Source organism: Phaseolus vulgaris, chromosome 6 (assembly GCF_000499845.2).
Source record: "Phaseolus vulgaris cultivar G19833 chromosome 6, P. vulgaris v2.0, whole genome shotgun sequence".
Taxonomy (NCBI): domain Eukaryota; kingdom Viridiplantae; phylum Streptophyta; class Magnoliopsida; order Fabales; family Fabaceae; genus Phaseolus; species Phaseolus vulgaris.
The window spans coordinates 14,654,505-14,726,593 of record NC_023754.2 but is presented as its reverse complement, the minus strand read 5'-3'; the positions used below and the strand labels follow the sequence as shown (position 1 = coordinate 14,726,593).

The 72,089-nt window shown below is 31.1% G+C and overlaps 5 protein-coding genes across 5 annotated transcripts; 2 read left to right on the top strand and 3 right to left on the bottom strand.

The window, feature by feature from the left end:
* Nucleotides 1-8,121: 8,121 nt before the first annotated feature.
* Nucleotides 8,122-14,628, bottom strand: LOC137831226 (calcium-dependent protein kinase 2-like). Its single transcript, XM_068638818.1, has 8 exons — nucleotides 13,139-14,628; nucleotides 11,826-11,969; nucleotides 10,236-10,388; nucleotides 9,573-9,685; nucleotides 9,125-9,292; nucleotides 8,922-9,049; nucleotides 8,561-8,681; nucleotides 8,122-8,481 (listed from the first exon to the last, which is right to left on the bottom strand). The coding sequence occupies exons 1-8, from the start codon at nucleotides 13,887-13,889 to the stop codon at nucleotides 8,410-8,412; spliced, it is 1,650 nt and encodes a 549-aa protein (XP_068494919.1). The 5' UTR covers nucleotides 13,890-14,628; the 3' UTR covers nucleotides 8,122-8,409.
* Nucleotides 14,629-29,987: 15,359 nt separating this feature from the next.
* On the top strand, nucleotides 29,988-32,481 carry LOC137833060 (NEP1-interacting protein-like 1). The gene is made up of 5 exons (XM_068641443.1): nucleotides 29,988-30,298; nucleotides 30,857-31,008; nucleotides 31,516-31,599; nucleotides 31,694-31,864; nucleotides 32,219-32,481. Exons 1-5 carry the CDS (start codon nucleotides 30,139-30,141, stop codon nucleotides 32,351-32,353), a joined length of 702 nt encoding a protein of 233 aa, XP_068497544.1. The 5' UTR covers nucleotides 29,988-30,138; the 3' UTR covers nucleotides 32,354-32,481.
* An 820-nt stretch (nucleotides 32,482-33,301) lies between these two features.
* Nucleotides 33,302-33,758, bottom strand: LOC137833439 (uncharacterized). Its single transcript, XM_068641791.1, has 2 exons — nucleotides 33,698-33,758; nucleotides 33,302-33,612 (listed from the first exon to the last, which is right to left on the bottom strand). The coding sequence occupies exons 1-2, from the start codon at nucleotides 33,756-33,758 to the stop codon at nucleotides 33,302-33,304; spliced, it is 372 nt and encodes a 123-aa protein (XP_068497892.1).
* A 12,316-nt stretch (nucleotides 33,759-46,074) lies between these two features.
* LOC137831225 (reactive Intermediate Deaminase A, chloroplastic-like) lies at nucleotides 46,075-49,284 on the top strand. Its single transcript, XM_068638817.1, has 6 exons — nucleotides 46,075-46,396; nucleotides 46,742-46,857; nucleotides 46,991-47,035; nucleotides 48,348-48,421; nucleotides 48,504-48,553; nucleotides 48,945-49,284. Exons 1-6 carry the CDS (start codon nucleotides 46,213-46,215, stop codon nucleotides 49,037-49,039), a joined length of 564 nt encoding a protein of 187 aa, XP_068494918.1. The 5' UTR covers nucleotides 46,075-46,212; the 3' UTR covers nucleotides 49,040-49,284.
* A 2,187-nt stretch (nucleotides 49,285-51,471) lies between these two features.
* LOC137831224 (uncharacterized) lies at nucleotides 51,472-66,165 on the bottom strand. Its single transcript, XM_068638816.1, has 13 exons — nucleotides 64,952-66,165; nucleotides 63,724-64,459; nucleotides 61,816-62,311; nucleotides 61,376-61,527; nucleotides 57,989-61,288; nucleotides 57,663-57,875; nucleotides 56,075-56,278; nucleotides 55,758-55,961; nucleotides 54,715-54,873; nucleotides 53,161-53,511; nucleotides 52,166-52,598; nucleotides 51,930-52,026; nucleotides 51,472-51,794 (listed from the first exon to the last, which is right to left on the bottom strand). Exons 1-13 carry the CDS (start codon nucleotides 66,046-66,048, stop codon nucleotides 51,593-51,595), a joined length of 7,644 nt encoding a protein of 2,547 aa, XP_068494917.1. The 5' UTR covers nucleotides 66,049-66,165; the 3' UTR covers nucleotides 51,472-51,592.
* Between the last annotated feature and the right edge of the window lie 5,924 nt (nucleotides 66,166-72,089).

Below are 72,089 nucleotides of genomic sequence, written 5' to 3'. Positions count from 1 at the left end.
TAATACGTTGTTTTATATACAATTCAATCCTATAAAATCGATTTATAAGGTAAGAATTACATCTCATTTATATCTTCCTAGAGTATAGTGGGAGGAGGGGGAATTGGTTGTAATAACCCATATAGTAGTTGTGTAGGCGATCGACTTGATTTGTTGACATACAACACAACCTTTAACCAATTCAGTAAGATCTTTCTTCATTCATTTTCAAATGAAGTTGTCGTTCAAATTCCCATAAGTTCTATGTATTCTAATGTGACTGATCATTGGTGTGACATGAAATTCCTCCAAAAGAACTTGCTTAAGAGGGGATTAACAAGGAATATAAATATTGTCATGATAAAGGAGAATTCCTTTAACAATTTTAAATTTTGGATGTTGCTTCAGACAACAAAGCACTTGTTGGTACAACTATTAGATTCTTAAATTTGCATTATAATTCTCTTGTATTTTTGACATCAAATTAGACTATGGCATTGCCAACCCCATCTTTTATGATGAACTCTCATCAATCCGGCTTAAGTCATCAACTACTCGTAGTTGCTCCTAATTTACAAATAATCTCATAAGTGCACCCAAGCAATTTGAACAAATAATACTTTTTTTAGGTGTTTGCACCACATGTGTCATCAATTCCCAAAGAGTAAGGAGATTTGTATGAATGATGAATCTTTTACCCAAAAGGTAAGTAGTCCTTTTTTTTACAGCAACGACATGCAACTGTTGGGAAAAACGGGTAATTTTCCCACTAAAACAAAACTCTAACAGAGCTACCCGACAAATAATATTGAATAAATAAAGCGGAATAATAAAAGAGATAAAGAGGAAAAAACACACCCGAAAATTGTTAATGAAGTTCGGCCTGTTTAGCCTAATCTCCGAGCACAACAAAAACAACTCACTTTTATTATTATGGGAGAAGATATTACAAATTGGGATATCTAACAGTGAAGGAGGAGAGTTTAATTTATAACCCTCAAACCTCCTTCTCAAACAATGAACCCACCAATGTGGGACTTGGGATTAAGCCAAAATCAACAAATCTCCACCTTGGCTTAATTTCAAGTCTCACCTAAAACAAATCTTCTCATAACATAACAAAAACAAATTTGCAGTGCTTCAAATTTGCGCCTCCGGGCGCCAACTTCAAATGTGCAAGATATTAACCAAGTCTAAACAGTGTTCAAACTTGGTCCTTGTAACCACCTTGGTGAGCATATCTGCAGGATTCTCCGTAGTGTGAATCTTCTGGAGAACAATCTCCTCCTCTTCGAGAATCTCACGCATAAAGTGATAACTAACATCAATGTGCTTCGTCCGTGCATGAAAGACTTGATTCTTTGCTAAATGAATAACACTCTGACTGTCAGAATATAACTCAAGTTGTTTCTGACCAACTCCCAAGTCTTTAAACAAATTGCTTCCTTCACAGCCTTTGTAATCGCCATATACTCTGCCTCTGTCGTAGACAAAGCCACCGTAGACTGCAAGGTAGACTTCCAACTAACTGGCGCTTTTGCTAAAGTGAACAAATAGCCAGTTGTAGACCGTCGCTTATCCAAATCACCTGCATAATCAGAATCACAATATCCAACTATGCATTGACCAAGTGATTCATCTTGCTCAAATGTCAATCCAACATCTAAGGTATTTTGGAGGTACCATAGAATCCATCTCACAGCTTGCCAATGACCCTTGCCCGGATCATGCATGTACCTGCTAACAACACTCACAGCCTGTGAAATATCTGGTCTTGTACACACCATTGCATACATCAAGCTTCCAACAACATTTGCATATGGGACTTTCGCCATGTATTCTCGTTCTTCATCGGTCATCGGAGATAAACGGCTACTCAATTTCAAATGAGGAGCAAGTGGGGTACTTATAGGTTTTATATCTTCGTGTATACCAAAACGTTGTAGTACCTTCTGCAAATACTGCTTTTGTGGCAGCCAAAGTTTTCCCCTCTCCCTGTCCCTGTTTATCTCCATGCCGAGAATCTTCTTGGCTTCCCCCAAATCCTTCATCTCGAACTCTTTACTCAACTGAGCCTTTAACCTGTCAATCTCAACTTGGCTCTTTGTTGCAATCAGCATATCATCAACATATAAGAGTAAGTAAATGTAGGAACCATTTTCAAGTTTGCGCAAATACACACAGTGATCATATTTGCTTCTCTTGTACTTCTGATCCTTCATGAACTTATCAAATCGTTTGTACCACTGTCTCAGAGATTGTTTCAATCCGTACAACGATTTGCTAAGTTTACAAACCCAATCTTCTTTACCATCAACCTTGTATCCTTCTGGTTGAGTCATATATATTTCCTCCTCCAAATCACCGTGTAGGAACGCGGTCTTTACATCAAGTTGAGCAAACTCCAAATTCAACTGTGCTACCAAGGCCAACAAAATTCAAATGGAGGATTGTTTAACAACTGGAGAAAATACCTCATTATAGTCAATTCCCTCCCTCTGAGCAAAGCCTTTAGCAACCAACCTTGCCTTGTAGCGAACATCTTCTTTATTAGGAAATCCTTCTTTCTTTGCAAATACCCATTTGCACCCAATTGCCTTCTTACCTTTTGGTAATTGTGCCAGCTTCCACGTCTTGTTCTTCTTCAAAGACTGCATCTCCTCTTCCATCGCACCTACCCAATTACCACTCTCTGAACTCAGAATGGCTTATGGGTAAGTGGATGGAATGTCATCAACAACTGGAAGTGCATAGGCAATCATATCCATGAAACGAGCAGGCTTTTGAATATCTCGTCTCTGTCTTCTAACTGCAATTGGTGCTGATTGCTGTTGAGATTCTTGGGTAGGAACCTCTTCCTCATCTGACTCTTCTTCTGCCATAGGAGAGTCACTTGTAGTATTTCGTGTTGGGATCACCACTGTCTGCTCAAACTCCACCTGCTTCCGGGAACACTCCACCTGTTGCGGAGTACTGTCAGCTCCTTCTGGATTTACCTTCTTTAACATGGCAGATTCATCAAAGGTAACATCCCTGCTGATAATCGTCTTCTTTGCCTCTAGACACCACAAACGATATCCCTTCACTCTAGGACTAAAGCCCATGAAAAGAGCTTTCTTTGCCCGTGGATCCAACTTTGATTCAATCACATGATAATATGCAATAGAACCAAAAACATGCAAAGAATCATAATCAGTTGCAGGTTTTCCAGACCATACCTCTAACAGGGTTTTGCCATCTATAGCAGATGATGGCAAACGATTGATGAGATGTTGAGTGTATGTCACAACCTCAACCCAAAACTCTCTGCCTAACTCAGCATTAGACAACATACAATGAACTTTCTCCACAAGTGTCTTGTTCATACGCTCTGACACCCCATTCTGCTGTGGTGTTTTTCTAACAGTGAAGTGCCGAACTATGCCACAATCTTGGCATACTTTCAGGAACGGATCACTCTTGTATTCTCCTCCATTGTCTTTTCGGAGAACCTTAATCTTCCTTCCTGTCTGGTTTTCAACTTGAGCTTTCCACTTAAGGAAAATTTCAAGCACATCATTTTTGTTCTTCATAGTAAACACCCAAACTCTCCTGGAAAAATCATCCACAAAAGTGACAAAATAATGCCTACCTCCGATTGACGGAGTCTTGGCAGGTCCCCACACATCTGAATGCACATAATCCAGAATACCCTTGGTATTGTGAATTGCAGTGCCAAACTTCACTCTTCGTTGTTTTCCCAGAACACAATGCTCACAAAATTGAAGTTTGCAAGCCTTCGTACCTTTCAACAATCCCTGCTTGGTAAGAATTTGCAAGGATTTCTCTCCAGCATGTCCCAACCTCATATGCCACAACTTCGTTGCCTCAGCATCCTTCTTAGAGCTAGAAGTTGCTGCCGCTACTGTCCCCACCACTGTACTACCTTGGTAGTAATACAAATTGTTCTTCCTCACGCCTTTCAACATCACCAGTGCTCCTGAAGTTGCTTCAAGAATTCCATCTCGCATCGTCACAACTAGGCCTTTAGATTTTAAAGCCCCCAATGAGATGAGATTCTTCTTTAACTTTGGCACGTACCGTACATCCCGCAAAATTCTGGTGGATCCATCATGATTCCACAACTTGATTGAACCTATCCCAGCTGTCTTACAAGGATTATCATTACCCATGTAAACAACCCCGCCATCAAGTTCTTGAAATTCAAAGAACCAATCCCGAATGGGACACATATGATAGGTACAACCTGAATCCAATATCCACTCATCTGGATACGATGATGCTGAAAGCGAGACAATTAAAGAGATATTTGATTCCACATCACTTTTGCATTCTGCAACATTTGCATCTTGTGGAGTCTTCCCTTTCTTCTGCAGTTTTGGACAGTCTTTCTTCGAGTGTCCTTTCTCATGACAGAAAGCACACTCATCTTTGGCAACAACTCGACCTTTAGACTTAGACCTCCCTCTTCTCCCCTTTGTCTGACTTTGCTGACGACCTCTTGCCATCACAAACTCTAAATATTGTATTCAATATTACAAACAATTTCAAACAACCCAAGGCGAACCTTTGGCTCTTGATACCACTTGTTGGGAAAAACGGGTAATTTTCCCACTAAAACAAAACCCTAACAGAGCTACCCGACAAATAATATTGAATAAATAAAGCGGAATAATAAAAGAGATAAAGAGGAAAAAACACACCCGAAAATTGTTAACGGAGTTCGGCCTGTTTAGCCTAATCTCCGAGCACAGCAAAAACAGCTCACTTTTATTATTATGGGAGAAGATATTACAAATTGGGATATATAACAGTGAAGGAGGAGAGTTTAATTTATAACCCTCAAACCTCCTTTCCAAACAATGAACCCACCGATGTGGGACTTAGGATTAAGCCAAAATCAACAGCAACTCCCTGACATACGCCAAAGGCTAAAAGATGCTCTGAGCAATTTTTTTTACTAAAATAAAAAAATTGGGTGGTTATTTTGCATAAAAAAATGCTCTCATCGCTTGCCCCAATGCATTTATTTCTATTATGAAATCCTCTTGAAAGTTAGGCAACATTGATAACATGATTGTTGTGCTTCTTCAGATCAAGTAAATGAGTGTTTCTTCAATAGGTTAGTGAGAGAAGCAACTACAGAAGCATGATGTTGAACAAATTTTGATAAATACCTGTCAACCCTAAAATTTTGTGCAATTATTTAATGGTGGTAGGTGTCATTCAAGAAATCATTGCACGAATTTTCTAGGATCTAAGCCAACGCCATTCCTGGATATTATATGTCTGAAGCATGCTATCGATTCCTTGGAAAACAAACACTTGTTTCTCTTAAGAAAAAAATAATTAGTCATGAGACATGGAAAAAGAATATTCAAATGAGAGATATGATCTTCTAATGACTTACTATACACTAATATGTATAACAAACTTCCGCAAATAGGGCTGAAGTAATATATTTATAGTTGACTGAAACGAAGCAGACACCTTACACAATTCAAAGGAAATAACCAAATATTTGTAGTGAGCTTCGTGTGTGCAAAATGCAATTTTTGAAATGTCACTTGTCTTCAATATAATCTGGTGGTATCCGGAGCATAAATCCTGTTTTGAAAATCAATGTGCCCCATGAAGTGCATCAAGCAATTCTTCAATTGGTGTATGAGAAATCAATATTTTATTGTAATTGTGTTGAGAGCCTTGTAATCAACAGAACTGCCATGATTCATCTTTCTTTCGCACTAGCAGCATTAGGGATGAGAAAACATTATTACTTCATTATGTTGAGAGCCTTGTAATCAACATAACTGCCATGATTCATCTTTGTTTTACACTAGCAACATTAGGGATGTGAAAATATTATTACTTCATTTAATTTCCTCAATTATCATTTATTTGATTTGACGTTCAATCTCATGCTTATGAAAATATAGATATTATTAGGGTTTGACGATCACTAGAGTCAATCCTTCTAAGAGGTGAATGTGATTATCAATTGCTTAAATAAGAGAAAGGCCTCACGATTCCTTGAATAATTGGAGATATTTACTGAACATATCCTCAATTTCTAGTACCAGAAAAGGTTTAGGGAACTATTCTAGGGAAGGGAACAATTCTAATCATAAATATTCTGCTATCCCATTGGTAAAAATTATCCTCTTGATTTAATGTATAATGACCTCTTGAGGTGTTGTTTGATGTAGGCCCTTAAGTTCAACTATTTTCCCCTTTCTAATGAATTTCATAGTTAGTTGTTCATAGTCAATTAACACTGGCCCCAACGTTGTCAACCATTTTACCCCAATACTATCTCAACCCCACTTAATGGCAATGTAAACAGATCAACGAAAAATGTGTGAAAACCCAATTGTAATGCTACATGTTTGCAAACAGATGAATATGGAAGCTCATCTCCATTCCTACCAAGACATGAAAGTTTTGAGTCGGGAAAACTTGAAGGCCCAAGAATTTAGCTGTGCAATCTATGATGAAGTAGTGGGTACTCCCACTATCCACTAGAATCAACACTAGGGAACCGTTGACATGACCCAAAACCTTTATTATCTGAGGAATTAAGTAGTCCATCAATGTCTGTAAACTGATTTGGGTCGGGTTTGTATCTGGAGACGCCTTTGGTTCATTAAGAGTCGGGTCATTTATATGAAGGAGGTTGTTCAAATCAATCTCATTCGTTTCAGAGTCGTTGGGTTCTGCTATCAACAATGTGAACTCACGCTTGCATTTGTGACCAAGTCGATATCGCTCATCACAATAGTAAAAAAACTGCTTGATTTTGAAAATCCATGATAATGGTTCAGATCCATCAAATCGGGCGCATATACAGGTGCAATATGCAAAGAGGTTCGAGTAAAAGATTATAGGTTCCAATTTGAAGTGTCACTTAGCTTCCAAATTGGTCATTCATTGCTTTTTAGAAAGCTTTTTGGCTTTCTTGTTATTCAAGAATGAAATCTATTTTTTCATCACTTTTTGACACAAGCATGATAAATTAATATTTTATTTAGTTTAATTTGAAATATTATTATAATGGTTTATCAAGTGTATGTGGTTTACTTTTTTTGTTTTAGGTATTAAAGAAATTTATTTTGATTTAGGTATTAAAGAAATCTTTTCCTTTCAGATATGCTACTTCAAAACTGAAGTGGTTTTTGAATATTCATAATCTTAAGAAAGATTCAGAGGTTCTTTTTATCTTCTGGATTGAATATCCGAAATCTACATGGAATACTTATAGATATTTACATCCATAAGTTATTTTCTGAACATTGATATACGAAAACATCTTTGTATTATTTCTACTCCATCCACCATTACAATAAATTACTATACTACCATCTCTACTCAAAACGTTTGAAATTTTAAAAAAAGATGTTGGATCCAGGTCACAAATTAATCTGGAGCAGAAAGAATTAGCCTAAATATAATCACTGTCCATTATTTTTGAAGTGGGGAACAAAAAGGAAATTTTCCTACTATAAAATAAATTGTCATTCAACACATGTATAATGTTTCTCTGCAAAGGTATCTAAAATGGAGTTCTCAATTTCTTGTAAGATTGTAAATATTTTTTCAAATCTATCCAATTTTCATTAAAGGAAGACTTCATAACTCTTGATTTTTTCAATTTTATTCTGCTGTTTTGAATGTTTCTAATTTGATTTCATTTTCTTAACGATAATTCGATGTGTCAAATTTGACAGGAAAGATTATATTTATTTGTGTTTAAAAAAAGTAGGAATAATTTGAGAACATTATTCAAAGTAATGAAACAAAAGTGAAAAATCCATCCTAACAAAGATTATTAATTATTAAGGAAATAAAAAACTATCTAAGTTGACAATTAGATATGAAGGAACTTACAAAAATTGTTTTCTATATCCTTGCAGAATCACTATGTATTGGATTTATTAGCCTACTCTCTTGTTTTTTCCAGGTTTATTGTGACTTAGATGTTTTACTCATTTTGAAAGCACAACCTCACTCTCAAAAATGAGATGGCACTGACAGTGACAGAATACAATCCTGTTAACTCCAACCAAACGTGCTGATGCATAGTGTGGCTGTCATCAGATAATGGACCAAGGTTGAAATAAACCACTCTCCCTGTAGTATGTAAACTTTCATGTACAAAAACTCGTATAATCTTATTGAGATATCAACTTTTCTATGTGAGTTTCATAGTTTAGTGTCCAAAACAAATTCAAAGAGAACTCGAATAGAATTTCAGTGGAAAAAAACAACAAAAATGAAACAGGAAGTTGACTAACGGTCATGTGAAGCAATGTAAATCGAACATTCTAAAGTGAAGCTTTACATGCCAATGAGTAATACCAACTTTTGGAAGTACTTCTCAAAGGTATAAACTTTTTCCCAAAGGGAGTCTTGGAAACCAAACCCTGGTGTGATTTAGAATAGCTTGCATTGTTGGTTTCCACTCTTCATCATTGCAGAGAATTCTTCATAGTTGATTCTACCATCCTGTGAAACCACAACATTTTAGTATTGTCTACGAAACTAGAATATAAACTTATAGCAATTCAATAAAAAATGAGCTTACATGATCTGTATCCACTTCAGAGATAATTGTATCAACTTCAGATATGATTTCCTTGATCGTGGCATCGTCACCCATACCATATTCTTTCATGGCTGATTCCAGTTCATCCCTTGTAATATACCTGTAATGAAATCAAATGGAGACCAAAGAATAAGATATATCATTGCTCCTGACATCTCTATCCAAGTTATACTCAGCAGTTAATGATTTGTAAATGAGGTTGTCACTGTGTCTTGTAAATGAGGTTGCATGGCATTGACAGTGAAGTATTGAACTCAAAAGGTTCGTATGGATGGCATAATGAAAAATCAAAAAAGAAATTGAGGGGAAAGACTTGGATGGACAAGAAATCAGGGCTTACCCACTGTTGTCTTTATCAAAATATTGGAAGGCCTTGAAGAGTTGGTCATCTCTTTCTAACTTGTGTCTATGCATTGTAGCTGTGATAAATTCTATGTAGTCAATTGAGCCATTTCCATCTACATCAGCCTACAGTTTTGAGCCAAGAAATATAAGTTTGAAAATCCTTAAAGAAAATATAGAGATGACAAAAAAAATGCTTACAGCTTCCATAAGCTGTTTCACTTCAGCCTCTGTAAGCTTTGAGCCAAGTCTATGCAATCCTGCCTTTAGTTCTTCATAGGTGATTGTACCACTCTTGTCAGTGTCCATATTTGTAAACATTGCCTTTAAACCTTGGATCTCTTCTGCAGACATATTCTCAGCAATGACCTAAAAGAATATTTGAAGTCCAGTGAATTTTTTGAAATGGAAACCAACACTAAAAAGTCATACATATTGGTCTAATTCATAACAAGTACACTAACATGAAAATTTTCATATCTCAATGTTGTAACTACTATTTAACAGATATCTTTAAGAAGCTATGGTTTAAAATTAACCTTTGATAATTTTAACAATCCATAGACAAGAGGTACCTGGTATGCTATCAAGAAATAAAGCATTAAAGAGCACTTTGGTCACTCTTCATGTAGATTGTGGATGGACATACCTTGAGGGCAAGTTTCTTTAGTTTATTCATTGCTCTGAATTGCTTCATTCTGGAAAGGACTGCACTGTCTATTGGCTTGTCTGGAGCATTTCCATCTTTAATCCATGGGTGGTCTAAACATTCATGCAATATAAATCCGTTACAAGAGAGAATAAAATCCGTTAATAAAGAAAAAAAAGTTCACAAGGACGCTAAACCCATGTGATCAGTCAGCAGCACTTGTAATGTGAAGCAGGAAATGATTACAATAGAGCATTGTTAGTGGTCTTCATTCCTCAATAGTATATTTTTCCTTTATCAAACACAAATATAAATAAATAAATAATTGAGATTCTGCAAGATAACAGGACTTGCACATATTTGGGATGCTGAGAATACACATGTAATGTAATATATCTTATCCGACTATGTTTAGCCTTAGCGACTAGTATGTTCACTATGTGTGTAAACAAAAACAGCTTTTGAATTATATAATAAGATTTTAAGTGAGTTTAGTTTTTTCATGGATGACAATAGCTCATACACCCCTCTAATAACTTATCTTCTTAATCTTACACTAGTGTACCAATGATCAGGAAGATACTATCAGGAGTTCAGGAGAAAGTTTAATAAACTGCAAGTACATAACAACATTAAGGAGAAAACACACGAAAAGTAATATACCGAGAACTTGAGCAGAGGTAATGCGTTTCTTTGGATCCGGTATAAGCATCTTACGAACAAGATCTTTGGCACTGTTTGAAATGTTTGGCCATGGTTGACTTTCAAAATCAATGTGACCTTCCAATATGGCATCAAATATTCCCTTCTCAGACTCTACATAACATGTATGATGAAATAAATTAGACAAGTCTAACATGTATGATGAAATAAATTAGACAAGTCTAACATGGATGATGAAATAAATTAGACAAGCATAACAATAAAAAGGAACAGAAAACATAAAAGAAAGAAATGAATGTTTTAAACTTTTAATTATTGTAAGAAAAAGTTATTAGGATAAAAAATATTTTCAATAGTAATTAGAAAAAATAAAAATATCTTCAAAATCTTTCTATACACTATTCACTCAAATGTGGATCTAAGTTCCTTAAGCTATTCCAATTGTATGTCAAAATGATTAGAAAATAACAAATTACAATTGCAAATGGTGATAGTGTACTACAAAAGTTCATAACATTTTGAATTGTTCAATGTTTTTTCTCCTTTTATTGTGTATTTTAGAATATTGCCACAAGGAAGATGATTTAGTTGCTAAGGAGCAGAGTGGCTTGTATTTATTGGAATTCAATAGCCAAAACAAAACAAAGGTTATAATAAGAAGAAAAATTCTTTTGACAAAAAATATCAAAGAAGACAACTCACTTTGACTTCAAATTAAGAGTTGTCTGACTTGGAGGTGAGAGCCAAGACAACAGTGAAGAGGTAAGTGTTACGGAGGAGTTACTATTGCGCTAAGAAAGAGAAAAGGATCGTGATTTAAATACCCTATTTTTTCAATATAGTATTGGTAATCTTTTCAATAGACATTATTGTTGTCATCAATGTCATAGGTATCCCTACCTCAGTCCAAGAAGTCATGCGAACTGAACATTAGACTCAAACATTAGAAAGAAACTCAACATGGGGGATTAAGAACAAACCAAGAGACAAAAAGGAGGTAGGGCATAAATGGATATTTACAACGAAACATAAGACAAAGGAAGCAAAATTGGTTGTAAAGAGGTATTATACTAAAACTTACAAATGAAGCTAATTGGTTGTATCTTTACTAAAGCACTATGGGAAGATTTTTTATCGTGGTGTAGTAAAGATGAATACAACTTAGTTGTTCATGCTCTAGTAGCTTATTTTGTGTGGGAATTATACCAGTTGGATGTGAAGTTGCCTTTCTTCATGAAGCTTTAGAAGAAGTGTATCTGGAGATTCCTCCTTAAAGATTAAGATACCTTCCCCTAAAGAAGGCCTTATATAATCTTAAACAAATTCCAAGAGCATGGTTTGGGAGAATTTTTCAATATCTTCACAATAATTAAGAAAAAATATCTTTTATATTCAAAATCTTCCTATTCATTTTAATATATTTTTATTCCTTTTTTAAAGATTTTTTATTATTTCAAATGAAGATGATGAAAATGTAATTGGTATGATTGTTATTTAATAAAATAAAATAGTTTTTTATTTTCTTACACAGTCAAGTTAGTATAAGTTGATAATTCTTTGTTCCATATGAAAAGCAAAGTCTCAATTTACCAGCCCAAAATGGAGGGACTCCACTAAGTAAGATATACAGTATGACTCCTGCACTCCATATATCTATTTCCTTCCCACATCTGCGCCGCAGAACTTCAGGAGCAACATAGTAAGCACTACCAACTATATCCCGATATACCTTTCCTGAAAAGAATTAGTCAGAGAAATTTAAGTACACACTTCAAATGGAAGATAATCTTGATTTTATTTTTGATAAATCATCTGATTGAATAATAAGTAGTTTCCAAAGATATTAAAGTGCATATAATGAGAATGATGTCATTACAAATTATTAGTGTGTGACCACGTACATGTATGAGGCACCTCAAATTTCCCAACAATCAGTAACTTTCTAAAACTTGACAGCATCATATTATAAATGAACTTCCAATTTAACATTTCATCACTACTCAGTGTTCAAGAATTCCATGAAATGTGTGATGTGTGGAGTAGATGGAAATGCTAGATTCTCGACTGATGATGGAACAAGTCAGCTCAAAGCTTTTGAAGGATACTAATTAGGATGAACAATGTAAGTGATTTTCTGTCTATTAAACTTTATATTCCTTCACACCACGTTTGAAGGCTAGCAAAACATTGATGGGATTACAACAGACAAGCAAAGAGTCACACAGAGTTTTCAGAAATACAAATAAAATGAAATTTGAAACCAAAAATCTGACATGGTTGTGAATTTTGGGTATAGCCAAAGCTTAACTCATAGATCAGAGACCAAACCAGATATCAGAGACACCACAAAAGGCACAGTGATAAATGTTAGAAACCATATGCACGTTTGCATACAGATGGAGAAAAACAACAATGACACGAACCTCTGGTTAAATTAAATAATGAAAGTAAATCCCAACCTACATCTTTTAATAAAATTGTGCTGTCAAGCAAAATTTATGGTTCTCAAACTTTCTAACCCAGGTTTTGACATAATCGGGCGACAATTAACAGGGACAATAAAACTTCTTTGTACCAAGGCTTTCCACCTACCCCACCTACTCTTCAAGGATGAGAACTAATTATTAGTTGTATGTAAAACACTAGAATCAAAATAGCTAAATGTCTAAGTGAAATTTTCATTAAGTTGCAAAATTATTTCCACAAAAGCATAATCAAAAGGTAAGCTTTGAGAAAAGAAAGTTTGAATTTAGCCAAAACTTGGAAGCTTATTCATTAATATTTCAATCCTAAAATTTAAATTAACATATGTTCCTAAGAAGATTCCATCTATTGGTGAACTCAACAAAATTAAGATACTAGAGGAATTCGAACTAATGACCATTGAATGAATCAAACTTTACCTTCTTCAATGAAAACGGACAAACCAAAATCTGTTGCCTTGAGTAGTGCATTTTCATCCCTACTAGATAACAAGAAATTCTCTGGCTTCAGATCCCTATGCATCACACCCATGAAATGGCAGATATTAACTACATTTACAATTTGTCTGCATATTGAAGCAGCAGCCCTCTCACTGTAATGCCCCTTGGCAATAATCCTATCAAAAAGCTCCCCACCAGCACACAGCTCCATCACAACATGAACTGATTGCCTGTCCTCATAAGCCCCTTTGAACTCAACAATGTTGGGTTGCCCACTCAAATGCTGCATAATCTGAATCTCCCTCTTTATATCCTCCTTATCAGATTTACTCACAAGTTTCCTCTTAGAAATAGACTTGCAGGCATACTGCATCCCAGTTGAATTCTCAGTGCAAAGATATGTCACCCCAAATTGCCCTCTACCCAATTCCTTCCCAAGTGTGTAGAACTGCTTCACATCCTCAAACTGCTTCCCTAGAATTGTGTCTTGCTTAACACCAACCACAGGTTTAGGACTAGGGGCAGGACCAGAAGGCTTCCATGGCATCTGAGGCACTGTCTGAGCAGAGGATGCAGCATGCTTTTCCTGTAAATGATATGGTTGATTTGCAGGTGCTCTTGATTGGTTGACCAAAGGTTCATGAGTCTTCTGGGTGTGCATACCACCAGTCGCAGGATGTCTATAACCATTGCGTTCTGGCTCTGAATCTTTAGTTAGACAACAACCCATATCCGCAGATTCTCAAATCAAGTATTGTGACGAAAGAAACAAGAAAAGTAAATGAAATATTCTTCACTTTTTATCAGACAATCACCTCTAATTCAGTCAAAACATCAAACAGGTTGAACCCAGATGAGAATTCAAGGAAACTACACCATCTTAAACCTTGGATCAGAAACCTATGAGTAAATCATTCTGAAAATTAACAAGAAAAAACTGATAAAAACCCTGCCATGAACAAAATTAAAAACCTCTGAGATGAGGCTTGTGGAAGAATATATGATATATGTAAAAAGGGAGATAAAGAACAAGTTTGATACTTGGGTGAAGAAATGTACACGGAATTATAAAGGTGGAGGCTTGAAAGAGGGTGAAAGATAAATAATGTATTAAAAATGGGATAAATGCTAGTTGTAGCTAAAGGTGGGTTCTCATAGTTTATATGCAAAGGATCATTGTGGAACTTTAATTTCAGTAAATAAAACAGAGAAATAAAGTGAATGATGACGATTGAGTGATACCTGTATATGGAGAAACTTTATGGGAAAGTAATAAACAATGCAGACAAAAATGAATAGAAAAAAAAATTGACAAAAAAAATAGTGGAAATAAAAAACAAAAAGCGTGTAATTGGTCAACTGTTTCATATGCTTTTTGAGTGAAAAAGTTGGAAGCTTTGGTTTCATAAGAAGCCACCATCTCAGAGAGATGAAGAAGTTTCCTAGGCAGCTCACTGAATAAAGCCTGCATCTGATTCAGATCATACAATTTCACTCAATTCTTTTGTAATTAATTTTAATTTTACATTCAAAATCAAAACATTCTATTTTTTTTTTCTAATTTTAAATGTGATTTTAACATTTAATCAATTAAAATGTAATAAATTAATATTCAAATTGTTATTAAAATCTTTTCTTTTATCGTTCACCTTCCATTTTTATTAAAATGCTTCTAGGTCTGATAATTGAAAAACAATTATTACAAAGAAGATGCATCACATTATTCTCCTGACTCATGCATCTAATTAATGCATAAAATAATTAGAAATATTAACGATAAGATTGTTTATGTCATGTGTGATTTTGCACTAATTTTTGTGGGTAATGTATAAATCACAAGCTAATTTGGTTAGGCGTATTAAACTTTTGTAGTTCATTATAGTGCGTATTAATTCAAGTCTAGTCCAATTAGTCATTTAAAATTTAGTGAAAAATATTTTTTATATGCTAATAAATTATAAGAAAAAAATATTATCCAATGCCAGCGTTAATGGATCATGCATAAGACATATATACCCTACATATTAATTTCTTATCTCGAAAATGGACTAAGCATAATATTTTAAACATCGTTCTCAAGAAGTCGTGACAATTTTTTTTCTAATTGGACTATGTTGTTTAAAAAAAATTATATAATAAAAAAATAGAGCAAAATTTTATTTGTTTTCATGAGTTGATAATAAAAGTTATTTCAATGCATAAAAATAACATAATATAAATATTAGTACTAATAACAATAAATAAATAAAAATTATTAATTAGTTAATATTTTGATTTGAAAATTGTTGTAAGTTGGAACAGGTCAATGGATTGATTGCTTGAAGGCAAATCATGATTTGCTTGATCATCGCCATGTCATGGGACAGAGTGGTCAAAACAAAATTGTTGAGTTCATCTGGAACCGTCGGATGAGATCAAAGTGTGTAAGGTGCGTGCATTCTGAGCCACAGGATCATCCAAAAAGGTTGAATCCAAAGAGAAAGCGTGTATTGAATCCAACTATTGACATAAACGCGCTTTTTCTTGGAATTTAATTACTTTCTCGTTTTCTCCGTTTGGATTCAACTATACGCCGCTCCTGTGTTTTTTTCTCTTTCAGTTTTCTCATCAAGTAACTACAAAAAAAAACACGTTTTCTCTAACTTCTTCCTTTATCACAGAAACTCTTTGTCCATACAAAGTTTTCATACTTTTATTTAATTCTAATTTTTTTTTTCATTTTTAAGGTTTGTTGTTAGTTAAGCTACTGATAATTTATAAATTATTTGGTGTATTCATAAGATATAAATTTTATCACTATAATGTATTTTTTTTTAATTGTTATAATTGTGAATGCTTATTTAAAACAGTTATCCTTATTTTTATTATTTTTCTAAAAAAATTGCTTTTACTTTCATCATTTTTTATCATGTGTATCATTTTAATTTATTATTTATGTCATTTCTTTATTAATATTATTATTATAGTAATAATAATGGTCGTTATCATCTCTCATTATTGTTATCATTCTGATAATTTTTCTTAGGACTTTCATTTATTATTTTTTCTATTATTTTCACTATTATTGTTAAGATTACCATTATTTGCTATCATTGTTATTATTCTTATAATTTTTTTCACTATTACTGTTATAACTTGTTATTATTATTATTATTTTCTTAGTGTACATTATATTTATATATGATTAATATTATCTTACTCTTATCTTATTGTAAACTTATTATAGGATAATGTATTTTTAATCAATAAATATATTTTTTAATGATATATTTGTTAAAAAAATTATTCTATTATTTAATTACAATTTACTGTAGATATTATTTTTAAGGTCATTATCAACGAATTTATTAGATCTGATTATTGATAATTATAGTATTTTTTAATACATGGTTGGAATAACAATTTTTCTCTAACTTCATACTAATGAATTTTTGTCAGAAAAATTACCCTCTAACACATACTTTAATAGGTCGGTTAATACTAGTATAGGTTAATGGACTAAAATTTCCACTCTACCTCATTCATTTAATGGTGTTTGAGAGGTAGATCGAGGAATTTAACTCACATTATACCCTCTTATCATTAATTATCCTAACTAGTTTTTTCTATTATTATTATTATTAATATCACACTATTATTCCAATATCAATATTATTGTTAGCATAGTTAATGTAATTGTGATTTCTATCCATATATCTCCCAAATTTTCACCTATTGATGAAAAGAATGGTTTGAATTTTTAAAAAGCTACCATCATATGTAACACGATTTGTTTTACAAGAAGAGTGTACTTTATCTCAAAAAAGGTTGTTCTTTTTTAAAGTTGCTCAAGAAAAAAAATGAAACACTTACTAAACATGCATTAGTTTGGTCAAAATTTGTTTTGAAATAGAAAACACAAGGAATAAAATTTGATAGTGAAAATAATAAAACACACGCCATTTCTGTAGTTTACTTGTGTTCTACATAAAACTAAGTGTAAGTAGTGGTTTGTGTGAATTTGCCTTTTGCTGGTTTTGACAAAAGTTTCTTTTTGCTTTGTCTAACTCTTTTGTGTCCATGAAATGCTTATATGATAAACTTTATGCTTCTAAAGCAACTTTGTACTTTTGTGCAGATGTCACTTCTCAATGGTGCTTAAGTTCTTAGGGTTTATTGAGTGTTTGAAAATGAATTACAATGTTCATATATAAAACTTCATTTGGTGTTTTTGTCTATTCCAAAACCCAGATAACCATGTCTGTTAATTAATTAAAAATTGATAAAATTTCTTCCTGCATTTTCTATTGTTACAATGCATTTCCATTCTAGTAATTGTTGGATGAATACATATATATATATAAGTGGATGTCTAGTTCATATATATATATATATATATATATATATGATTGGTAATGGTGTTTATAAACTTAAATTTTGACATAAAAAATGGTTAATATGTAACTTGTGTTGATGAATGACAATGCTAAGAATCACACAAAGATGTTACAAAATCTAAATGTGAATCCAAAACCATTCTAAAATATATATAGAGAGAGACACTCACCAACATGGATAAATTGGTGTTGAATAAACTTTGTGCCTAGAATTCTTCACTATGCATATACCCAAATGAAGAAGGTAGGTTTTGAGGATAATATAGTTTTTTTGAAGTTAGTTTTGTCCAAGTGCATCTCATCAAGCATGTGATATGATGCCTACTATTATGTGCATTACAATATTATATATGAGGCCTTAGTGGTGTGGTTATGCTTTTAGAATAATAGCAATTAATGATTTGTGGTGAGAAGGGGTGATAAAAAAACAATGAATGCCATAGAGAATGCAACTACTTTATTTGTAGCTTCTAATAATTCACTAGCCTCCTTCTAAATCACACTTTGTGTTGAACTACTACTTCTACTAAAACATGTATAACACACCAAAGTGGTCTATAATCTCATAGAGGGTCCATCTCATAATGATGAATCTTGACTATACCTAATTGGATGCTCCCACTTAGTGTAACACCATAACTTATGAACCGGACCACATACTCTATGAAGTGCTACATTCATATATCTTACTCAAACAACCATGTCCTTTAATTAATGTCTAGATGTCACCTAAGGAACAAGTGGGATGGTGAAACACATTAATCTCCTCCCTTCACTTATTCAATTTTAAAACAATCAATACTTTATAAGCTTGACAATATTAAGGATTTAAGTTTTTAATAAATTTGAGCATTTTAGATTAGTTTTTTGTTAAAAAATTGTTATGTTGAATATTCAAAATTTTATATTTTTTATTTAAATTTCTGTCGTTTGATTTTATTGTCAAGTGGAGTAACTTCCTAACTTCATTGTTACTTTATATCGTTATATGAAAAATAAAAAATTACTTAATTAAAGTTTAAGTTTTTTATAAATTTGAGTAATTTCAACTGAGATTTTATTTAAAAAATGATTGTACTAACTGTCCAAAATATTTATATTTTCAATTGAGTTTATATTGATAATTGGGATGATGTAATCATTTGATTATGCAGAGTTAAAGGAGAACACTATGAACTTGCATAATAAAAAAAATAAACTTCTCGAACTCTAACCATCTTTTTCAAACATCATTGTTTTGTGTCTCGACATAGTTGATTTTATTTTTATTTTAGTATTAAAGTTATAAAATGAAACAATGTCATATTTTTTTTTTGTAAAGATGGTTAGAGTTTAAAAACATTAATTTTCTTTTTATCCAAATTCATGAGATTTTTTTTTACTACAAAATTCAATGGTCATGTCATCCTAATTAAAGTTGGGAACTCAATTAAAAAATATTTTGGGTACTTAATAGAATAAATTATTTAACAAAAACTCATTAACTTGACTTGGGTATGACCAAACCCTATCTGCATTAACTTTCTCTGACTCAACTTGACCTATGCATTACTGGACGGGTCCAACTCAAATTGGCCCAACATATGCTATCTTAGTCTGATCTGACTTGTCAAAATTTAACTTGACATAACCTAGACTCGTTCTAACTTAAATTATGCTAACCATTGCTTGATTTGACTCGACACAATTTGGATTATACTTAACTTATCTTTACGTGATTCTAATTCATCTTTATTTAACTTGAACTCGACCTAATCTGAATCTTTGACTAATTTGAGACAATTTTAGCTTGACTTAACTTAATATAACCATACTCATATAAAGGTTGACTTTTATTTTTAAATAAATTATTTAATTTAAAATTTGATCCAAGTCCAAACCATGGAGTTTTTGGTAACATTTTGGTCCTATAACTTTTTTTTGTGAACTTTTGGATCTTGTGGGTTTTTTTTAGCTCCAACCTATGTGGATGATAATGAAACCTTGTGAACTGTGTCAAATTCGCATTTCTAGTTATCTAGATGTTTTTTTGAAAACAAAATTGAGATATCTCCAAAAATAATAATAATTTAAATGTGGTATACCTTGTGAGGAAAATTAGCATGTGCAAGATTTGGTTTACATAAAGTGCACTTTTTATATAGTGTCAAAACATATCCAAACTATTGATGCTTAATCCAATGAGAAGGAACATTAGTGCAGCTTACCAATAGCATACTCTCTATGTATAACTCCACTCACACTAAAACAACATCATTGAATTGAAGACTAAAACCTGAAATGCTTTCACACTATAACATGAAAAGCAACCCTCACTGGATCTCTCAGCCCAATAACCAAATTTACCTCTGAAAGCCCACTTCCACATTTCATAAATTGCTAAAGACACTCTCCAATTGAATGAAGATGGAAGAAAAGTGAGAATGGAAAGATTTTATCAATTTTTGTAGTTGGATATGGTTAGGATTATTGCACTCAATACATTATCGACTTTAGCTACTACTCCTACGGGTCTTACCACTTTTTTGTTAAAAAAGGTTTCTATATTTTAAATTTTTTCCAATGTAGCACTATTACAATTTTTTTACCTATATTAAATTATTCACAATACTTACTCAAGTAATAGTTTATTTTACATATTCAGAATTTGATTTTAAAAACAGGATTTTAATTTTGTTTTAATCCATGGTCCAAAAAAAAAAACACTTTAAGGGAGCAAAATCCGATATATATTTTTTTAAATAAAATAAAATTGTGACAATTTTTTTTAAAAATATAATAATTAAAACATTTGGTAATTTTTAACATTGGTGATATTTGAAATGCATTTCTGTAATAATTTAAATAAATTTTTAGATATAATTGATATTAAAATTTGATTAAAATATTAAGATAATAAAAATATAAATTAAAGTATTGATTTAATTTATAATTAAATATATTTATTAACTTGATTATATAAAACATGGAATAATATATTGTTTCATCTTAATTAATAATCAAAATATTGTATATGATTGAAAAAGTAATGTTAATTTTTACTATTTTGAAAGAGATTAATTTGAATTTAAAACTTATTTTTTAATAAATTTTATCAATTGTTGTTGGTAAATTTATATCGATCCATTTATCATTGTGTTAATGTATAAATGTTAGATTATATATATATATATATATATATATATATTTAAATATTAGGTAGTTATGACTGAAATTAATTTATATACTCGAGTCTAATTAAGGGTGAAGAGTTGGATTATATATCGTGTAAGTGTAATTGGTGTTGATTATTCTTGCAATTTTTTTTTTTTTAGTGTGTACTTTGAAACTCTATAATCACTATGTTCCCTTTTCATCAAGAATGTTAAGGGAGAATCCTCTTTATATTCTCTTATCCCTTTGTCTTTTCTTACATATTTGTTGTGTTTAACATGTTTATGTTGGAAGATTCTTGATCTCTAATACGTAATAAAGTAGTATATGAGTTTTGGTTTTGTTATGTTCCACACATAAGTGGTTGATCCTTGATAAAGATCAACCTCCTTTCTTTGTTCTTTTTTGGTGAAGAAAATCTTCAAGAAGATGACCAATACAATTTAGATTGAGAAGTTTTTAAGAAAAGAATAACTTCAATTTGTGTTGCATCAAGATGTGTATTTTTTATAAGGTGTTTGCACTCTCTCTCTAACACAAAAACATAAATGGAGAAGTTCTCTCTAAGAATTCAATAGGAGAAGGTTCATTCTTTAATCTTGTTTATGAAATTCTTCATAAGATTGCGAATGAAGAATCTACTTTTAGGTTGTGGCTAAAACTAGAGAAACTCTTTGTGATAAAGTTCATCTATGGTAAGTTGTTTTTCAAGAAGCGGCTATTTGGACTTCGTATGAAGTAGGATTTATCGTTGAAGGAACATCTTGATAAGATGAACTTAATTTTGATGGAGTTAAGGAATATGGACGTCAAGTGGAAAGGGTGATGATTTAGTGAAGATAAAGAACTCCAACAATAGAAAGGGTGATGAAGTTGGCCCAACTAGGTTGAAAATATTTGTTACTACCAAGAGGTAGAAGAATAAAAAGACAGGAAAAAGATAAGTCAATCCAAGGGGCACTATAGTTACTGTAAAGAACAAAGTCATTAGAATAAATATTGTCCCAAGAGAATGGGGGGAAAAAATCTTTTGTTGCCACAACTCAAATTAATTCATTGTTTAATGAAGATCATTTAGTGGGGTTTTTGACCATGATGGGGTTATTTTTTTTGGTTTTTACCAAAATGGGGTCCGTTTTAAAAAAATTACAAATTTAGGCAAGTCGTGCCAATTTGGCACGACTTCATATGCACAAATCGTTCCAATTTGACACGACTCTGCCATGTCATACTAAAGTCGTGCCAACTTGGCACGACTTCTGCCTTGTCATACTGAAGTCGTGCCATGTCATAATTTGTTTTTTTTTTAATTTTATTATTTATATATTGGGTAGTAAGTTATGTAATGTTAAAAATTAATTTGATACATAATTTTCTAAGAGTGTTAGTTTTAAGGAACAAAAAATTGGATATATAATTATTTCAAAATAATTACAAATTATTTATATTATTTGACTTATTTAAAATTTATATAATTATTTTTAAATTATTTAATTATTTCAAAATAATTATAGTACTTATAACTTTTTATATTTTAATATAAATGACATTAAAAAAAATAAACAGGTTTTAAAAATGTATTATTTGAATTGTGATAAAAAAAAATTATTGCTTCAGAAAAAAAAAATTGTGATATACGATTATCCAATTTTTTTCCTTAAAACTAACACTTTTAGAAAATTATGTATCAAATTAATTTTTAACATTACATAACTTACTACCCAATATATAAATAATAAAATTTATAAAAAATAAAAATTATGACGTGGCAGAAGTCGTGCCAAGTTGGCATGACTTCAATATAACAGGACAGAAGTCGTGTCAAGTTGACACGACTTCAGTATGACATGGCAGAGTCGTGTCAAATTGGGACGATTTGTGCATATGAAGTCGTGTCAAATTGGCACGACTTGCCTAAATTTGTAATTTTTTTTAAACGAACCCCATTTTGGTAAAAACAAAAAAAAAAACTCCATCATGGTCAAAAACCCCATTTAGTGCTTACTATAGAAAATAAACTATATTTTTTTTAAACATGGATTTTAGAATCTGGTTGTACTTTCCATATATGCTCGAATAAAAGTTGGTTTGAGATATATAATTAGATGGTCAACAATAATATTCTAATAGACAATGATAATTCATGGAAATTTGTGGGTATTCAAATGCATAATGAACTACTAAGGGCATTATTAAACTTACGTCATATTCCAAAACTGAAGAAAAACCTTATTTCAATTATTGCATCGGATGTTAAAGTTTTTACATGCAATGTTAAAAATGAGTGATGGGAGTGTCGTGGTAATCCTTGTAAATTTATGGGTATTGGGTCTATTAGGATTCAAATGCATGATGGATTAGTGAGAAAACATTCATGAGATTCCATAATTGAAGAAGAACATCATCCAATGAGTGTATTGGTTGCTAAATTTTCCACATGCAATGTTAAAGGTGGGGTGATGCGAGTGTTGGGGAAGAGGAATGTTATAGTAATGTAGGGGGATAAGATAGGTAATTTGTATATCCTAAAAGGTTCTATTTTGATAGGATCCATCTTCTCTGTCTCTTTGTTTACACATGATAATTTTGTGACATTTATGTCAAACCATATGAGTGAGAAAGGGATGAAAGTTTTATATAAGTGTGGGTTACTAGGTAACCACTAGATAACATCTTTGTAGTTTTATGAGCATTGTGTCTATGATAAGAAACATAAACAATATTTTCTAAAGGTAATCCGCAACACGAAGGCCATGTTGAATTATGTTCATTATGATTGTTAAGGTATTCTCTATCATTAATGATTATTTAAGGATGCCTTAGATTTTCATTATGAAACAAACATTTAAGGCTTTTAATCATTTCAAAGATCATTATACTCTTATGCTTAATCAAACTGGTAAGAAGGTAAGTGTTTGAGGATAGATAATGGATTGAAATTCTACTATATGTGTTGAAGATGGTTGCTGCCCCTTCAAGACATGTGTTTGATGAAGACTTCTATGTACATTTCATGTGTATTTTGCTTTGCTTTAAGTGTGTCTTAGGTAGTGCTTAGAGGTTGTTTAAGAGTGGGCTTTTTGCTGAGTAACTCACCTCATAACCACTAGCCATGTGATAAGAACAAACATAAGATTTCTTAAACTGTTTTTCACATGTTTTACAAAAAACACGTTTACTGCATAAAAATAAATCTGTTCTTTTCTAAATAAACAGATTCATTTTTAAACTGATGCCTTGGCTAAGTCTTGTGAAAATTAGATTTTGTGCATCATGTATTTTGACTAAGTCTTCTACCTTTCAAAACGATTGTGTTTTAAATAGTTAAGCTTTTCTGTTTTCGTTTTGAAAAATAAATATGTTCATCTGTAAATGAATAGATTCTTTTTGTCTCTGGTGCCATGTCCAGCTTAAACGTTTTTCAGTTTCATCTCTGCACCAGAATGGTTGACTAAGTCTCCTCACTTAACAAATTCTCTAACTGCTTTTTGAAAATAAATCTGTTCATTTTATTTTCAATATGTTCATTTTATAACAGCTTTAACTGTTTTTCAAAATTCTGTTATAAGTTGGTTTTCTATAAAATGAAAACTTGTTTCTGAATTTAATAATCGTTCACACATTTGAGAAAACAAGTTTTACAGCAGAGAATTAAGAGTTTACAAAGAATTAGCATCTGTTCTTCAAAGATTTCGAAAATCACAAAGTGCTTGTTCTTGTTTGGTTCCAAAAGCTTGGTGTGAGGTGTTGCTACTGTTCTAGCAATCTGTTCTACTGGTTTAAGGCAGATTTCTGCATCCTCAATCAGGTGTAGTCGTTTCACTTTTCATTTCTTGTAAAAGTTTGGTTGTACACTCTTCTTGATAGGTTTCTTGAAGAGGGTGTGTGCTGAAATAGGGTTTTTCAATAAGTGTACCTAAGTTCTTGTAGGTTTCAAGAACAGTGGGATTTGTGTTTGTTTGAAGTGTGATTTAGTGAATTTCACCTTGGTTTAGGTGAAGACTGGATGTAGCTCAGTGGAGTGAACCAATATAATTGCCTTGTGTTCATTCTCCCTTAATCTCTGCACTTAAATTTCTGCATAACTGTTAAACTGTCAAGAAATAAATCTGTTCAATCAATAATAAATCTGTTCTTTCTGGGCTCGGTTCATACTGTTCTTAATTTCTGGAAAAACTGGTTAATTTTGAAAAGAACATTTATAATCTGTTAAAAGCCACTGGAACAGGTTGATTGTAATAGGTTACTCAATTAATTGTCAAGCTATCAATTGAACCTTAATCACTTGCTTGAAATTGAAGTTTGTTGTTTTGTGATTTACTGTTCTTCATCAGTATATCAGTGTGTGTATCTGGAAAATCGATCTGCATAATCTTGTGATAATCTTGACTGTATAAACGTTTTTCAAACACAAACAGTGCCAAAATAAATCTGTTCATTTTCACATAAATCGATTTATTTTCTGTAAACTATGTTAAACACTCTTTCTGCGAGAAAGATTTAAAAGGTCAATTCACCCCCCCTCTTGAACTTTGACACTATTAAACCCAACAACATGGAGTTTGACAACTTTTATAAAAATGAAGGTATTGTGAGACATTATAATTTTTTATCATACTCCATAACATAATGAGTTAAATGAAAAGATTAATAGAACCTTGTTAGGGAGAGAGAAATGTATGTTGTCTCATCTAGATATGGATAGAATGTATTAGGCATGCTTCTTGGTGAATCATTCTTAGATCTGTTTATAAAAAAGGAATTCAAGACTCTATTTGATGTGTGGTTTGGTAAGTCAACAAACTACTCTATGTTGAAAGTTCTTGGTTGTCCAACATACTATCATGTGGATGGTGGTAATATAGAACCCAAAACCAAGAAACGAGTTCTTGTGAGCTATGGAGAGAGAGCAAAAAGGTAGTCACCTTTTGAATAGAGGTTGATTCTCAGTAGAGATGCAACTTTTGATAAAAAAAAATATCTACTATAATCTGAAGGGAGTTTAAGAAAGTTTGAAGTAAAGGTTTAATATGTGGATGTAAGCGATGTTATCATTTAAACGCTAGAGCAACCATATGATACATCACCAAGTCAAACTAAAAGAAATTCTTAGGGACAACATCCACATTTTCTCACATGTAGTTATAAACATATGTCATCAAAGTTCTAAATCAAAGTTCTACTTGCAGTTGTGGTGTCCATGGATATGTCGTTGGAGTAGCTTGATGTGAATACATTATTCTTTCATGAAAACAAAGCATAGTGGTACCTTGCTTTGCAAGAAAATAACTCTAAAACCTAAAAGTTTCCAACTCAGGCAGAGATATCTCCAAAATTTCAACCTATATCAGACAAATGGAGGAAAGAACCTTCACATGCAAAGAAAAATGAGAAAAGAGGAAACCCAACTTCAAGAGAACAAGAAACTTACTTAGATCAAATTTTTATTAAATTATTTTGATCTCCTCTTTAATATTTACTCATAAATGAGACTAAATAATAATAAATAAGATGAATGACTAATCTTAAATATGAGAAAGAAGGTAAATGATTTATAATTCTAGAGAGATAGGATTTCATATAAATGAACAATGAATTGTTTTAAATTTATTTATAGTCATTTAAAAAAAATATTGTTATCCTTCATTAATTCAATACTCATAATTTATTTATATATAATTAACGTAAAAAAAATACATAACCAACTTATGAACTCATAATTTATTTGTATATAATTAACGTAAAAACATACATAAACCAACTTATAAACCAGGTACAATTTTTAAAATAACTATTATAAAGTAAACTAATTATTACACACAATTATATAAGTATCACAAAACCCTTATATTATTAACATATAAGTTGATTTTAACCTAATTTTTTTTTACATTCTTTTTTATAACTATATTACTGGAATAAATATTTTTTCAATAATTAATCCCCTTAAAAAAAATTAAATAACTATCTTTAGTGAACATTTTTCCATAATTTTTCCAATAACATTTTTTTATTTACAATATTTTAACATAAAATTATACTAAAAGAGATAGATTTTAACATCATCTAGACGAATGATTTATTCACAAAAACAAAATTGTTTCCACAAAAACAAAATTGAAGTATTATTATTAATTTATTCTCCCATTATAAACGAAACATAGTCACATTTTGGAAATCCTTCTAAGATTCTTTCCCTCTTCATTTTCATGTCTTCATAGTTGTCACCAATGTTAAAGACGACATTGAAGCTGTCAGATAGTAACACTTTGTTACAGAAGCATGCAAAAAAGACATTACTACTCTTCAGGTTCTTTCTCTCTCAAATCACATTTCTCATATTATTCAATTTCATTGTCATAATTCATTCATATATCTAATGTGTCAATTGTGCAATCAATGATAAAAGTTTTTCTTGTTCATTTTTTAGCTATGATTTCATAACTTTTTGGCTTTTAGGGTAAAATTTGTTTTATTTGACTCTAACATTTCAAATATATTAAGTATGCATTAAAAATATATTAAACATAATTTTAAGTCTCTGGTTAATAATAAAAGAAAATTTGATGGAATGACAGTTTTTAATACATGAATTTTATTATTAAAAGTGATTTTTTTGGTTAGATGCTTCATTAATCCAATGTTAAGACTATATCATTTTATATAAGGTCTTTTTATCTATTTTTTATTAAAAAAATTAGAAAGTATATTTACATTTTAGAGAATAAAAATATATTTAAATTTTAGAGAGACAAAAATTTAATATCAATATTTTAAGAACTTGCCAGGATGCAAAATATAATTTAAATTTTCATTAAATAACAATTTTTTAAAACTTTTTAATAAAAAATCCTTAATTTATTTTTACTTTTAAATGTTTTTTCTTCATTTCATTGTCTTTTTTTATACCTTATTTCTTTAATTTGTAAGACGATGTAAAAGAAAATAATTAATCTCGTTTTAGTTCTTTAATTTTTAATCCTTAATATAAAGACAAAAAATAATTCCATCTTTCGGATTTTAGAATATTTAATATAATTTATTTTTTTAAAAACTATTTAATATGGTTCCTTATATTAAATTGTTTTTATTAAAACGAATTTATATATGAATCGTTTTAAAAACAATTAGAATTATGAATTGTTTTAAAAGAGTTGGATTAAAAAAAATAGTATGAAATTGATTTTTTTTTAAATTAAGATGAAATTGAATTTTTTAAAATATGATAATTGAATTGATTTCTAATCTTGATATAGAAACTAAAATGCTAATTAAGAAAAAAAAAATCCTTGCATAATACTTTATTCACTTCCCTATCTATTTATATTTAAGAAACATGTGTACAGAATAATTGTGTTTTTGTACTCTATTTTAAAGCACGTTGAAACCAATAATAGTGTCTTTGGATTGAACGTGCATTTCACAATTTTAAAATAAATATATAAAGTATTAATTCTTTTCAACCTTTTATTTTATAGATGCAAAATATCTACAGATTTGATTAATATTTTTTTAACTCAAAAATTACAACTGCTGTTATTTTTTGTAATTATTTTAATTATTTTACAAAACTCAAAAACAATTTTTTTCTAAAAAAATCTTAGTTTAATTATCCTCAAACCAACAATATGTTGGCATTGTTTCTGGACTACAACATCCCATTCCCATTACTTATAATAAATAATATTATATAACAATCGATGGAAAATAAATATGGTGATTTTTTGTGATTTAGTAAATATTTTTTTATTTGAGATTTGGAATTAAGGAGAAAAATCCACAAACAATATCTTAAGCAAGATCAATAAGTGTAAAATTTTCATTGATAATATACATTGGTAGTAGGATGAATGTAAAATCTTGAAAATAACTAATATGGAATATGCTATATGTACACTATGTAAGTTTCTTGCTCAAGTTAAACAATATTTAATTACACTTTGATCTTTCTAACTTAATTTATAAGTAATTTTAGTTCTTCATTTTTTTAATTAAATTAATCAATTCTCTCAATTTTTAAATTAAATATTTTCTCCTAAACCTACAAATTCACATTTTGTATTTCAAAGTTTTTATCCATTGAATCAATTAAATTATTTTATATATCCAAAACTTATAAACTTAAAGAAATTACAAACTTAATTCCAAATGTATAAAGAAAAAGAGTTCTCAATTTTCATCTCTGGAAATCCTAATCTTAAATTCTATAATTTCCTTAACTTTTATAAACTTTTTACTAGATTAATTCTGATTTAAAAAAATTTAAAATTATTTAATATTTCAAATCTATCATAAACATCTACACTACAATTTTTTTTAAATTATTCATAAATTATTACTTACGAAATTAAATTCGAAGATAAATTTGCATGTAAATTTGTCAACTAATACATGATTATGATAGAAATTATTTGAAATTGCACAATTAATTAGGCAGTGGAAATACACTTTCCTACATTACGATGAATGAAAAAAAAATATATATAAGAAATTAGCCAGTTCCAACCACTGCATTGATGAATTTCTCTGTGATTGTGACATTTAGAACGTGCATTGATTTAATTGACAACAACATAATCACACCAAAATCACATTTGAACTTTGAATCCCAACTAGGCCTGGGCCAATCAAGCCCAAAAAGTTCAACGGCCCATTCTCTAATTAAACTTTAAAGGTGTCTCTTGAGGATAACCAAATATGTTAGCAAACAAAATTTACTCTTCAAACTAAGCCAACTACTTCCTGCACCTGATTAAATTTTAACCTGTATTTGATTTTTATGTGAAATGAAAAAAAAAATTCCACAAAATTTTTTTTAGTCTCTGATTTTTAATTTAATGCAACTAATTATTTTTAGTTTCTAAAATTGTTTTTTATTTTATGATTTTTTGTAGTGGGTGTTGTTGTTTTTAGAATAAGTATATTTAAAATAAATTACATTTGGATAAGTAATGTTTTACATTCGTGACTTCATATTAAAAGAATTTATGAAACACAATTTTAATTTTGAAATCATGTAAAATTGATATTGAATTTGAAGAATATGATAATGGAATCTATAATATTATAGAAATGAAAGTCTAAATGGTTGGACTAACATTCTCACTCTATTTACTAAGGGGCATGTGGACCTTTGGAAAGGAAGACTAAGGTATATGAGTTTGCAGTGTTCTCTCCACTAACCTTTCTCTTTTCTTTTTCCAAAACATGTGCCTGTTCCATCTACTCATTATGTGGCATCAATGTAATCACTACTTTGCTGTTACATACTATATATAGTCCTCAGATTCTGGCACCAGACATGCACTTTTGGAAAAACCTTTTTAACGTGCTTTTCCTCACTCCTTAAATGCCACCACAGCTTCACCACTTTTCAACCCAAATCATCTTGCATTTTACTCATCTTCTCACTTTCAGTCTAAGCCCATTTTCTCACCCTTTCTCTCAACTATGACCATCTGCTTTTCTGGATTCAGTCAAGCCACAACAAGGTGTAAGGAACTTCTTTCCATCTGGCTTTTGGCTGGCAGTGACAGTTATGCACTTCATCAGTTCATGAAAGTTCTCAAGAGACTTGTTTTTGCTGAATTTACCTGCATTCTGGCATTAGGTGATGTGTTAAATTGCTAACTTTGCCTTTTTCATCATATTCTAGTTACTAGTTCAGTCCACATGGCTAACTACAACATGTTACATCATATTATGTTGCACATTTCATAGTTTAGGAATTTGAGTCTAAACCAAACATTCATCATTACCATCCCTACAACCTTCCTCTCTGGAAGACAAAACTTGGTGTTTACCATTAATCTTTGCAACACTAAAACACCAACAAAAAAATTTCATCCTATCTGGTGAGATCAATTATATATATAGAGAGAGATAGATCACACACCTTCCTTATGCTGGCTTTTTTCAGAAAGAGTCACCAAGAAGATACACATCAATGACTCGTGCATACACCAAACATATTAAACTAATTGATGTCCAATTTTTCAAGTCTTTTCTCTTAGAAAAACTTAACATTTCAGACTCGGTTTAAGTTTAAATTGTCAAATATTATTCTTCATGAGATTCCTCTCAAGGTCTCTCTCCTTGCAACATTTACCAAAACATTGGAAATAAACCATTCTATGGTGTTGTAAGTAATGTTTGATATTTGGCACAGGAGGGTCCATAATGGGGATAATTGCAGGAGCCATCTGTGGCCAGACAACAGAAGCTGGTTTTCTTGATGGTGCTTGCAAAGGAGCTGTCACAGGGGCAATTGCTGCACTAGAATTGCTAAACAATGCTGCAGTTGCTGAGAATCTATCAAAGGTAATACTTCAAGTTTCATGGTTTTTGGCAATAGATAGATTCATATAATCATATTATTTCACCAATGGCTAGTGGCTAAAAACACTCTGCACCTGTTAAATAAGTATTAGGTTAGAGGTAATGATACAATTACATATTTTGTTGTTTGCTTAATCAAATATTTGATTAAAGGATGTGTTCTTGAAGTTATAACAATTGTGCTTTTTGATTAAATAAGTAACAGTTTAGCATAAACTGAAACATGTAATGTAATTGAAATAAAGTAAAAAGTAATGATGCTGAATCAATAAACAGGAATGAAGAGAAAAAAAAATTGAACTAAAACTAGATATCAATTAAGATATAACTCTTTTAACTTAAAAATATAACTGTTCAAATAACTGTGACAGTATCTTTTGAAAATCAAACTTTTGATTTTTGCTCTAATACCATTTATATATAAGCTTGCTAGAAATGGCATTCTTCATCTGTAAAATGTGAACTCTTAAATTTGATGTTGATTTGCAGATTGCCCTATTGAGGAGTTTGTTAAATGGAAAAGTATTTATGGAATGGATATGTCCAGTTGTTGCACAAGCCTATGAATGTCATGTAAGGACAGCATATACAAAAGAAATATAAAATTTGAAAACTGCATAGCCCTGGAGTTTTTCACATCAATTTTGTACGAAATTAATGTTTGCAGATCAGTGCACATGGAACAATTTACAGAGAAGAATCAGATATTTATAATGGCTTTGTCAGGGGAATCACAGTCAAAGGGATGGCTTGGAATATCATCCAAGACCTTCCTGTTCAACAATTCAGTAAAATGTTGAAACTATACAATGAATCATGCTGCTCTATTTGCTTCCAGGTGAGAAAATGCATGAGTTTAAGCAGAGTTATTGTTTTAGAAATATGTTATTTTTACCAACTACATAGTCTATGAAGAGATAGAGAAAGTTTGAAAAATTGTTAACTGTTTTTTTTACTGCATAAATATTAAAGTAATATTTTCTAAATTTAATATTCACATGCATATATAGTAAATTATATTTGGACTCAAATATAAAAAAAAAATGTGATATAGTTTGAAACACAAACAAATTTATCAATGAGTTATTGGTTGAAGTGGTTAATGAGTTTCCTAACAAAGATTAGTCAAATCAAAATAGATGAATGTTTTTCCTATAATATTATTTATTCAATAGTAAATTATATTGTGCAGGATTTTGAGGATGAAGAATTTGTGAGAACACTTCCAAAGTGTGGCCACTTTTTTCACTTGGTGTGCATAGACAAATGGCTAGTTCAACAAGGATCATGCCCCATCTGTAGAATTAATTATGTTCCACATTTATGAATTTGCACCAGTATTGTAGTTGAGAATCCCTTTATATATTTTCACAGAAAAAAAAAATCAGCATTATTCTAGTGTTTTTTGTTTTTTAATAATCCATTGTCTTGTGGTCCAAGAATAAATATAAATAATGATATAATTAATTTTAGTGTAAACGTAATTTAACTTTATTTATATTTGAGTTTCAATTTTTCTTTTGTTGTCAATGTTTGAATAATTTTTAATTGAGTGATAATATATAAAAATTTACGCTGCATATTATTGAAAAAAATCAGATTCAGTATTTTAAAAGTTTCTTTATGCACTAAAGGAGGACATGCTAAACCTTTGCCATAGATAAACAAAATAACTGATAATTCAATCCTTCAATATATTAATAAAATAAATTTGTAAAATAATATTAAATAGTTAAGGGTTAAATATGTTTTTAGTCTCTATTAAATAATTAAGGGTTAAATATGTTTTTAGTCTCTATTAAATAATTAAGGGTTAAATATGTTTTTAGTTCTGTATTATAACCGGTAATTGATAACTTTATATTATATATGTGTTTGTAGTATGAAAATGATTGGAATGAGTCTTTGTGTACGTAAAATTGATTCTATTTGAGATTCACTTTACCAAACCTATTGAAAAAAACTAACAATCTTTAAAAAACACTAACAATCTTTGGAAAAAAATTAACAATTTCATATAAAAATATTCATTCCAATATTTTTATACCAAAATATTTGAATGGTATAAAGATATTTGAATGGTATAAAGTTTAAACCAATAACTCTTTATTATAATAAAGGAACTGAGAATGTCCGTAATTTCTAACTTAAAAACATATAACAAAATATCATTTATAAATTTTCAACTTTCAAATCAAAACATATATAATACTTAAATTTAAATTTTAAGTATGATAACAAAGTTCATTAACAATACAATTCCTTGGATACATATTCAAGCACAAGAAATATCTGAAGAAATAGGAAGAAGTGAAAATGGAGTGTCCCAAGCATAGCTAAATTCAACAACACCCTCCTCTAATATAGGGTTTCCACTATTAACAAGACAAACATGGCCAGAAACTTTCAAAATTGAAGGGTCTATCGATTTAACGGATTGAAATCCTTTGCAATCCAGTTTCACATTTGATTGAGCACAAGAACACCAGTTTGCAACAGTCACACTCAGTTCTGGCTTTCCCTTCACTGTAAGTCCAGTTATTGCTTGGCTTACATGAATATCCTCCAAAGAGCATTTGCTATAACCTTATTAACATAATCATGCAATAAACAAGTTATGAAAATAATAATTTACAAAAAAAAAATTATGTTTCATAGAAGAAATCATCACCTTGAGAAAAGAAGATAAAGAAGAGAATCATGTTGAAAAGCTTGATAGTTGAGGTGGCCATTTATCTATGACACAAATGTAAGGTCTGATTCCTGAATTTGTTTAGCCAAAGAACATTGAATGCTGTGTTATTTATTTGTGTTATTTATAGATGAATTTGATAGATCTATTTCAATTGTATTTTTGGACTATTCAAAAACTTATTAATTAATTACTCTATTTCAATTCATGACTAACATGTTAAAAAAAATTAAAGAGTATAAAACTAAGTCTATTTAATTATTACATGAGTATTGATAACCATAATCATTACAATTTTGATTACATTAAATAAATATTTTCTATTTTAAATATTATTTTCATGATTACTCTTAATTGATACATAAAAGAGTAAGCGAAAAAATAATTAAAGAAATAAAACGTAATTAAATATTATTAAATAAAATTTAATGATATGTATTAAAAAAAATATATATATATAAATGTTGCAAAGGTTTATAAACAAATACTTTAATTAAGATAAAATATTTTAATAAAGTTATGATAAAATGCAGTATTATGTAGATTACAAATTTATTGTGTTTAAACAATGGAACACATAGATCTTAAAAATATCCTTTATTAAAATACATTGTTGTTGATAACTTCAACTTTAAAATAATTATGTGATTACTTTCTTTTTAACAACTGTAACAAAAAAAAAAAGACTACTACTTTTAACAATAGAGATATCACTAAGGAAAAAAATACTATGATATCAATAATTTTTTAATTTATAAAATATCTCTAATTTAGTTAAATATTAATTAATTATTTTAATTTTTAAAATTATTTTTTATTTAATGATTTTTTTAATAGTATATGTTATAGTAATACATGTTTTAAATTAATTATAACACAATTGACTTTAAAAAGTAGTTTTTTTAATAAATTTTTGTTTTAGAAGAATTTGAATCTATAAAATAAGAACTTAATTATGTAATATTATCAATACAAGAAAATTATTAAATAAAAAATAATTTTAGAGAAAAGAATAATTAATTGTTATATTGACTAAATTAAATATTATTTTAGAGACTAAAATATTATTGGTTTCTAAATTAGTTTATATTATTGAGAAATATTTTCTAAATTGGTATACCAAGGTTTTTGTTACCAAATTTAGAATCTAAATAATTGGTAGTTAAAATCATAGTAACTAATTAGATACCAATTTAGAAATTATTTATCAATAATAAAAACTAATTTAAAAATCAATAATTTTTTTTAATTTCTAAAATAATATCTAATTTAATCGATATAATAAATAATTAATTAATTTTTATTTAATAATTTTTAGTGTATATAACTTGAAGTAATAATAAAAATTATCTGATCTATAATTATGAGTTACTTTAAGTAAATGACATAATAATTAATGATATTTAAAGTTGTGAAATGGATTGATTGAGTAAATTCAGCATGTCTTTCTAGACGAGTTAAATTTTTTATATATGTTCGACCTAATCTATTTTCCAAATAAGTTACAATTTTTCGGCTATATCCGACTCATTTCAAACCAATAGGTTATTTTGGTTTTCTTTAAAAAATTAAAGAATAGAATAAAATAATTTAAATAAAAAAGAACATGTGTATTTTTAGAATTAAAGTCGTATTAATGAAATTAATTTTAATTTTAGATTTTAAATTTAGATATAATTATTCGATACACAAATAAATATAAATTATAATACTGTATGTATTTTAAAAATCAATATTACTTATATTTTTTTAAAATATAATAATTATTTTATAAAATGGACAAATCCATATTACAAACTTTTTGGGTCACGCAAGCCTTTAAAACATCATTCACAACAACACAAGAATATATTAGTGTAATTAAAAATCAACAATTAGAAAATATAATTAGGAAATATGCAAGACATACTAATTTATTAGTGTACTTTTTAAGTTCGTGGTATCAATGAGTAAAACAACTAACAACATTGTCTTTAAGACAAATAATCACAAGTTGTGAAGATTGACTTGTCGATGTAAATAAACGCCAAAATATTAACACGTAACAACAAATTTTGCATGAATCTATTATTTCTTTCATTTTATTGCTTGATTTTTATATCGATTAGGGCTTGAAGAATCCTTAAACATTAACTCAGTTAATTTATTTAAAATCTTAAAACAATAAAAATTATATGTTAATCATACAATAACTAATAGTACAATTGAAATAAGAAAACGAACATGTATATCTACTTACATGGTCTAGAACTACAAATAAAAATGAATGTTAATGTCTCCCAAAAGATATTTCTTCTCCTTTTTTCCTATCAACAATTAAACAAATTAATGTTATTGATGGTAACAAAATCAAGATCATTAAAATTAGACCTCCCATTATGCTTTAGCGTTAATGATAAATTATATGTGTGATTTTTTATACTATTCATATGCATGTAATATTTTTTTTTCTTATTAATAACTAAATGATTTAATTTGCACTCCAAAATAAATTAACTCGTTTTAAAAGAAGGGATTGGTATCCTAGTTTGACATAGCTTTAGACATGCTTCTCATCACTTTTTACCATTCTTTCGTGAACTCATAAATCAATCATGCACACATAATGCCACATTATTTAACATCATTTCATGCCACGACATCGTACATGCATGCACATTTTTTTGGCATCCTTACATCACTATGTACAAGCCTAACATTTGCTTCTTTCATCTTCCATCATCACTCAAATGACATATTCACAATAACAATGCAAGGCCACAACATATCAAAAGATTTTATTACAAGAATTTTTTTTATTACCTACTCATAATTACTTGTAGATTTAAATCCATAAATAAATTAGAACTTACATATGTATTTTACATATATAAAATATCATTTGCGGGCAAAATCAAGTTTATTTGCTACCTTTTTCGTATGTAACAATGAAATAGTTTGACGGCAATAATCACTAAATAAAATACATACTTAATTTTTTCACATTGTGGAAGATTTTTTTTTAAGGATATTATTCGTAAATATTGGTAATTTGATCAGTAGGTAAATAAAGACATGTGTTACTTAGCGGATCACAATAAATGTGTTAACTACTTTTTTTAATATCAATTATAATAATATTAATATATATTAATATTTAAAAAATAATATAAAAAAATTAATATTATTAAAAATAATAGTAATATGAATGTTATCATTATTAATTACTATTAACATTATTAAATTATTATTATTAATAATATTATTAAATTGTTATAAATATTACTGTTAAAATATTAATATTATTATCAATATTAATATTAGTATTATTGACATTATTAATTAATATTATTATTATTATTCTAAAAATAGTCACTATAAAGCTTATTTGGTATGGTAGTTAATGGCTATGTATTCGAATTTTTGCAACAAAAAATTATTATTATTAATAATAATAATAATAATAATAATAATATTTTTGATCATTTAGTAGTGGTTAAATGTTCTATGAGTACTTTTCTCCATTTAAACATGACTCTCTTAATTTAAAAATGTAATTCAACCAAATAAAGGCTAAACAAGAGTTGAACTAAGTTTTCTTGTAATAAAACTACCACTTTTAAAAATTACTTTTTGAATTACGTAACAAAAAATTTAAGATGCAATCTTGATAGTATTTAAGTATAAAAAAAATAGAGAACAATAAGATATATAAAGAAGAAGAAAAATGAACATAAACTTAATTATCTTTAAATTTAAATCTACTTTAATCCAGTTAATCTTATATGAATTATTTTACTATTCTTAAAAAGCAACATAATTACAAAAATTTCTTCACAAGAAATATAACACACTAAAACATATGAAGTTTATGAAGAACGTATCAAATATAGAAACACCAACATTTTTATGAAACTCAAACTCAAACACTGGTGGTGGTGCAGAAAGGGTTTACAACAACGGTTATTTATATTTATAATGACGGCTATATAGTTGCATTTATTGTATGCGTAGTCTTAAATCGAAGAAATACAATTGTGACTATTTAGCCGCATTCGTAAATAAGATTTATAAATGCGGCTATAGTAACTAGCCACATTCGTATATGCTTATGAATGATTTTATACAGGGACTAGTAATGCATTTACAAATGTGGTTATTACCATAGCCGCATTTATAAATCTCATTTACGAATGCGGTTGTGGTAAATCACATTTACAAATCTAGCGCTGGATTTATAAATGCGACTATGGTAATTAGCTGCATTCGTAAATCGTTGTTTTTTTTAAGTGCAATTTGTTTAATGTTAATTCCCATATAAATTGACTCTTCAATTATAACCCAACTAGAGAAATACATAAATTCAGATAATCAAATTTTATATATTGATCAAAATGTATTACAAACACTAATAACATATCTCTATCTATGTATATAATTTTTACACTATTCATCAGTCTAGAGTTATAAAAATTTAGGAAATATGTGGACCAAGTATTTCTCACATAGTTAAGGCTTTCGAAGGCATTGGTCGCTCATCCGTGAAGTATTGCATTAAAAAATAAGGTTCACATAAATTAGTTTTAAGATACATATATGTTAAAGAATTATAAAAATAATTTACCATCATGTTATCTCATGCCAATCACTTTTAAGGCCTAGTCTTACAATGGTAACCATCCATTGCATAATGTAATATCCACACTCAAAGCTTCCTGGTTGTTTATTACACTATAATTCAATAAAAAGTAAAAGTTAATATAGATAAACAATGAAAAGAGAAAGACAAAAATTACAAACCTTTAGTTTTATCCACTTTAGATTTTGAAAATTTGAATTTGATCGACTTTTTAGGATGTTATATCCACGCCATGAACTGATTAATACAAAAAAACAGTGTTAGTAGATGCTTAATTAGTAACATACAGAGTTAAGTTTATAGTGTACTTACCTATCAATGATATTCTTCATATGTGTGAATGACTTCTTTTGTAGGGAACAAAATCACACAACAGTCTTTTCAACCATTGATAAGACAAGTAACTGTCAATGACCCCTATATCATCTATGAAAAAAGTTAGTAAATATTTAAAACATGAAATATTAATAATTGAAGACTTATAATTAAACTTACTCATTAATATAAGGGCATAAATAAATTTCTTTTCCCTCTTTTTCTAGGGTGTTAGTGATGTATGATTGGGTTTCATTTGCCTTTGTTCCAGTGGGATTAGTATATGCAGGATCTAAGAATCCATACACATTTTCCTTCCCCTCGGTGAGACAGACTCCATTAAAAACCCTACAAGTTTTTAGTTAAAGCATAATCAATAATAATTTAACATAAAGTAAATTGAAATATAGGTAAAGATACTTACATCATAAAAAAATTGAATTATATTTATATTGAGCTCCTAATCCCCAGCTACAAATTCTAACAAATTTGCCACGTGTATGTATAGTGGCAGTTCAGTGTTTATTTCAAAAAACGTATCATCCCAGGGAACTTCCAAAGGTTCTTAACCAATCTATCTAGCAGCTACAATTAAGGAAGCTATAGGATAGTCAACCGAAACCTCATGCTTTTTTTTCGGACTTGGTTTCCGACGAGGTTTCTACAAAATAAAGAACATTTATATTAAATTAGATGTAATATATAAATATAAATTAATATAATGAAATGAAATTATTACTGGAGGTTCAGGCATAATTCGAAAGAGATTTCTGGGCCAGGATATGAATGTCTGAAATGCATCAACCACAGTTATCACCTCCTTTGAAGGTAGTGGAGCACGAGCATCAGGTACTCGTACTCTTTCGATTGTTACCTTTGCCACATCAGGGGATAGAGGAACGTTATGTAAGGTGGTGGCCTCTTGATAGACTTTTCCAATGGCCACCACCTGAGGAACCATGCCACCCTATACTAGTAGCTCACATTGACTCGTTTGGCCAATGATATCCTTCCCTGATGTTGTAGGAGCCGCACAACTCCCCTTTGTGCTCTTGGGAGCGGGACTAACAAGGGGTTGAATTGGCTCAACACAAACTTGTTGCGATAGAAACTCTTGTCACAACTCTAGCCGCATCCGATCAGTCTCCTTTCTAATCTCCTCCATTAATTCTTGACGTATCTTACTCGTCATTTCTACTTTGGTCTCTGTGGGGGAGGAGGATGAATGTCGTTGTGAAACTCCAAAATATAGTTTAAGTCCAACCCCTTGTCCAGCTGCACGAACACGACCACAATGTTCAAGTCATCCAATTGCTTCAACCAAGATATCGCGACGACCTTCAGCAACAAAATTACCTTGGGAGCTCAAGGAATCCTACAAGAGACCAAAATCATATCAATTTTTAATATAATTAATGCTTTAAAATAAATGCAAAAGAGGCTAAAAATAACTTACATTTTTTTCGATGATAACCTCTGATTGCTCAAAACTTGGTGCACCCAACTTTTTAATTCGGGTCCTCTTCCATTTTACATGGCGCAAAGGTGGTGATGGAGGAATAGTGACCCTTGTATCAATCTCAGACCCAGTCCCCTATCTGGATTGCACCTTTTCCTCCATCAATGATTGCTTAAGCTTTCGATACCCCGAATGAGACAGTACGCTCGGGGTAACATTCTTTAAAGCTATGTTTTTAGCTTTTTTTCGACGATCCTGACATAAATGAAATAAACAAAGTGAATTAAATAATATTAACTTATTAATGTTATATAAATAAAAATAGTTAAGTAACTTCACTTACCTTCCAAGCTTCATTTTCACGGCTTGGAACAAAAAGACGTCATGTCTCTTCATCAATATGTTTGTTCTTTAAACAAGGATTTTCACCTTTAAACTTTCCAAAAATATAGTTCGTTGTCATTCTTGATTTAAACTGACGAAATTTAAGTCCGATATTAGATATAATTTTTGATCGAAGTGGTTCTACATTAGGAATTTTAAAATTTACCTGCAAAATAACATCACCAAATTAAAATTAATCAATGAATATTAAAAAACATTATATGATAACAATAATAATGTAAACCTTACCAGAACATCCTCCCAGAGCATGTTCCGATCGATTTCTGACACGTCATCCCATGAATTAATCAAAATGGAGAGCCTCTCACGAGAAATAACTCCAAGATAGTTGTTAAACGAATTTGCATTAGGACCAAAAGCCACTCCAATGTTAACATCAATGTCAACACGTGTTGTTTCACCAACAACACATTTCAATGAGAGACGCTTCAATCTAGTAGGTCCTCTACTACCTAGTTTGGATCGAGGTCAGATTGGAGTCTGATCGTCATCCATATCTCTATTTAAAAAATTAGGTAACAAACATTAGTTAATCTACATCGAAAGAAAATCATATAAAACAAATACATAAAATTCTAAATGCGTATTATCAAAAATATTTCTAAATTTATTTTCATAGTGGGTTCAATGTTCATATGTAAATTCCTTCACTGTGGTCTTTATAGGTTGCATGTACATCATTAACTACATCGTCATCTTTATTAATTATCATTGGTGTGAATGAACGGGGGTCACCATTTTCAATATCATTTATGGCCTTCCTTTGTTTTTCCCCGTGTAAAACGACATACCAATGTTGTGACATAGGATCTTTGACGTAAAAAACCTGAGATGCTTGTTGAACCATTGTAAATGGCTCATCTCAATACCATATCTTTCAAAAGTCCACTAGTGTGAATCCTGATTCATCAATTTTAACCCCACTTTTATTATCAACCCATTTACACTTGAAAACTTGAACGAAAAACTTAGTATAGCCAACCTCTCATATCTCTTCTATAAACCCATAGTATGTCATTGATCCATGTACAAGATTTGTATCTTTCGAAGTGGAAAACTACATTGACTCGACTTCAAGAGTAACACCAGAATTTTGAATTGTACTCTTTTCATCCATAGACTTCGTGTAAAATATACAATTGTCCGTACGCTATACAAGAAATGAAATCAAACTTCAATCTAACAGCCAACCAGGTCAAGGTCTCTTATGCCGTGGAATCCTTTAACACCTCATCTTTAAACCAAGTCATGAAAGTTCTATTATGTTCCATCAATACCCATTTCTCTGCTTGTCTTGGTTTATTTTCCTCCACAATGGATTTATGAGCTTCTATGTAAGGTATAACTTTATCTGTGTTGTTCAATATATACAAATGTGCTTGCAAGACTTATGATCGAGATTTGCTAACAATATTCACACCACACAAACATTTACTTGTAAAACTTCTGTGGTGCTATGAATTAGCTAGAAGACCTATTGGATTTGTTTTTAATATGTACTCTGAAAAAAATTCAATACTTTCTTCATCTATGTACCTTTCAATCATTGAAGCTTCTGGACGATAATGATTTTTCACATAACCTTTCAAAATTTTCATATATCGTTCAACAGGATACATTCATCTTAAGTACACTGGTCCACACAATCTAACCTCTCTTACTAGATGCACAACTAGATGAACCATGATGTCAAAAAAAGATGGAGGAGAAAACTTTTCAAATCACACAAGATAACAACAATTTCATCTTGAAGTTCATCTAGTTTTAATGGATCAATGACTTTACAAAAGATGGAAGAGAAGAATGAGCATAAATGGGTTATGGTATGTCTAACATTTTTTTAGTAAGATTCCACGGATAGCTACCAGCAACAACTGTTGCATCAAGATGTGGCAATCATGAGACTTCAACCCAATTAACTTCAAATCTTGCATTGACACTAGGCTCTTCACATTTAAGGAATGTCCTTGTGGCACTTTCACACCCTTTAGACATTGACAAAAACTTACTTTTTCATCTTTTGACATGGTGTAACAGGCTGTGGGCAAATATGTACGTTTACCCATTTCTATCGGTGCCAAATCGTCTCGTATGTTCATCTCAATCAAATCTAAACGAGCATTTAGACCATCCTTCATTTTTCCGTTAATGTTAAGAAGTGTACCAATTAAGTTATCACACACATTCTTCTCAACATGGATTACATTTATACAGTGTTTGACTTCTAACCTCAACCAGTATGGAAGATTAAAGAAGATTGATTTTTTCTTCCAAATGTTTGACACAGATGACTTTTTTTTTACTTACCAAAGGTGTGGTCTATGTTATTTACCTTTTCATAAACCTCAACACCAGTTAATGGAGTTGGTGGACCATTAGTCTCATGATGTCCATTAAAGGCTTTTTTCAACCTTCGATAAGGTTGATGACTTCTAAGAAACCTCTGATGTTGAAGATATATTGTCTTCCTTCCATGTTTCAATTGTTGAGAAGCGGTGTCTTCTTCGCATATTGGACATGCTTTATGACCCTTAACACTATACCTTGATAAGTTATCATATACCGGAAAGTCATTGATGGTGCAAAATAACATGACATGCAGCTTGAAAGTTTCATTTGCAAATTCGTCAAATACTTCAACACCCTGATCCCACATTAACTTCAAATATTCAATTAGGGGACTTAGATAAACATCTATGTCATTCCTTGGCTGTTTCAGACCGGATATCATCATAGACAACATCATGTATTTTCGCTTTATGCACAATCCAGGAGGTAAGTTGTAAATAACTAGTAAAACAAGTCATGAACTGTGATTTATATTCATATTACCAAACAGATTCATTTCCTTTGTAGCTAAACCAAGTCGGATATTTCTTTATTCTTTACCAAACTCTAGAAACTCATCATCAAATTTCTTTCATTGAATAGAATCAGCTGGATACCGGTACATGCCATCACATTTTCTCTCATTTGCATGCCATCTAAGATTCTTAGCATCGTTTGGATTTGCAAACAAACGCTTCATTCTTAGAATGATGGGAATATACCACATAACCTTCATTGGGGGTTCATGCTTTTCTATCTCTTCAATAGTATCATCATCTTTTTGTTTCAACTTATAACGTGATAACCCACACATCGGGCAACTTTTCAACAATTCAAAATCTTTCTTGTATAATATACAATCATTAGGACATGCATGTATCTTTTTATACTTCATACCCATTGGACAAAGAATCTTTTTGGCCTCATAATTACGATTAGGTAGAGTATTTCCCTCTGGAAGCATATCCTTCAACAACTGAAGCAATTATGTGAAGCTTTTATTAGTTCATCCATATATTGTCTTCAAATTCATCAATCTTAACATTGTTGACAACCGTGTGAAGTTAGTTGATCCAAAATACAATGGAGTCTCTACATCGCTTGACACACTTCCATATTCATGCGCTTTTGCAAGAGACTCAGCTCCCACATCACAAATCATGTCCTCCAATGGATCATCATATACATCATCATGTACTGTATCATCCATGGTGAACCCCACATATTTTTCAGTTACGGAAACACGTGGTAAATTTAATAATTCACCATGTCATGTCCAAGTTGTATAAGAATGAAGAAACCCATCACTTAGAAGGTGCTCCCTCATTATCTTAACATCTAGTATCCTTCCATTCAAACAGTTAACGCACAAACACCTGATCTTTGTTTCATCATGACCACTATTATTTGCGTTACGTTGCGCAAATTGTATAAATTCTTCTACTCCTCTTTCATACTCATCACTTATGCGAACAAAATTAATCCAATTTCGATCCATTATATTTTGTAATAGTCATTAAAGTGTTTCTAATAAGTGTTTTATCTCACGTTTGTCGATGGTCGAACATTCTCGGACTCAAAACAAACACGTATCAATTGACAAGAGTCGAACACCCTCGGACTCAATACCAACACGATAATTATATTCTAAACTAACAACTAACATGATATAAATTAATAATAAATAAAAATTATAATAAATACTAAATAATATAAATTTTTAAAAATGCAAATTATAATAAAAAAAATTCATAACATTAAAAAAAAATAAAAAAAATTTAAAACACCAACCTTGTGCATGAAGGCAACGTTGAGAGTGGCACGAAAGCGACAGCAACGGCGACGACAGCAACGACGAAGCAAGGGAGCAATGAAACGCGAAGGCAATGAAACAATACTTCAACCAATGCAAGAAAACAAAAAAAAAGTAAGAGAAACGAACGAACTTAACAGTGACACGAAAGCAAGAAGAAGAAGCATAGCTCGAACGAACTTACAATGGCACGAAAACAAGACAATGCAACTCGCAGAAGAAGAGAGGAACAAGAGAGCAGGAATAGCGAAAGAAGCGAAAGAAGAGGAAGAAAGTATGAAAGCGTAAGTGACGCACTTCAGAGTTATGGTAAAAAGTTATTTAAGAATGCGGTTATTTGTAATCATAGGGCATTCATATAGCCGCATTCTTAAATCAAAGCACTCGATTTACGAATGCAGTTTTTCCTATAGCCGCATTCTTAAATCAAAACGCTTGATTTACTAATGCGGTTAATACAAATAACTACATTCTTAAACAAACTTAATTACAAAAATGGCACCACATTTTGAAAGATTGTGTCTAACGATAAAACGCATTTAAAAAAGCAGTAGTTATTTTTACATTTTGCACTAGTGAAAAAATATCTTTTCATATAACATTGAATAATTCTTGAAATCTTTTCATTAAACTATGTAATTTCTAATGTCTATATTTCAATTTTGAAAATAAACTTATATATCTTCTTAAAAAGTAGAGTTAATTAATTAATACTTATGATCATTAATTATACTGTTCCTAGAAATTTATTAGGAAAAAAATAACATATTATTTTAACCAATAAAACTTAGTAAGTGATAACTTGAAAACTTCTAAATAATCAATAATTTCTTAATCATAATCAATTATTTATTTATGATAATATTTTTAAATTTTTTTTGAACATGTAGATTATATTTTTTTAAAAGACTAAATGGTTATTCACAAATTTTCTAAAATTATTTTTTTAAATAATTGATGTTTACGAATCTACCAAGCTCATATAATTTACTTAAAATGATAATGCATGATATATCACAAGTAATCAAACATTAAAAAAATAACACTCATTTAAATTTATTTTACAATATCAAAAACACCATTTCTGATTCTTCCAGCTTCAGAATCAACATTTTTTAATAAATTTATATAATTAAAAAAAGCGACAAAATAGTCCACAGTTTACTCTTAAAGTGGTGCCTAAAATTTATATTTGGATAACACAATAGTGTTATAAAACTTAGTAATAAGATCTAATTATAAAGTTTTACAACTAAAATAATTATTTCATTTTTTTCAAAGATTAAATTATCAACATTTCACACCATTAAAGATCAAATTATTTATTTAATAAATTAATAAAAATCATGAAATAACACAATAAAACAAGAAAAATAATAATATTAAGAGTAGTGTGAGAACAGAGAAAAGGTCGTGAGAATAAGAATCCCCATGAGAGAATCTAACTGAGTTAAGGGTAATTTCGGAAAATTGAGAAGACATTGCAAACGTTAATAACAGAGCACAACGTTGTCCCAGAATTTTATAATTTCACAGTGCGTATCTGAGAGAGATAGATGGCGTCGTTTTGCGCCGCAAGGACTTTCCACATTCCGGCGATGAACGGCGGCGCTTTTCGCCGGCAGGCATCCTGGGCCGCCGGAATTGGTGGAGCCACGGTGGCCGGCGCCGCACTATTGCGTTCGTGTTCGTCTAAGCGCTCTCTGCCATTCGCGTGCAGGAGCATCTCTAACGATACCCGTAAAATCCGATTGTTTTCTTGTTTATTTTTCAAATTTTATTCACTGTGGAGACTTTTCTTTTAATTTTATGCGTGAATAAATGTTCAATTTAGTTGCATTGCTTTTGTTTGTGGAAAGTTTTAGAGTATGCAAATTGTTCTTGCAATTGTTGTTGACTTCTAACAAGTTTACACCTTCGGTTAAAGTTTTGACTTTTTGACAAGAACTTGTGACTATGACGCAATGTGTAAACTAAATCTAAAATTTACTCGTAATAAAAGTGAAATCGTGAGAAAGAATTTGCATTGTTATTTTTATCTTAGTTGAAATCTTGAGCTGTCAATAACTTTCTCATTGATTGCAGGAGTAAAGGAAGCTGTTCAGACTGAAAAGGCCCCAGCAGCATTGGGGCCATATTCTCAAGCAATAAAAGCCAACAACCTTCTGTTTGTGTCGGGTGTTCTTGGCCTTGTTCCCGAGGTTTGACATCATCCATCTGAAGTTCACTCTTCAATTTAACTTTTTTCCTACATATGTGTGCAGTTGTGTATTTATGCTAGTTGCATCATGCTAAATGTTGGACTGATGATATATGTTTTGCTCTCTAATGCAGACTGGAAAGTTCATCTCTGATAATGTTGAAGATCAGACAGAGCAGGTACGTTAAGATAATTATGAAGATGCAACCTTTCATTTGTGATTTAGGGAAACTTTGTTAGTATTTGTAATTTGTCACCTTTCTCTTGGATTGAGCTTATGAGGTTTGATTGATCATTTATGAAAAGTTTGGCTTTGAGATATGGTTTAATTGGATGGATTACTTCACTCCTAATTGTTGACTAATTTTCATGGTATGAGAAGTACTGAATGATTTAGAATGGTCGCTTGGTTGAATTTGTATGCAGCTAAGTTAACTATTTCTAGTTTGAAAAGAACTTTGAATTGGTTAAACTATGGTAGTGAAACTAACCATGATACCGTAATCATTTAAAAAAAACATATTTTTTTAAGGGAACTTAGCTTTTATAAGAGCTTACTTTCGAAATTTCCAGTAAATTGATTGTTGAAACGATCACTATTAGTATATTTCACTGATAAAGAAAGATGTAGAGGACCACACTCTAATACTTTTTCTTCTATTAGAGAAGAATTTAATTGGGACAAAGGTAGGGTAAGAAAAGACTATAAAAAATCATCAATAGAATTGAAAGAAATGGAGCAACACTAATACTTCTTTGTATACTTATAATCTTGGTCAGGTATTAGCATAGTATAACTTATACAAGTCCTAAACTGTTAAGACCCCTAAAAGCATAGGACTCTGATTGGGACGACTCCTATTTAAACCAGGTAGAATGTATTATTGATAAAGCCCTGCAAAAGAAAAAAAAAAATGCTCCAAGCCAAGGTAAACACCATTATACAAGAGGAAACTGAAAATGGAAACATCTCCTACCCTCTGTGGCTCTGAACTGTAATATATGACAGATTTGTTCTTTCTCTCTCTCTCTCTCCTCTGACAAACATACCCTCCCATTTGTTATTTAAAACTTAGTCCCTCCTCCAACAAAAAGAGAATCAGCCCACACAAGCAGATCATTGGGCTTACCAGGCCCCTACTTGTTACTAACCAAATCAAGAACCTATCAGACTCCCAAAATCAATAACTATCACAAGAATGCTAATATTTTACCATTGTTAATGCTAATTACATTACTTAATCTTCACACTGTGTCTTTCTGCATAACTTACATTCTTTATTTTACCATTGTTAATGCTATATACGCAATCTTTGCTACTTACATTCTTTAAATGTCATTAATCATTGTCTGATAGTTGCATTTAGATTTGTCTCACTTTAACAGTAAAACATGCTAGTAATGTTGTTTTTGACGTAGCATTGCTATGCATGTACACTGTGGTGAGGGAGATTTTGTCACTGACATTTGTAAAATAATTACATATTGCAGGTTCTCAAAAATATGGGGGAGATACTAAAATCTGGGGGTGCTGGCTACTCATCAGTTGTCAAGACAACAATATTGTGTGAATTCTTTGCTCTTACTTTGAATTGTATTGAGTGCTGCTGGCAAGACAACTATATTTATACCGTTTATTTTCTCCAGGTTGGCTGACTTGAAGGACTTCAAGAAAGTTAATGAGATCTATGCTAAATGTGAGTCCTATGGTAGTGATTTTGATGTTGCCTTGATTATAGACTTTGTTTGTAGTTGTAATGACCAGGACCACCATTCTAAACTTTTGCACTTCAATTGTTATCTCTTTTGATAATAGTAATTAGCCATTTGTTTAATATTGCACTCTGTTAAACCCTTGTGCAAATCAACTGCTAAATGTGCTACACTATACTTTACCAATGAAATTCGCTTCTGATGATAAATTTACATTGTTCTGTAAAAATTAATCTATTTTCAGTTTCTTGTATTTGAAGATTCTCGTGTTAGTTACTAGAACTTTGAATATATGTTTAGTCCTATGTAGCAATGATGGCTTCACCATTTTTTCCCTCAATTTTGCTTTCTAATTCCTGCTAGTTCTGGTTTCAGACTTCCCTTCACCTGCCCCAGCTCGAGCTACCTATCAAGTTGCTGCCTTGCCAATGGATGCCAAGATTGAAATTGAGTGCATAGCAGCACTTTGAGCACCATTTTAATAATATATATGACTCTTCAATAAAGTTAGGTAAATAATGAAGGAGGGGGACATAGCCAAGCATGATTTTTCACTTGGATGATGTTGGATGATGATGCTCATGTCCTTGCAATCAGTCCTGCAAACCCACTGGAAATATCTCTGTAATTCTCATGTTCTAAATCTTGTAATGCCATGTTACTTTATCATGGACCATGTTTGGATGTCTACTCTCCAATAAAACCATTTCTACTACATGATCAGTGTAACTTCTCTTGGTCATTAATAGTTTCCTTCCACAACTAATATGAAGACAAAAAAAAGAGAGACCAAATTTAAAGTGAGTTATGTTTATGAAGTAATTGAATAAAGTTGGATGCAACACGTGATGCAATTGCTAGAAATAGACAAATCATGTGAATTTTCCTGACCTAAAGTTAGCTAAATGTGTTCACTCTTTGTTCAATCTAATTGATGCACTTGCTAGAAATGGAGTCCATGTATTCATACTCACGTGGAGGATTTGTTACTTCATCAAAGCGTGCAAATTTATTGGCCTAAAACTCCTACTCATTTCTATGCTGTTCGTTTTTCATCATTTTTTCTACATCATCAAGATTAAAAAGGGGGCAAAGTAATATTTTACTTTCCTTCAACTTGTTAACAAAGCCAAGTATTGTTATATCCTCCCCCACCAAACAAATTTTTAAACAAGCTCTCTTCATCGTCTTCAAAGTTAACACTTTTCCCAGTAATTCTAAATTCTAAAAAAATACAAACATCAAAAAGACTAAATGACACTAAATGTTGCTTTTATCCTTCCTCAATTCTCATAAAATAGTACTTGAAATAATTAAGGGTTGTTCAAATCCAACCTGTTCAAATCCAACCAGCCATTTAAATAGGTTACTTTCAATTCTCTTATGTTGGAATGAAGAAAGCATACTATTAATCTCAACAATATATTTTGTATATTCCGTATGTCTCACCCTAATCTGCAATGCTAAACAATAATTTTTTGTGATCAAGGTTTTAAAGGAAATTGTACTTGGGAAATACAATTTCCATTGTTTATTTCATTTTATTGTTTCACATCTTGCAAGCACAAATGATTTGGACTAAGAAAATGATTAGTTAATACAATGTCCAAAGATAGATTATGTTTTATGAGTAATGTAAGATCAAAAGTGTAATTGATCTTATACAAAAAAGAAAAAAAAGGAAACTGCAATGATCATGTAAAGAAGAATGTTTAATGTTTTTCTTTATCAAATACTCCAAATCTAGAAATAGTAATTGTCATCCTTGCTGCAATCCATGAAATGAATCAAGAGAGTAAGGGAAACATAATGTTAAACTAATTAAATGAAACAATAATTTCATTTTTTATATTAATTAAAATCATATTTCCTAAATACGATAAAAATTTGATTACAAAAATTTTACACAGAAATTGTTTGTGAAGAATATGATTTCTTTAAAAATTTCAAAAATTATCAATGTGTAATACAATTTTTTCAAAATTAACTTGTACCCCTATATATGATTTGTCCAATTCAAAAATAAAAATTTTATTTTCTCATTTCTGAAAATTCAAAAGCAATTTACATTATTATGGGGAAAAAATCAAAATTGTCACTTTTAACTCACATTGACAAAATTATATCAACATATAAACACGAGACAACAACTCACTTTTCTCAATCGAGCATGCATTTTGCACCCCGTAAATAGATGAAATAACAAAAATACTTAGATAATACATTCTTGATAATGTATATTTTGATATATATTTTTGAACCTAAAAAATAACTTCTAAAATATATATTCCAAAAACGTATTAATAATACATTGCAGATTACTCAACCTGATAATACATTCCAAAATATTTTTCAGATTCATATCTGTATTCTAAAATGTACAAATCAAAATATATGAATAAATTTCCAAATACACATTTCAATTCAAAAATACATTTATAAAAAAACACATACTTTTTATAAGGTAAAATAGAGAATTCTATTTAAGAGGTGCAGAATGTAATGCCCTTAGTAACCACCTCCAAACAAAAACAATGTTTTCAAACGAAATTTTTTTTCCAAAATATAAATAGTAAATTACATACATTTTAAAATTAGTCATCAACCCTTATAACAGCAACCAATGTTATATGATTTCTTTCCATTTTTGCAACTTACGATATTATGATTAATTTAACAAAAGGAACATTGTCTTGTTATAAAAATGACCTTATTGCGAAGTTTAAAATCAGTAAGATGAAATTACGAACTAGTGTATGAAACCTTTCTAATAATTCATATTCAATAACAGAAAAAAATGTTTGAAAGGAGTATATAAAAAATGTGGAGCTAACCTTTCACAATTTAAAATCATTTTTTCATGTTAAGAACCAAGTAAAACACTTTACACATTGAAACTCAATTTAAAACAAATATCAGACCAAAACTTTAATTTAGCTTGTATGTTACATCAAATAAAACATTACTTAAACACTTGCTGTACACTTCCTAATGTACAAAAAATAAGATAATAACTCAAACTATCAGTCTCTAAGTAAACTTCTTTCCCATTGGAATAAGCCAGATTTCTCTAAATCTACAGGGGATAAACTAGCCGACTCTAATTTCTTTCCTCCAAGAACATTAGAGATAATCACTAACAAAGATAAGCAAGCATGATATGCCTCCATCTGCTGTGAATCAGTGAGCTCCAGAGAATCATCCTTCCATGGCTGATAAAACGACCTAAACAACAATCAGGTCCCAATATGATTAGTTATGAAGCATACATAAATACTAAGAGTCCAACTAAAATTAGTTATGAAGCATATACATCCTAGTTCATTTAAGTATGAGGAATTAGAAGGCCAGAAAAATTACCATCTCCAACTTGGATTAACTTCAGGAGGACACCGTACCCTTGAACTGTGTGATGATACTAAAGTGTCGTAGTCTTGCAATAAATCAGTTTTGCCTACTATAGAATGAAATAAAAGGCGTAAATATCTGGCCAGAATACACATTTTAGTTGGATACAAACATCTAACTAAAATGTCTTTATGACCTATCACCATAATTGGATTCAGTAAACTAATTAAATGTATAAAGTACCATACCTGCAAAATTAGAGGCACCAAAAATAAGGAGACAGAGAGCACATACAACTGATGGTAACACTTCATGATTGACACCAAGACGCAGTTGAAGATACAAAATTGTTGATGCTAGTAACTCCTCAGCACCAATACCAATATCATTTCTTTGCCCAGAGGTATTTTCAACATACACAAGTAAAGAGTTCAGGGATTCAAAGTTGTGTGTTTCAGCGACTCCTGAATCCCTGTAATCAGATTTTTTACGGAGCTTCCCAATGATTACTGATGCTGTTAACCAGCGCAGGAGTGTTGAAACTACAGAGTTCTCTCGAAACTCTTCCCTATAATCATTTCTGAAGAACTGATACTCATTGAACCCCAGCCTTCGTATAGACTCTGACTTTAAAGCAGTTGTAGTTGCCCAGATAAGAAAACTTTGAAGTCTTTCCTGATTCTGTATACATAAAAATTTGATGGTTATTTATACCGACTCAAAAAAAAAAGAGGAAGTATTCACTTAATAAGATCTAGAGCTTTAGTCTGATAGATACGATTTCTCCAAGGAATAAACATTTAATATTATAGATTGAGAAAAAAAATAATAATAATAATAAAAAGACAAATCTAAAAACCCACAACAATTACAAATGCCAAAAATATTTTAAAAAATAACTCTTCCACAAGAGCATGATAGACTAAAATAATTTATTATATACGATACAGGAGTAACAAAAAACCTTATCATATAACATTTTTACAACTTTAACCACCTTTGAAGCATGAAGTGAATTTCATTTATTAGCTTCATCTTCAGTTCATAATATACAAACAATACAAAGTATGAAAATCATTTGCATTGGTGTAGCTAAAGTATAATTAAAATATAAAAACATAAGCAATCCAAGAGTGAATTCATTGTATGCCTTTGAACAAACAATTTTAAAAATATACAACTGAGTAATCCATGATCAAGTATTTATAATACAAAAATTAATGAGGGGGATCAGAGAAAGTACCATAGAGAAAATGGAAACAGGAGATGCATTCATAAGTATGGCTTCAAGAGCAAGCTCTGGTTTAATGCTTTCTTTGCCTTTATTATACACACTGCCAGTCTGGTACATCTGATACAAGCCCTCAATTGATAGGGTAAAATGTGGCTGATATATTTTCCTACTCTGAGATAATTTCAACGTTGATGCTACCATTTGTAGAAAAGGATTAACTAGAAATAAAGTTTCATTTGCCAATGTACCATCATGGAATAAGAAATTAAATAGATTGGATGAAAGCTCCATCAGCTGCTCAAGACTGTGATTTTTCAACCACTTGGAGATTCTCCCAAATGAAATAACATCATTGACAACCTAAAAAATAATAGTTGGACTAAGTGTGAAGTAAAAGAAATCTGAGTTAAAAGCAAATCCGTAAAATATATCATTTAGTCAAAGGAATAAAAAATACAGCTCTGAACATTTTTTTGTGATAACCCTTGTTATGTTGAAGGTAATTCAAGCTCATAGGTAGAGAAAAACATTCATAGTAGTCAATAGTAAATAGCGGAGCAGAGAGGCTACCCCCAAAAACGCTATAGTGGTGGCAAGATTACAACAATTTTACTTGAGTACTTATTTTGAAAATTTTAAATAATTAAATTGTCATTAAAAAATTTATGTATATAGTTTGTATTATATAACAATAACAATATATGTATTTGTTTAATAATATTTTATACTCTTTTTTACTTGTTATATAAATTTATTATCAATATATTATTTATAAATTGTTATTATTATTAATTAATTTGTATGTTAACATTACACCTTGGATATTTTAAGAAATGTATAGTTATAGTTTGCTAATTTACTCATTCTAAAAAATAAGTGGGGGTATGTTAGCGCACTCCATACCATTTGCTAACTTAACACATTTACTTTTAGAAGTAAGCAAATTACACCTTGAGAGCATTTCAAGAACTCTGTAGTCATAACTTGTTTAACTTAATTCTTTTGAAAGACAAGTAGGTGTAAGTTAGAAAATCTCATTACAACCATCCGCAACAATAGTCATGAGAGAAGGGCTCTGGCTTGGAAAGGAGAACCATTCAGAGGTTAGAGAAGTTGCTAGTGGTAAGGAATTTATTTACAAAGGCAAAAAAGTGGGGTTTTCTTTACCTGGTTGGGATTTATGCACGATTGAACATGGAAAATCACAATCTCACTTTCCATCATTCTTGAATACAACCTAGCTTGCTAGAGGTGCTTGACTCATAAATCCATGCGATCTTACAAGTTAGATTGTGATTTTAACAACAATGATAGAGGGTCAAATTATGTATTGATAATTTCCTCATTATCAGAGTATCAAACTGCTACTCTTTTACCCTCTTCATCATTGTGCTTGATGAACAAGCTTGCTAAAAAAATATGTAGGCTTACAAGTCATAAATTTAGAAAACCCCAACACATGTGAAAGGAAAATATTAACAGAAAGAGTTAGAGAAACAAAATAAATTGCAGGTCATGATGGGGGGAGGGGGATTACAAACTGCATGAGAATCAAACGCTCACCTTCAATGCCACCAACACATGTTTCAAGAAGACTTTATTTTCCTCTCCATTAAATCTTTGTCTACTAACTGAGATGAGAGACGAAAACCATGAAAAAAAAGAACAGTGTTTCACCAGATGACAGGTAATCTTATGTGATTTAACAGATTTCCTTATCACCTGCAGAATAAATAAGAAAGGCTCACGTTATATTGGTAGAAGACAAGGGAGTAGTCACAAGAAAAAAAGCATATTTCATCATACTGCAAAGCATGAAATATGAGTTTGGGTAAACAACTTATTAAGCACTATTCAACAAGCACAAGCACAATTTAGCCCGTGAATGCCCATTTCTTAAAGGAGAAACACCTGTTAGATGTATTTTTCCAAGCTGCAGTAAAAAAAACTCCTTGAAATGCCTGTCACCGCAGCTATTCAGCTGATAACACAAATTATTAATAACAGATAATGTGATTCTGGTATGCCCCCTCGTGTTAATACCTAATAAACTCTAAAGGTGAACATTGGACAAGCTAGACGGTAACCACAGCATTGTGCTAAAAGATCAAAAGTATTTTATGGTTCACACCTAGTAAACCCAAAAAACTTATCCCTGCCAAATACATTAGTTTTGTTTGATAGAAGAAACTCGTCCATTCTTTAGAATGTCCAGCTGCTAGATAAACATGTACATCATCTTCAAACTTCAACACCTTTTGTGACAGTTGCATGTGTCCAACTTAGTTGGAACAGTATTAAAATTTTGTAGAAACAGCATCCGAATATCACTACAGATATAAGTTTTGAGCTTTGACTAATGAATGGTTTAAGTAAGATTCAACCCAAAACAATTCAATTAAAAAATGGCACCTAATTTGTGATTTGATTCATAATCTGACTACCAAGTTAAAAGATGAAAACAAGTTGAGTAGAAACACAGCTTTTAGTAATTGTAAGTAATGCATACCCCAAAAGGAGATATAAACATACTCTGACACAAGTTAAAGTACAACTGTAGACAGAAAGACAGGAAAAGAATAAAAACAAATTTTAAGATTGTTTACCTCAATAATCAGGTTCTTTGACTCAAAATCGGAAAGAGGAGAGACATAAAAGCTCATTAGGGTCTCGAGGATAGAGTTCCTGATATATATCATGGCATCATCATCTGAGTTCAGCCCTGCACATACTAGCCGAAGGATCCAAGACCTCTCTGCTTTAAAATTGACAGAAGTACTCCAAAAGAAGTTATCAAACATAGGGATAACCTACAGAATTGAAGCAAATGGCGCATAAAACTATATTACTTTTCAAAACAAAGGAAAAATTTCATGTAAAAAAAGAAACTCTACAACTTGCAAAAGAAATTTCAATGCCATACCCTCATATTTAACTTAGAAGAGTGTATCAAAAATGTACTTATAGCAGCATAATGATCATTTGTTGGATCTAACAATACACAAGATGCCTCCGCAGCAAATAAAGAAATAACTGACGGGATTCTTTGCCATGGCTCTTCTATACTATTTTGAACAGAATTTAATAGAAGTCGAAGTCCCATTACATCCTTTCTCTTTTGGCATTTCTGCAAGACATTTTTATTGTTAATCAACAATAATCTTTCAACAAGGAATATATGCATATATACAAAAGAAAAAACAGAAAAGCAATCATGAATACAATATAAAACTTGAATTCCATAGAAGCCTATTCAATAACGTTGTATTCTCTAAGAGTGCATCGTTAAAGAGAGCACGGAAGCTACAGATCAGCCCCTGGAAAATGCCCAAACCCAATAATACAACAAATTTTCATTTTGGCCCTGGTTTGCCAAAGGCCTGGGCTTCTAGGCAATGGTTTTAGAGGCTTCCACAAGCTTACTTACAGTCTCATAAGATTCTCTAGTTTAACTTTCCCAACATGCTTGTTTTGGGCTGATTAAAAAAAAAACATGCTTGTTTTGGACAAAATTAAAAGAAACAGCATAGTTGTCTAATTTTTTTTCCATTGGAGATCCCACATAGTGGTGGGTATGGATACAAGTGACCCTTTAATGGATCTAGGATAGCCTCAGATGTCATCTTACCATTTTTTGTTTGGGTATAACTCAGCCTCATCGAACCTGTTTGTAATAAGAGCATTGCCTTCCACTTATATATTTTAATTTAATCATACTTCTAGACAATGTGGGTTTTCCAACATCCCATCATACTGACACTAGATATCTCAAGCATGAGGTTTGCAAGATTTGAAATCTATTGGTAGTCCAATAATGGCAAGATAGCAAGTGACGTGATAGACCTAACAAAATTCACTAGAATAAGTTTTGATACCATTTTAGAATTTGGGATTTAAATTTGTAGAGTGAAAAGTCGTTCCCCACTTATATACTACATTTTGGTCATATTTCTAATCAATATAGGATCTCTCCACCACTTTCCATATCAGTAATAAAAGTTATCCCACTAACATGAGCAAAACAACAAAGACATTATAAACATTACCCAATCCCAAAGCACTAGTAAAAGAAAAAAACACCTATAAAAATAGTGACATTTTTATCTAATCAACTGACCAAATACAGTAATACACCAAAGAATTCACCAAAAATAACACTGACATATCAAGCATCCTTGTATTGTACTTGCAAAAAAACATTTGAAATGAATAATGAGAAACTGCCCCGCGGGAACTGAACAGTCAACATACAAAATACAGTTGTACACATAAAACTTGCAAAAAAAAAGGGACAGATATTTGGCATCATTGTTCTTGCCAAAACATTTGAAATGAATCATGACAAACCCGGATCAGATTATTCCATAAAAAAAGTAGCTCCCCATATGGAAGTGAAAGTATTAATAATATACAAAAAAAAGAGTAAAAACTGATAAACCTGTTATCAACCCTGGCATAATTAAATTTTATAAAATGATAAAATAGGCATAACTGATAAACCTGTTACCAACCTCCAATGCATTCTTGAATTTATCAAGAGTGGCATAAGCTAATCTTCTTATCCCATTGTCCAGGGAAGACATGCTGACAAATGCTACTGCAAGCAACCCTGACCCAGCAAACTCCACAGGCTCTACGTAAGCCTTAGAGAGACTATAAATTGAAAATCGCAATATAAATGCAGGATCATAACGTTCTCTATCTTCAACATGAGAATAATGTACCTGTATGGGATTTAATGAAGTTAGTTAACATAATGAGATATAAACTTGGACAGGTACAAAACTGCAAGCAGGAAACACAGATTCAGGCAGGCAACTTAAAAACATGCTTAAACCTTTTTCCTGACAGTATCTGGTTCAATCTTGTTTGCAGATGGTAGCTCATCGGAGATACTTCTATCAAAGGGAAAATAGAGAACAGTTGACACACATATGTCAGGGTCAATTGGAAAATTGTCCCTCTGATGGCTTCTGTACCATTCTTCAATTGTTTCTGAATCTAGCTTGACATTCTGAGACAACAGGCAACTCATAGACTCAATTTGTTGCATAAGATTGTATATCGCTAAATTAATCCAGCTGACTGTTGCACCATAAGAATGACGAAGCAGTGCATGCAGCTCTTTTAAATTTATCTTAATATCATTTCCATAATCTGAGTCAGTTTGGCGAGCCTTCATCCATAAGAGTATCCAAAGCATTTTAACAATTTCCAATGGTCCACTAGAAAGCACAGTTGTTAGCCCTGTCTGTTTCACGTCACTTTCACGATAGTCAATAGAAGGAATCACAAGACATTTTAGAATGCTGGATACAGGCTTCAAAAAGGAACCTGCTGGTTTGTGAACAGAACGGAGAGTGGGGGCAAACTGAGAATGTGCAAGCAATAACTGAAGATATAAATCAAATGATAGCCTTCCCTCATTAAGCTGTGATAATATAACCCGGAGAGTTTTCATTGTTGTAAAATCACCAAACCTGTAGAGAAGAGCAGATCTGACTAATTGCTCAAGGAAGGAAATGGATTGCAACTGAATAAGATCATTTTGCATTTTCCCAACCAATTCCAGAATACTCTTCAACAAAAACCCTTCCATGTGATTATATAGCAATGAAATATCTGTGCCCTTTGCAGTTCTAGATTGATCAGAGGCTAAAGAAAATTTCTTTACAATAAACTGCCAAATGTCCACCAAAGTATTTATGAAACGTATCCTAGATCTTCCCATTTTGCTTTGCATTTTCACAGAAACATCTTTCAAACCCCCATCTTCTTTTTCATGAAACAATAATATTCTACAAAGTGATATTTTTGAAACAACATGATTGATGATGTTCAAAGACTGACATGGAGAATAACTATCAATAACTTGACTCTCACAGTCCATCAGGTCATCGTGTGAAGCAAGTTTTGGGCAAATGGATTTAAATAAATTTAATCTCTTTTTCAGTTTTATGGAATCTCCATTAAGAGCAAAGTGGTACTGCAACATATGAATTGATTTCCCAAGAAGACTGTGATCAATAAGACACAGAAGTTCTTGAACAGATGATGGAAAGAGTTCCCCATATTGTTCCTCAAATATATCTTTTGATGAAAAGCTCCTCCACTGACTGAAACCTTTTAAGAGCACTTTTGAATAAAAGTAAGGTATAGGTTCACAATCTTTGGGACTCTGCTCCCCAAATCTCTTGGAAATTAAGCTCAGGTATGACAAAGAGGCTGGTAGAAGCAGTATAAACTGATCTTCTGAGAGAGTAAGATCAGAGATATGTTCCATCACACCGATATCATTATGTAAACTTCTATTCACTATACCCAAAAATGAATGCCCAAAGATCAATGAGTGCAGGGAACTCAATTCAGTAAGAATATGCAAAAATCTTGCTTTCTTAACATTTGTCTTGTAAATGCAATGGGAAAGAATTTTCAATGGAGTAACCATTATAATTTTCCACATGATCAACAGCAAAGGATGAAAAGTTTCTTCCTGCATATGTTTTTGCGTATACAAGGCATTGACAGCTTCAAGCAAGCATCTATCAGCACTATCTACTTCAAAACATACAGAACACTCAACTACCCTGCTGTAAATCTGCTCAAAAATATCAGCTTTCATATTCTTTACATCCATTTCCCAAAACAAATCATAAGGTGCCCTGTTTTCAGATGACTGCTGAAAATAAATGGATAAAGCACTGAAAGCATCAGCAGCTAAGGAACATCCAACAGATAACAAAGATTTCTTAATTGGCAAATCATCTACTTCAACTCGACTGAACATCCAATCCACTAATTCAAGGAGCTCAAAAGGGGATAAAAACTTATGCAAAGTATGTAAAGTACACAATGTTGGAAGGAGAGGCATCACATCTTCAGTACGAACGCACAGCTCAAATCTGTCTCTCACATCCAAAAATAGTTTTTGTTGAAGGCCTTTAAAATCCTTCACAAATAAACTAGCAACATCTTCAGCTGTGGACGCCCAAAGGTGGGAACTAAATAAAGACCACATGTGATCAAGAGTCATTGATAATATCTTTACAATTGGATTACCAAATTTGTGAAACCCCTCATTGGATACTACATTTAGCATATTGAAATCATCCTCTACATTTCCATTTGCAATGTTCTGATAACTTCCCAAAGAAAAAGATAATGACATCAAAATACAGGGATGGAAAAAAACGGTTTTAATCACTTCTCTAATGTTATGTCTTGAACAAAAAAAAGAGTTTATAGAGCAGTCAGAACAACTTGCTGGGACCAACAACTGCACTAACAAGTTCCCTACAAGAATAACACACACATTCAGAAGTTGTTCAATTTCAGCCATTGGGTTAACTTCATAACATAACTGCATACGATGAGTCCAGGACAGCACGAGTTGCAGATTGGGAAGGAGCAAGCAATCATTTATGGACACAGATAATTTATGCAGTAACAGCTCTTGTATTTTAGATAGCTTTGATATGTAAGGACCATTCATACACATCATTGCAGGAAATATCACATGGAACGGTGCCTGCTTTAGAAAGATACTAAATGTAACAGCATCAGCTTCAGAAGCATCTAAAAGCTGGCTACAAGTTAGAGACTCTGGATACAATCTATGATCAGAATTCTCAACAGGAGCTGCATTTTGACTACCAATACCAAGATTAGACATGGCCATATCCAAACCAGCATAAAACACTGCAGGCCACAACTTTGAAGCATGGTGGAGAACACTATAATCAAGAAAAAGCACAGACAATAAGAGGGAGAAAGGAACTCCAACCAAGTTACGTGGAATGACCACATGCAATGGCAAATTTGTCAACATTTTACCCGTACCTTCCAATATAATGGAGGATATGAAAGCTATGGTTGTTGCAGCAACTGCATGACCAGACCCACTATTCAACAATCTATTTACACTGCCTAGAGCACTTCCCAGAGAACTATCAGGAAGGACAGATTCTTCATCTTTAGAGAAGATGGAATAATTCTGATGGTGTAATATGCTCTCTACAAAGTCCATCAAATCCTTCAGAGGCTTCCACTCAGGAAAGACTTCACCACATTCATAACTGCCACCAAGTCTCTCTGTCAAGTCTGCATGAACTAAAGCAGATAACAATTCAGGGTTGACCTATCAGAAACACAGATCTAACATTAGATGTGCACAAACTGCAAACAAAAAATAAGCAAAAATCTCCTCCAACAATGAATTATGTACCTGCGTTTGCAAGAGATACTTGACTGTACTGCAAGTGTATAATAATACAATTGATTTTTTAGGCAATGAGCAGGATCCTGATTTAGGTCGGATCACCTTTAGACACTTCTCCAGCACACATACGATAAAAGGGCTAAAATGAGGTGATAAATCTGAAATGAAACCACCAAATCAGCAATGAAGAGCCAAAAATTTCTCCACAATTTATGGTAACATTTCTAAGGAGATGGCAAAAAAAATTAGCAGATACTAAGACCATAGAAAATGATATTATGCATATTTCACAGCTCTACAGAAAGATAATGGTCCTGTGAATTTACAGAGCCAGATCAAAAACTTATGCAGTAGAACAAAAAGGAAAACAAGCAACATATGATATACATCATTTTAGAGTTAATTGAATACAAAGAATTAAAATATGAGAATAGACAACTGATTACCTGTACTGCCTTCCAAAACATGCGCATGACTCTTAACAATATTCCAATATTTAACTAAATTATTCCCAAGTGTAGAAACAGCGTCACACAAGAATGATATGACAAACAAAGTAAGACTCTGTAATGCATCAACCTCCAAGATTTTGACAGGGGATTTCTTTCCATGATAACCTGGTAAAAATAAAAACCATGCTTCTATCTCATGAAGGTTCCCGTCGAAACCGCCGGTACTGAACATAGCCGCCAAGGCCAGCCTGTATGCCAGATCCCGTGTTTCATTGTATGGTGAAAACATTAACAATTTAATGAATGGTTGCAGGTATTTGTACAACATGGATGGTGTTCTTAAAGGAATTTCATTGTCAGGACACCATTCAATGTATTCCGCAAGCAAAGACAACACTGAGACCTGTAGATGACTTGTCAATTCCAATGGGCTTTTGAGAAGACTCTTGAAAGTTTCAAAAGAATTATCCAAAGTGAAAGGCAGAGAGCGCTGCAGAGGAAAAACAGAAAAGGAATATAAGATAGCATCATTTATAATTGAATAACTAAGAAAAGAATATAAATTTCTAGAAAAATAAAGTAACAATAACAGCAGATTTCCTTTTCCTTCATTAGGATTGTGAAACAGTTGGCTGTGTTAGAAAGAGTCCATCTCCACATTTTATAATTTTCAAAAAAAAATTACCAATATTAAATTGTGTTAGAAAGAGGGTTGCTAAGACTCCTTTCCTTTCATTGCCAAACTCCACGAAGATGTATAAGAAAGTTTAGAGTTCAACTAAGCCAGTCAATTTAAACAAATGATGCACCAAGTACAGTGAGCAAAAGACTAGAATATAAAAAGGCATTTAAGAGAAGAAAACATCATAGGAGACTTTTACTTTCTGAAAAAAGAAAAGGCATTTACATTTTTTTGAGAGAAAAAATGAGATACCTATAATCTAAGGCATGCCAAGCACCTCTAAATAATAATAATTTATTAGGTCTTCGGAGAAATACAACTTAAACTGGTTTGATCAGGACTATTTGGTTATAATGGAGATGAGGATGATCAAGCCAATGCAATCACCAAGACACTAACAAGGAGTTTCTAACAGAAAGAAGAATAAAGACACAATCAAAATGATGTTTACAGTTTCTGATGGATAAAGTGAGAGAGTTAAAGTAAGGTCCATAAAATCAACAAACTAATGCGTAGCAGATCAGCTTTCCTGTTACCATTATGACTATGAGTATCTGTGGAACCAATAAAAATTAGGGAAGACTAAAATCCACATTTACTTGTGGACAGTCAGAGGAACTCTTATTTAGGAGTTTAATCCTAGAAAAACACATCAAAAGCATCCAAGAATATGCTAAAATGCAACACACTCAACTATACACTGTTATAAGATATCATTGCTCCTAGAATAAGTGAAAAGAGTGAGGCATATTTCAAGAGTCATTACAGGTCAACCGCTTAGATTGGTAGGGGAAAGACCAAAAACTAGTTTGTCTCTAAATCATTGAATGAGACATATCAAGCAATGATATATCTCATTGAAGCAATGAGTTCCCAGTGCAGAGACAAATTCGTTAAAAGTTCTTGAAATAAACAACACACTTCTACAATCATCAAAGAAACTAGAGGATCAAGCCACCATCAAAACTCAAAAAATTGTAAGTTATTGCTTAAAATATCCTTAAGTAAATCAAACAACATAGTATTACAGACACCTACAGAAATACCAAAATGCTAAACAGAAAATTTGTCTAAAGGAACTACATAATATTATAATTTAGTAGAAGTATTTAAATTTGCCTTCTATTTTGGTTTGATCACAAGCTATTTTCTGTTTACTTAACAGTATTAGTGACACTCAGTGGCTTGAATAAAATAAGAATATAAAAAAATGAACATACACGATAATATCTGAGAGCATCAAGAAGTTTAGACAGTAGGTACGAGTCCACGTCTGTCCATGTGCTAATATCTACGGAATGGAGGTCCACACCCCAAATTTCCCCTATGATATTCATCAGATCCACTTCATCATCCAAAGTATCTTCTCTTAGGCCAATATCAACTATTTCACTGTTGTCAGTCAAATCAATATCAGGAGTAGAACTTATCCCAGAAACAACTATATCTATATCACCACTCTCTGAGGTGTCCAGTTTTAACTTCTTTCTCCTACCACTGTTATCTTCATCATGGAATGCATTTCTCTTCAAAGTTGAGTTACAGGCTTCAGAACTGGCATCTAAAGAGGAAAGAAGATTTAATAGAACCTGCAGATCAGGAAGAAAAACCTGAACATAATTCTGAATTTCATCCTTGATAAACATCATATGCTGCATGAATGGATTGTTGGAACTAGAATTATGGTTCAAACCACCAAAAAGAGAGTCCAGCAATTTCAGTAACTCCAGAAGAAGCCTTAGTGTACCATGTTTCACATAAGGTTCAGTATGAGGCAATCCCTTATTAAACACAGACCTATTGAATGGACGAGGAAACAGGCACTTTACAATGCTGAGTAAATCCATATTATATAACAACTGCCCTGGACCATTTGATTGAAAATTTGCAAATTCCTTAGATATGTCATTACCAACCAACGAAACCAATTGAGCAGCCACAGATATTGCAGGAATCCTGAAAAACATATCAGACCCCATCCGAAAACAGGGTATGAATCAAAAAAGAAAAATAAACATGTACATATCAAAGAATCGCAAGCAACACCAACTTCTAACTCTCTTTTAAATACACTACCATTGGGCAAATTCTCATGCTAGCCGATAGGATAAATTATTAGAAGTCTCACCACACATGCATGGTCTCAACCAATCTCTACGTGAAACAAAGTCAACTATTTTAATTTATGGAAAATGATGAATAACACCAATTACATATTATGTGGAGATTGATTGAGACCATGATAGTCCCGCACCATGTAATAATTTCTGCTACGATAAGGTTAGCTAAACCGTTTTCAGTTTTCAGTTTTCATCTAATATTTTGGGAGACTATTTAAAATAGAGTCCATTATTGTATTGCTAACATGGTAACATTACTCATAATCCAGCACATAAACATAACAAATAACACAACAACAACAACAAAATTCAGGTAAACAATTCTAACCATGAAGAAGACTTGAAATTTTCAATGTTGTAAGGAAACTCCTTCAAATACAACAACCCAAAAGAACCCTTGGCCTCAACAATAGCCAAAAGCAAGTCCTTATGATATTGAACCTCCGTCACCCGCAGCTTCTTCATGAAGTCCAAGACCCTCTTTGTATTGCCACTCAACCGCATCTTCGAATCCGGCATCAAACCATTACACGGATCAGTACAAACCCTAACAAGCACCCCAAACGCAACCTCAACAGCATCACCACCACTCTCCCTTCCACAAACCTCACCCAACTGCTCCAACGTGGCACTCCCAAATAACACACTCCGAAGCGCCGGCGGGACCAACGACTCCACAACAAGAACCCTATCTCTCAACACCGTTAACACAAACACTACAGTCTCATCATCATCGCTTCCTAACCCTCTCAGAACGCCAGAATACATCTGTCTCTGCTGCAAAATCCACCGCAACAGCCCTGGCTTCCCGACCTCCAAAAACGACATCGCGAATCCAACAAACGACTTCCGCAGCAACCCTACCCTCGCCTCCGGCCTCCTCCTCCGATGCTCCGACGCGATCCTCCCGAACTCCGCCAGCTTAAAATCGAAGCTCTTCGAGACCTCCGACGCCAAGCTCGCGCCACGCCGCACAATCGACGCCGCGAGCAATAGTGCCGCCTTCTGCCGGCGCCACTCCTTGCTGCTCACCTCCTTATGGATACCATTCAACCGTTCCGAAATGAGTAACCGTGCGAATTTATCCAAGTCTTTGCTCACGCTCACGCTCTCCGCATCGCTAGGGTTGTACTTACCTTCACTCTGGTTGAAAATCGCGGAGATTAAGTCGAACACGTAGTTCATGCCTTGCTTTCCTTCACGAAGCTTCCACGCCTCGAGAAGCTCCGAGCACTTCGGGGACCCACGCACGTACTCTCGGAGTAGGGCGCCGCCGTTCTCAGACTTCAGAAGCTTCGCAAACTCTTTTGCACCGTCGGAGCATAGCTTTATCTCGAGCGAGGTAATTCGGTGAAGCAGTTCTTTTAGTTTCGCTTCGTGGCTGACCTTGGCCTGGAATGTCGGAACCACAGCAGGTTCCGCCATGGACGCGACGGCGGAGGACGGCGGAGTGATGAAGGTTAGAGCGCCACTCTAACGTAAAGTGCTGTGACTGTTTTGAACTGAAACGAACAAGGACGTAGGTTAAACCCGGACATACATAAACAACGTCGTTTCACCTCGTTATTTAAGTGCAGTTTAATAAAATGGGAAAAATTAGTAACAAAATCGAAATTAAAATATAAAAGTTTTTATTAAAGTAAATTTTGCACTTAATTATAAAAATATGTTCGATTCAACTCAAACCATATTTATGCACGTGTATATATTTTATTTATAAATTTATGATATTATTTATACTTATGTTACTATTTATATATATATATATATAATTATGGCATAACTTGTACTTATTTGTTTAAAATATACTAAATTAGATATATTTTTTAGTAACTAATTGAGTTGACATTGATAAATATGATTACTAAATTGTGTAAAATTATTTTAATCTAAATATTCAAAATCACATATATTTTCTAGCTGAAATAATCAAACTTGAAGATATTGTTGCTATGAATGATAAAAAGAATCTGAAAATGTGTAATATGGTATTTGTAGTATACCATGACTTATAAGTAAGATGTTTGATATTTGAAATAGTTATTTATTTTTTTATCTTATTATATGTATAAATGATTGTGTATTTTAGAATTATTTTTCAACAAACGGGTTTTTATATTTTCTTACACAAAAGCATTTTTTGAAGTTTTTTTGGCCACAGCTATAACTTTTTTAATCTCTGCTTCAATGCTAACTTTTAATGTTTTTTATGAAATTTGATTAATAATTTAAAAAAAAAAATATATATATATATATATATATTACATAACAAAATTGTTTACCATTTATCTAAATTGTAATCTATATTTTTTTAAAACAAATCTATCTATTTGTTGTGAGAAACCGGTTAAAACATATTTTATATTTAAAAAATAATAAAAGTAGTCTTGTGATGATGATAAAGAACTATAAACAAATTTAAAATATATATATATATATATTTAAATTTTATTTTTTAAATAATAAAACAATATGAGTGTAAGATTTAATTTTCTTCATTTCATTCATGTATATTTTTTTCTTTAAGTTTTCATTCTCACTTCCCTCTGTTTTCATCTATTTGAACCTCATCTTTTTAAAATCTTGATGGTGTTATGCAGTATTGAAAGACTTGGTAATTGTCTCAGTCTAACAATCTCACTAAAAGTTTATAGGTGTTAAGTGTCTTCATTATCTAAGTTGTTAGTTATTTTAAAAACAATTTTAGATGATGAAAGTTACTTTATATGATCCTATGTGTAAAATTTTTAATTAGGATCCTTTTGTATGAGAGTTTTAGCAATGGGAATATGGTATTGCATGTTGAGTTAAAGACTTTTTTGTTGCATATAAGTTGAAAAAGGTTTTGCATGTGCTTGTGCAAAAGGTTTTGTTTGCATCACTAAGTGAAGGTATCATCTGACTCACTAGAATGAGTGCTTTATTTGACACCTTCACTTAATGAAAGCATATGCACTTGAGCAAAGATATTATCTGAGTCACATTAGTGAGTGTTTCATAGGATACACCCACTGAACGAAAGTAGAAGCATTCAAATGGAGGTATCATTTAAGTCACTATAGTGAGTGTTTCGTCTGATTCCCTTGCTCGACGAAAGTATATGCACTTAAGTAGAGGTGTCATTTGAGTCACTCTAGTGAATGTTTCATTTGACATCATCACTAAGCGAAAGCAGCTACACTCAAGCGAAGGTATCATACGAGTCACTTCAGTAAGTATTTTGTACTTTTGCTCGATGAAAGAATACACACTTAAGTTAAGGTATCATTTGAGTCACTATAGTGAGTGTATCATTTGATACTCTCGTCTAATGAGACTTTTTTCACTCAAACATAAATATTGTCTAATGTCTCTAATGAAGTAGTTTTCTTAGTTTGTTTAATTACATTTTATGTGTGTGTATGTTCAAATGCAATAATTATCTAATGATCTATTATTTTAAGTTAATTGTAATATATACGTATAATATGAATGTGAATGACATATTGTATAAATTTGTAATAGAGATTCCCTAGCGACATTAAGTGGTGCAAAAATGAAAGAGAGTTTATTGTAACTCCAGAGCACATGTTAGGTATGAACGAGTGAATAAAAACACATGTTGAGGTTTGAGTACGAATATACTTTAAACACACCCTAATCCATGTTAACGAGGTTGTATACCTAAGAAGTTAAAATGAGTTAGGCATTAAACCAATAGGTTATTTATATGATAATCTACTATGAATGTCTTGAACATACTGACAAAGTTAGATATAGACTTTGGAGATGCTTTGAAATTACATAAAAAAAACAAATATTAACACTATGTATATAGATCCTTTGTTTAGTTTATCACTCATAGTAGTGTTTATTTTGTGTGTTATAATGAGAATACCAGATTTAAAACATGTCATGAGAAGTAAAAAATGTTTAGAACTTAGGATTTAGCAATTAAAATATATTTGATGTTGGTGCACATTAAACATTAAACATTGTAAAAGGTTAATAAAAAAACTAGTCAAATTTACTCTGGCTATTATAAAGTGAAGTAATTTTCCACAAAATAATTTTAAATACAAATTCAATGATAATTAGCAAACAAAGAAATGTTTTAAGATAATATTTTTTTTTTAATTTTGAAATAAATACATTGATATCACCACGGTATGCATACTTAAATTCTTATATATGTTGTTATAGTTTATGGCATTCTTCTATCTATTCAACACGACGTTTTTTTTTCTGAAAAAATATTTGATAAAATGTTAAAACATGTATATAATATAATACAAAAGTTACATCAATTTTAATATCTTTATAAACAAATATTATTATTTAAAAAAAAATACTTTTGATATATAATAAAGTACTGCAACATCATTGGATTTAGACGTTTGGATGTGATGATTGGGAACCGAAACTGAGAAAGGAAACCCTCTAAGCAAAATAAATATATATTATAATATTATTGGGAAGGTGATTAGTGTTTTTGTTTATGCATTAACAAATGTTAATTGCAAATAAAATTAAAGATTAAATTCTAATCACAAATTTACAATTGAAATTATACTTTTCCTAAAGCTATAGTGTTTTCCAATTGTAGTTATACATGACATCATAAAATAATTGGGTCCAAATTTTACTCAATGTTAATTATTTATCGTTGGATTTAGCTCTTATATCACGTGTATAGAGTGTTTGCATTTACTTTGCATACACATTGGAAATTATATATTTATTAGTAGAAAATTATTTGTAAATTTGAAGCTTTTGACCTAACTTTATTGATAAAGATGTATCAAATATAATGAGTATATGAATTTAAATTATCAGAGTGGGTCTCATCTTCTTTTTCCTTTTTTTTTTCATTTTCTTACTCATTCGATCTTTTATAGTCGTCGATTTAGCTTTTCAAAAATTTCTTAAAGACCTATACACAACAAATTACAATAACATTTTTTATCATTTATAAAAAAAAAAATGAAATACATTGATCTTGTTTAACATTGTTTATTTTTTTGAACGTTTTACTTATGAAAATTAGATGTAGTAAGCGGGAAGGTTTTGATAGTTATTTATTTATGTTACTTTTTGACATAAATACTATACCAATTTCATGTATATTCTCTTAATCTGATTTTTGTTGAATCATATATGAAAATACCTAAAAAAAAATATCAATATTTAAAATAGTTAAATCGGGTGTTTAAAAAATATATGTTTCATTCAGTCATGATCATGTCATGGATATGTCAAAAATCAATTCGATTTGATTGGTCTAAGTGCATTGGATTAATGGGGATTTTTTCCCCAACCTAATAACATTCTTATCTGGTAGAAAATAAATTAAAAAATAATTTTTAAGTTAGGTAGTAAATTTTGTAATATGTGAGTAAATATGTGCATGATTAGTACTACTAGATTAGATAATTATAAATAGAAATAGAAAGGATAGATATATGACGGATTATCTTTTTTAGTCCGTCAATCCGTATTAGTTTGGTATGTTTAATCATCAACCAGCAAGTTAAAGGTAGGGTGAAGCGAACTGGTTATTTTTGACACTTTTAAAACGAAGTTGGATATGAGATTTTCAAAAAGGGGAAAAATTGGAAATAAAAAAAGTGAAACTATAACCTATTATTTGTCCTAATGTATGTTGATAAAATTAAATGAAAGAAATATAAGTCTGGAGGGAAGATCCTTTCTTCCTTTATATGAGCCCTTTGGGGTTTTGTATCAAAACCATAAATTATTTGATTTTTCTATTTTTAGTGCAATATTAAGTGAAATACTTATATTATTTTTTTCAATCTTTTTTATTTAAAATTATATTTATGTGTTATTATATTTACATTTTGTTGATTAAGTTAATTTTTTGTAGTTATTTAATGATTCGTCATCATTCAATGATAAAGATATAGAAGAAATTAGAAAGCACTGAATTTCATTTTTTTAAGTGTTTCTAATTAGATGTAAAATTCGTTAGTTTATTTAAATATACAATGAATGTTATATTTATCTTTTTTGTACAAAATTTTATTCGATACCATTGAATTATCAATAAATGGGTTTGTCTGGAAATTGTATGCAATTGTCTGGATAACATTGATATGTAGATTATTGTTATTAATAAATAGAGGAAAATTGATAAAGTAAACCTTTTTTTTAAGAAAAACTTATTATGACGGTTATTGCAATATCTAACATAAAAAGTATGATTTACTATGATGAGTGGTAGATATATTTGTCATAGAAAATCACTTACTATGAGGGTTCTAATGAAAACCATCATAGTAAGTAATATTTTATATGATTATTTTAGAAATACCAGTCATAAAAAGTTTCGTCTGAACATACTATGACAAATATTTTGCACATTTTATTATAATTTTTCAATCGACATAGAATGTGCATAGTTCCTATATAATCTGAATCTATATCGCCATCAGAACCGTCACAAAAATCATGTAAAATAGTCATAAAAATCATGTTTGAACTAGTGAATAAGCATAAAAGTATATTTTTTCCCATCTTCAAGTTCGTGACAAACCCAATACAAAGTCTATTGAAATATCAAGTCAAGGACTATCACGAACAAACAAAGAAGTATGCAAAATTTTTGATTTGACCCTTTTACAAGTAATAATTTCCACAAAAGTTTTGCACATCACATTTCATGTGAGGAAAAAAAATTTATGCAAAGTGTTAAAGGTCTTTTAAACCCTAAAGTGTCCCATCCCTCTTTCATGTGCTTCTCTTACTAAAAGATCCCTAATGGAACATTGCGACACACATAATCTTTTCTCTTTAAACAAATAAACATTCTCCATCAAATACCCATTAGTGCTAAATTTTGTGCAAGCAAGAAAAATTCCAGCAAATTGAGAATCATGTGGATGCATTTCTTTTGAAAATTAAAAACCAAATAATTTTGTTTCAAGAGTATAAATCAACATATATCTTTAAGAAAAAACATCAGCCACAATAATTCCTTTCCTTTTTTATTTTGTGGTTATCTTGTGACCTTAGACTATTAGCACCTAAACTTAGGACAATTTTTTTGAGACATCTGTCTTTCAAATTAAAGTTGCTTTGATATTCTAGAAAATTATCACGATGGGAGTAAGGGGAAGGGGTCAAAGTTGAGTTAATGAAAATCTAAGGCAATAGTTGGGTAACAAAAGTATTAGTTATTCATGGTTGTAATGTATGTTGTATCGTTTATAGAGATAAAGAAAATTATATGTAGTTAGTAACGGTTCCAAGATTTTGGTGTGAAATTTGACTTGTCTGTAGTCTTATCTGGTATAAAGTAATCAACTCTCCTTTTACGTTTTTCATTGCATAGTTAACTATAGGAAACTTTTATGGAACTACTTCAAAGTATTCGATGATGATGTTCATTATATAGTGGGTAAAAATTTCAAATATGTGGCATTGAATTTAAATATTTATATTAAACTTGTTGCAAAAGGTTTTTA

Coding starts and splice junctions, on each gene's coding strand:
- LOC137831226 (XM_068638818.1), bottom strand. CDS start 13,889: ATGGGTTGTTGTCTAACTAAAGATTCAGAGCCAGAACGCAATGGTTAT. Junction 9,686..10,235: donor TACCTCTGCTCAAGTTCTCG/GTATATTACTTT, acceptor ATGAATGTTTAG/ACCACCCATGGATTAAAGAT. Junction 9,050..9,124: donor TGAAACAGCTTATGGAAGCT/GTAAGCATTTTT, acceptor TCAAAACTGTAG/GCTGATGTAGATGGAAATGG.
- LOC137831224 (XM_068638816.1), bottom strand. CDS start 66,048: ATGGCGGAACCTGCTGTGGTTCCGACATTCCAGGCCAAGGTCAGCCAC. Junction 62,312..63,723: donor ATGCTCTCAGATATTATCGT/GTATGTTCATTT, acceptor TTTCCTCTGCAG/CGCTCTCTGCCTTTCACTTT. Junction 61,528..61,815: donor TGTTTTGGAAGGCAGTACAG/GTAATCAGTTGT, acceptor GTTTCATTTCAG/ATTTATCACCTCATTTTAGC.
- LOC137831225 (XM_068638817.1), top strand. CDS start 46,213: ATGGCGTCGTTTTGCGCCGCAAGGACTTTCCACATTCCGGCGATGAAC. Junction 46,858..46,990: donor TTCTTGGCCTTGTTCCCGAG/GTTTGACATCAT, acceptor TCTCTAATGCAG/ACTGGAAAGTTCATCTCTGA. Junction 48,422..48,503: donor GTTGTCAAGACAACAATATT/GTGTGAATTCTT, acceptor TATTTTCTCCAG/GTTGGCTGACTTGAAGGACT.
- LOC137833439 (XM_068641791.1), bottom strand. CDS start 33,758: ATGGCCACCTCAACTATCAAGCTTTTCAACATGATTCTCTTCTTTATC. Junction 33,613..33,697: donor CTTTATCTTCTTTTCTCAAG/GTGATGATTTCT, acceptor TATGTTAATAAG/GTTATAGCAAATGCTCTTTG.
- LOC137833060 (XM_068641443.1), top strand. CDS start 30,139: ATGACCATCTGCTTTTCTGGATTCAGTCAAGCCACAACAAGGTGTAAG. Junction 31,009..31,515: donor TTGCTGAGAATCTATCAAAG/GTAATACTTCAA, acceptor GTTGATTTGCAG/ATTGCCCTATTGAGGAGTTT. Junction 31,865..32,218: donor GCTGCTCTATTTGCTTCCAG/GTGAGAAAATGC, acceptor TATATTGTGCAG/GATTTTGAGGATGAAGAATT.